The sequence below is a fragment of the Silene latifolia genome, chromosome 3 (assembly GCF_048544455.1).
Source record: "Silene latifolia isolate original U9 population chromosome 3, ASM4854445v1, whole genome shotgun sequence".
In the NCBI taxonomy this organism is placed as follows: Eukaryota; Viridiplantae; Streptophyta; class Magnoliopsida; order Caryophyllales; family Caryophyllaceae; genus Silene; species Silene latifolia.
The window spans coordinates 26,320,227-26,392,315 of record NC_133528.1 but is presented as its reverse complement, the minus strand read 5'-3'; the positions used below and the strand labels follow the sequence as shown (position 1 = coordinate 26,392,315).

General features: G+C 35.5%; 1 protein-coding gene across 1 annotated transcript; it reads left to right on the top strand.

Annotated features, from left to right (window-relative positions):
- Window positions 1–29,312: 29,312 nt before the first annotated feature.
- Window positions 29,313–42,684, top strand: LOC141648867 (uncharacterized). Its single transcript, XM_074457576.1, has 7 exons — window positions 29,313–29,463; window positions 32,210–32,435; window positions 32,526–32,972; window positions 33,063–33,129; window positions 42,168–42,375; window positions 42,491–42,558; window positions 42,625–42,684. The coding sequence occupies exons 1-7, from the start codon at window positions 29,313–29,315 to the stop codon at window positions 42,682–42,684; spliced, it is 1,227 nt and encodes a 408-aa protein (XP_074313677.1).
- Window positions 42,685–72,089: the final 29,405 nt, after the last annotated feature.

Here is a 72,089-nt window from a genome sequence, read left to right as displayed (position 1 = left end):
AAATAAAGAAATAAGTAAAAAAAATAACAATAACAAGATAATAAAAATACAAAAATATAGAAACAGATGACTCAAAGACAGAAATTCGAAACATATCAATCATAATAACAGTAGTGATAATCGAATTAAAACGAAAAGAACAAAATATAGAGATTACGAAAACAATCGAAATACATATACATAAAGCGACATGATTAAATTACATTAAATACTCCAATACAGAAAGCGAAATGATAAAAAATACACAAATTAACATAATATCATTATCAATCATAATAATGGAAGAACAACGATTAAGGAAACAATCGAAAAAATAATGAAAACGATAATAACGAAGGAAATAAAAATTGTGATGAAAAATAATACCTGACATTGCAAAGAATGAAAAAGATGACAAATCAAATAGTGTTGATTGATGAAGAAGTAAGTAATTGAAGAATGAAAAGAACGCAGGAGACGGAGATCGCAATAAAAAAAGGAAATTTAGGTCAACAAAGTTAGAGAGAGAAATTGAACGAATTGGAATGAAGTTTGGCTGTAAAATAAGATTTATATAGAAAAGCGCCAAACTACGAAAATACCCTTGCTAACAATAGTGTAATCTCAGCCATTAAATCTCTTTGATCCAATGGTCCAGATTAGGACTCATGGACTCAAAAAGATGGGGTGAACTCATGTGATCCTAATTCTATAATAAATAATAGTATTATAATTAATTTGTTATAAAAAATTATTTAGCTTCTTTTAGTAATAGAAATTAATCAAAATCTTAAATTTATAAAGATAAAATTAAATTTTTTGAAATTTTTTGAGCATTTAAACTAGTTTCTTTCAAAAACCAAAATTATCAACATTAAAATTATCTTATACTCCCTCTTATTTTATATTTTCTTCTCTATTTCCTTATTCGGTTATTTGAGTTTTCTTACCTGTTTCCTTTTTGGGATGATATATGTGGCCCAAATTTAATGGCACGTGGGGTAGTGTGTTTTGTTTGGTTTAAATTAACTTTCTTATTTTTTTTGGGAAAAAATGAACATAATTACTTTTTTCACATACGAACTTTACTCTTTTAAATTCACTTTTTCATTAATTTTTCATATTATACCCTTTTTCCTAAACTAAGTAGTTAATGCATGTACCTTTTTCCCTAAAATCCAATCTACTTTGCTCTAAAAGTTTGAACAATAGATCATCTACGTTGTTCTAAAAATTTGAACAATGAATCATAGTTTTCCAATTATAGTCAAGTAATTTAGTTAATTCTCAATTACTAATTTGTGAGTAATGAAAAACGCCAAAAAGCTACTCCGCATCTCTGGGTTTGTGAGCTGTGTACTCGGAGTCTACTCACCTAGGAAGTATACATGTATTAAATGAAGGAAAATTTGGCAATTTTATGGTGTCCAAAATGACATAAAGGCTCCCCAACTTATTACGTGGATTTGTTGTCACAAAAAAAAAAAAAAAAAAGAAAATCAAATTTATTACTTGGATCCACCATGCACTGCCACTTGCTATCAACCTTGACCTCACAATAATCTCCACATGGTAAGTCTTATATAATAGTCACCATTATTATATTGTGCAAGGCACAACTGCACAAGAAAAGAACTTGGGTAAAAATGGTTATGGTAAGTCTTATACAATAGTCAATAGTCACCCTTATTATATTCGGTAAGGCACAAGAACAGGTTCGGTTGTGACATAAAAATAATTGATCCAGGGTAAAACATAAGTTGAATGCACGTTTAAAAAATTCAACAAGTGTGATACTCACTCTTACTTTACTTCACTTCTTTCTTGTACTGAAATGCCCTTAAGTTTATCCACTGCCTCTTTTATCAATTACACCAACCACCACCACCACCTCCAACCACTACCATCGTTCACCTCCCTTGCTAGCATTATCCACCCCCACCATGGAGACGCCGGCGCCGACCTCCTATTGCCGTCGCTACCTTCCCTGACTACCAGACCAGTCACAGTTTCTTCTAATGTTTTTAACCCGTATTTTGTGTCTTTTTATTACACTATTGTATTTATGATCGTATTGGTATGCAGGACAAACCTTGTGAGATTTGTGGCGCAATTGGTTATGGATAAGTAATCATAGTTTGCCACAAATGCAATGATACTCGTGAACATAGGTATGGCGTCTTATCTTTTAATTGTCCCTGTCATTGTTTTATGTTTAGCTGGAAAGTGATGGAAGCCTTTGCACAAATTTTATTTAAACATATTTTATAGCTTAAACTTGAAATCTCAGTGTATTGAATGTTCATTTCCTTATAGATATTGTATGAAGAAAGTGTCTAAATATGCTGAAGAGTGGGTTTGTGAAGAATGCATGTGGCGCAATTGGTTATGCAAGCTAAAACTCTTTTTTTTTTAGCTTGCATTCTTCACAAACCCAAACAAAATTAATGAAAAAGTGAATTTAAAAGAGTAAAGTCCGTATGTGAAAAAAGTAATTATGTTCATTTTTTCCCAAAAAAAATAAGAAAGTTAATTTAAACCAAACAAAACACACTACCCCACGTGCCATTAAATTTGGGCCACATATATCATCCCAAAAAAGAAAATCCAAATAACCGAATAAGGAAATAGAGAAGAAAATATAAAATAAGAGGGAGTATAAGATAATTTTAATGTTGATAATTTTGGTTTTTGAAAGAAACTAGTTTAAATGCTAAAAAAAATTCAAAAAATTTAATTTTATCTTTGTAAATTTAAGATTTTGATTAATTTATATTACTAAAAGAAGCTAAATAATTTTTTATAACAAATTAATTATAATACTATTATTTATTTTACTAATTAGCAAAGAAATAGGTAAAACTTTTGATAACCATCCGCCCCATCAAACGCTTCAATGGACTACGAATATGGTGTGGTACCCAACTCGCTGAAACCAAAGAGACCCGTAAACTTTTGATAGAATAGTTATTTATCCAATATTGGAATACAAGATTGGATCGACGATGTAAAGATACAACTTAACTCGATCGAAACCTGATTATAATACTCCCTCCGTCCCGGTCATTTGTTAATTACCTTAATCACTTTTTATACTGAGACTCTTTTTGAAGTGTAATTTGATCATCAACTAGCCTATTATTGTCCTCTAATCACTTAACAACACCCTCAAATGGACCGCTCCTCCGGCCTCTTCTTAGTTAGTAATTTTCTATATTAAGACTTGAGAGACTACTTAAAATGTGAGAATGTATCATTTGTGGCTTAAACATAGTTAGTACTTAACCCAATCTATGACCCCACAATAAGTCAATTAATAGTATTTATTTGTTTTAATCTCCTTCTACAGTAGCTTTTAATTTGCTATGTTACCTTACGCAATCAATTATGTACATACTGTAAAAACCAAGCCACCCTACTCCTGACTCCTGAGTAAATCATCTGATATTAATTCTGCCATGATCGCGCTAAACCCACTCATAATCCCTCCATATCAATACTTCTGATTTGTTTCAGTCATCACAGTTCATGCCTAGCCAGTTTTCACAAATATCGTACCATATCGTTATCTGCAATGACTCCTCTTAAACATAAATTCTCAAACTGTCTTAAGTTACGACGAACTCACAACCGCTTTAAATAATGTGAAACTGAAAGAGGTTTGTGATTTGTGAGACCGTTTTAAGTAAGTTTTTGGAGGGAAATATAAAATTGAAACTTTGGAAGGAATGAAGGATATAACGTTGAAAGTTGTTAACATTCTATGCATGACAAATTGCCCTACCGAAAAGGTTTAAAAAAGAATGTTGCTTCATACAATATTAAATTAAATTCATGTTGTCTTGGTTCACAATGACGTATTTTAAAGGTTTTGAAGTTTATTGCCTCTTCATTTTTAGTCTGACATTGACCACATTTATTGCATAATAATTAAGATTAGAATGCAACAATTGATTTCAAGATCAAAATAGGAGTAAATATTTAAAACCATTTCTATTACTCTGCATATCTAATTATCCATAGCATAAATTTAGGTGTAAATGAAGTGACAGTGGAAGTAGAAGCAAAAAACTCCTTTGAACTATTTACGATTTTTTCACTTAATGAAATGTAACTAATCTTACTTGGACTAAAACATAATAGGCACGCACATTTTACGCATTTAACACACTATGCAAAATTCTAAAGATAGATGACTAAATAGGGAGAGTAATTGAAGGTTCTAAAACAAGGTTCTTACTTTGTATTATGGACAAATAAATAAGGGGTTTTTGCTAGTTGCCTTACTGATTTTGTTAAACATATTTGTAGTAATAGTTTTAAATGAGGACGACGACACTAAACACCTACTATATTTGATTAAGTTATAAAGGTTTTGGAATTTACTACGACCACATTTTACCATGGTTTTAAAGTGATATTGACCGTATTTAGCAAGATTTGGCCGTGACAATTGATACCATGGTCGAAATAGAGATAAATAACACTATGTTTGTAATATGTTATTTTCTTATATGGAAAATTCATAAATTTGCTAAAACAGAGAAAGTAAATTAAAAATAAGAAAAAGAGATTAAAGAAGAGAGAAAGAAGACATTATTGATAACACATTATTTTACTTGTCTTAAGCCCACATTTTATCCCTTATTTGGTTCAATAAATAACTCGAGTTAGCGTTATTTACTTATTTTAGTGTTAATTAGCTCATTAGACTATTAGTCTTAAATAATTATTACTTTATACGAATTGTCGGAGTTTTGGTACTGTTTCCATCTTGTGTCATGTAGGTACCGAGTCAAGCGGAAACCGAATGGGAGTTGTGAGACAAGACGGGCAACAAGAAGTGAAATTGAGATAAACCAAGGAAAAGAGAGTGAAGTGTTGACCATTGACTTCACAAAAGTCAGTGACCCCTGCAATATGTGTTCAATTCGCATCTATGATCTCTATTTACATCCACCATCATCACCATACATGATACATCTACATCATCATCCCATGAACACCCACACATCACCCATCAAATTCACCCATAATTATAAATACATGCTGCCACTGCTTCCTTTCACCTCGATTCGGCACTGAAACCCGAGCCAAGCTACCATCAACCTCAGTGCCAGAAAGGCCAGCAGCCCGTCGTCGTATCACTGAGCCAATATCACCATGGCTTCATCTTTTGTTCGTCGTCGCTCAGTTCAACCACAGATAGCCGCCATGGACTCCAATACAAGCACCGTGCGAGTTCAGAACAACGAAGGCAGTGACTGTGCAACTTCGACCGTTCAGAGCGAGTTCGGCCGTGCGCAATGGAAACAGGGAGAAAGGTACCGTGCTAGTTCAAGCGTGCGTAACATATCAGTACCGTGCGACTTTCAAAGGAAGGAGCGAAGATGTTGATGTTTGACTAGGATGACCTACACGTGAAGAAAAGCCTTTTTGCTTTGTGTAATGTTCTCTTTATTTCGTCTTATTATTATAGATATTTCATAACTTTGAGCTCAAAATTACAACTTTGCCATTATTTACTCTCATATAAATAATGTAAACTCCAATAATGAGAGGAGAACCCTCATTTTCAATTTTCAATAAGGTTTTAAGACAAGTTTTCTCCCAAAATTTACTCTCTAATTAGTGTAAGAGTAGATTATTAAGTGTTCAAGTTCCAATCTTTACATATTGTAAGACTAGATCTACCATTTTTATGCACTTTCCTCTTAAATTTTGGTATCAATTCTTCTCCCTTCTCTTTCTTATGGTTATATATAGATTGTTGTTATATTTTAATTAGTTTAAGCATCTTTAATTAGTCAAAATCTTAATCTTTATTGCTCTCACCATGTTTAGTGTTATTGTTATGTTTTTTTTAGTGTAGTTTACTTTAAAATTTTAGTCTTTATTGAATTCACTATTTTTAATGTTGTGATTAGTTTAGTGGTAATATGTTTAACGTTAATTTAAGTATGATTAGTGAGTAGTATTTTCATTAGGATTCGATTTAACCCCGACATGTGTAAGTTACTTGATTAAAATCCATTTTCATTAGTTGTTGGAGTGTTGGTTAAGGAATATTGGAGGATTTGACTTGTTATAGTCTTATTTGTTGTTGGTGATTGACTTTTGACCCTTGACCATTGGTGAGAACTAATTAGGTTGGGAGTTAGACCACCTCATTTGGACTAGTTGTCGACCTAGGTTGAACCCGAGAGGGAGAACCGAGGGAGGGTGCCTTCAATCTTGAGTTTGAAATCGACCCTCGAGAGAGGGAGTGGGATGACTTGGAACCAACGCGGGTTTAATAACCTTGATCAATACTCGGATATTTTGGTATTGAATTAGAGAGTCCGACTTACGAACCCGAGAGGGAGGTAGGTTGGGGTGACTAGTGTCCTATTATGAGCCCGAGAGGGAGTTAGTAGGCGAATTAGAGGCGTTTCCCCTTAACACGTCGCCTTGACAACAAATTGACGGATTTATTACAGTAAATGAACATGTTGGTGGAGAAAATCGGATCCTAGCTCTTTCTTTATTGTTAAGACCATTATTATTTCTATTACTTGCTTTCTCACTTTAGTTGTCTTAGCTAGTTATTAATTTAGTTTCTTAGTTTAATATCAACCAATTTCATAATTCACGTAGCTAACTCGTAATTTGAGACAAAACTAGTACTCAAACTTGATCTCTTTGTGGTTCGACCTCAACTACCCTTACTAGTTGAGAATTTGTTTGATTGGGTACGACGACCTCTACCCGCTATCAAAATGGCGCCGTTGCCGGGGAGATCAACAGATTGATATTAGTTTAGTATTAGGTTTGCCAGACTACGTATTTGTTACTTGTTACTTGTGATAAGATGGCTAGTTTTTATTTCCCACAATTTGAGCATGAGCCATTTTATTGTTATTTTGATAGGCTTGGTGAATATGTTGGTCAATTTGATAGTTGTTTTGACACATAGGAACTTTGCCTTGTTGTGTATTATGGCATGAATCAAGAGACTTGGACCATAGTGAACTATATGTGTGGTGGGCAATTCATTGACACAAATTATTTGGAAAATTGGGAACTTTTTAGAAGGTTGGCTAATGACACATGCCAATGCGATTTGAATACCCTGTCTCTTAAATCTAACCTTGAGATCATGATGGAGCAATTCATTGAAACAACAAACCAATACATCGATACTCTTACTCATAGTTCAAGTGATTTGGAAAATGTTGATAATTTTAAGAGTGATGTCTTGAGTGATAATGATAATGGTTTTGTAGAGTCTTGTGAATTTGTTCCTAATGATAATGTGATTGTGTCTCTTAATTCTCCCACCTTTGAACATGAATTGAATGAATCTTCTATGTCTTTGTTGGAAAATGATAACGTGTTTAATAGTGATGATTTTGTGGAGTCTTATGTGCTTTCTCATGATGATAATGTATCACCTCTTGATGATAGTAATGTGCTTAATGAGTCTCCTTCTTTGGTCCATGATGTGGTTAAGCAACTTGGTGCATGTGAGTTTGAAACCATGTTATTTCATGATAATTATGATTTGGGCGACCCGAGTGATAAACTTGTTATGGATGATGTTGAGAAACTTGGGATATGTGAGTTTGAGAGCATGTTCTTTGAGGTAGACTATGAGTTGATGGAAATTGAATGTGTTGAAAAAAAAGGAGCTCTTGGATTTGAGAGTGATACTAAGGATGGTGAGAAAGAATCAAGAGATGATTGTTTTGATGAAAATGGTATTTTCAATGATTTTTGGGATAAAGAGAATTTACAAATTTTTGATGATAGTCTTGAGGTTAAATGGGATAATGACGGTGTTGACTCTTTAGGAGAACCCATTTTTGAGAGATTTCTTGATGAAACTTTTGAGATTATCCCTCTTGTCAAAGATGATTCTCTAATACCCATGGATTGTCTTTTCCTTGATGACTTTCTTAACCCAATTTATGAGCTTATGATTGAGAAAGTTTGGGATAATGCTTTCATGAAGGTTGAGAATGTTCAAAACTTGTCACTTGAGAATAACTTGAAATTTAGCGAGAGAGAGAATTACATCATTGATGCTTATAAGGACTTTAAGCCACCTCTTGCTCCTTTCGAACCAAGTGATGAATTTTGGACTAAATTTGTGATTTTTGAATTTCTCACCCCTTCTCTTAAATCTTCTATTTATTCATCTATTTCTTATGAATGTTTTTGGTCATGCTTATCCACTAAGATGTATTATGAACACTTCTTTGAAAATTGGTCAAGTTCATTTGACAAGTTAATGAGATCATTGACCGGATTTTTAAATGACCAACTTATTTTATGTGTTTGAATGTATATAGTTCTTTGCTTGTTTGTGTTTCGTTTTGTTTAATGTGTGTAGGTACCATTTGTGAACTCCAAGAAACCAACAAGAAGATGGTGAGGTAGAAGCACCAAGATCATTCACCTAGTGGAATGACCAAGTATGGCGCTTGAGACGGTAATATTCTTCACACTTCTCTTTTTTTTTTTTTTTTTTTTTTTTTTGTACTCCCTAGTTCTTGAACATTGAGGACAATGTCCGATTTAAGTGTGGGGAGGATTTGTATTATTGGTTGGATGGAGTTGTTGGATTGTATGTGGATATTGGTGGTGTTACTATTATGTATATGTGTTGTGAAGTTGGAGTGGATAGTAATTTGGTGGTATTTTTGTTGTGGACATGTTTTTTGTATTTGTTTATACTCTTTACCTTTGTGACATGTCTTTGCGTTGTGTTTTATTTTTCCTAAAATTTTGAAAATACCTAAAAATTTGAATTTTTTTTTTTTTGGAAAATGCCTAATTCGGAGACTTGGCAAGCATGTATAGGCCGGTGTTGATACTCTTTTTACTTAGCACTTTGCCTATTAAGATAGACTTGAGACACCCTTTGTTGTATAATTTTAGTGTTGTTTTGATCCGTTTCCTAAGGCCTAGTCAAGGGCATGCATTTGAGCACTACGTTCACCCCCGTTATGTGATAATTCCTTGGTGATCGGCTTCCTAGGTGACCTTTAAGACCAGGCAACCGTTTTACTATCCTTGTTTACCATCCATACCATTTTACCAAAGGGAATGAGCTAGTACAATTGTCAAAGTTGAGTTTAATGTGCCAATGAAAGCCAAAAGTTTGCTATTTTGCCGAGTTACCAAAAGTACCCTTACTACATATGGGGTCACTTCTTTTGCCAAAGTGCTTAATGTCATATGTTACCAAATGGGAAAAGTGAGAAGTTATCAAACGAAAAAAAAGTGCTCAAATGCTTAATAATATCCAATGAAAAAAATAACCCAAGCAAACCAATGAAACAAGAACTCCAAACCTATATATTTCCTAACCAAGTGGTGTTAGTTCAGTGGTAGCCGGGTTAAACCTTAAAGCTTGCAGAAATGCAGGAGTTGAGAGGTCCCGGGTTCGACTACCAGCTGGGGCGATGATCACTTGGCCACTGCAGCCCCCGAAGGTGGTGGCTTACATGGTCCATGTGGTGGTGCGGGAATGCATGGACCCGGGGGGACTCAACCCCTCGTCATCAAAAAAAAAAAAAAACCTATATATTTCTTTCTCCGGTGGTCTATTCTTTTGTTGTATGGTCGAGAAGGGACGACCCTTCCTTCCACACAGGTGGAAGGTGGAATCCCAAGCCTATAGTGTCTTCTAACATCACGGGGATTTCACTCTCCATCCCGCCTTATCACCCTTGACAAAGCAACTTAGTAGATGTGGATGAAACGTACTAATTTTACCCAAATAGGAGGTGACTCGTTTCTATAGTCCTAGGCTTAGTTCTTTGTAAAACTAGTAATTACATCAGAATTAATGTGCTTAGATTGTTTCCTTGTTAATTGATTTCTCGCCTTGATGAGGGAGGTGACGTATTTTGATAAGAAATGACAATTCTATTTGATTTCGTGCTTAAAGTGTGGTTGTTTCGAAATTTTATAGCAAGATCTCACTTGCCTTTCAATAGGGTACTCTACCTCATTAGTATCAAATTGTGAGTTGAAAGGGTTACGGGTGTAGCTAAACCCGATTCGGATATTATAATAAAGCATTTTAGCTATTTGCTTATTAGTACATTATGGGTTTTTAGTATAATTTATGAGCTTACTCGAGGACGAGTAAGAGATAAGTGTGGGGAGATTTGATAACACATTATTTTACTTGTCTTAAGCCCACAATTTATCTCTTATTTGGTTCAATAAATAACTCGAGTTAGCGTTATTTACTTATTTTAGTGTTAATTAGCTCATTAGACTATTAGTCTTAAATAATTATTACTTTATACGAATTGTCGGAGTTTTGGTACTGTTTCCATCTTGTGTCATGTAGGTACCGAGTCAAGCGGAAACCGAATGGGAGTTGTGAGACAAGACGGGCAACAAGAAGTGAAATTGAGATAAACCAAGGAAAAGAGAGTGAAGTGTTGACCATTGACTTCACAAAAGTCAGTGACCCCTGCAATATGTGTTCAATTCGCATATATGATCTCTATTTACATCCACCATCATCACCATACATGATACATCTACATCATCATCCCATGAACACCCACACATCACCCATCAAATTCACCCATAATTATAAATACATGTTACCACTACTTCCTTTCACCTCGTCTCGGCACTGAAACCCGAGCCAAGCTACCATCATACTCAGTGCCAGAAACGCCAGCAGCCCGTCGTCGCATCACCGAGCCAATATCACCATGGCTTCATCTTTTGTTCGTCGTCGCTCAGTTCAACCACAGATAGCCGCCATGGACTCCAATACAAGCACCGTGCGAGTTCAGAACAGCGAAGGCAGTGACTGTGCAACTTCGACCGTTCAGAGCGAGTTCGGCCATGCGCAATGGAAACAGGGAGGAAGGTACCGTGCTAGTTCAAGCGTGCGTAACATATGAGTACCGTGCGACTTTCAAAGGAAGGAGTGAAGATGTTGATGTTTGACTAGGCTGACCTACACGTGAAGAAAAGCCTTTTTGCTTTGTGTAATGTTCTCTTTATTTCGTTTTATTATTATAGATATTTCATAACTTTGAGTTCAAAATTACAACTTTGCCATTATTTACTCTCATATAAATAATGTAAACTCCAATAATGAGAGGAGAACCCCCATTTTCAGTTTTCAATAAGGTTTTAAGACAAGTTTTCTCCCAAAATTTACTCTCTAATTAGTGTAAGAGTAGATTATTAAGTGTTCAAGTTCCAATCTTTACATATTGTAAGACTAGATCTACCATTTTTATGCACTTTCCTCTTAAATTTTGGTATCAATTCTTCTCCCTTCTCTTTCTTATGGTTATATTTAGATTGTTGTTATATTTTAATTAGTTTAAGCATCTTTAATTAGTCAAAATCTTAATCTTTATTGCTCTCACCATGTTTAGTGTTATTGTTATGTTTTTTTTAGTGTAGTTTACTTTAAAATTTTAGTCTTTATTGAATTCACTATTTTTAATGTTGTGATTAGTTTAGTGGTAATATGTTTAACGTTAATTTAAGTATGATTAGTGAGTAGTATTTTCATTAGGATTCGATTTAACCCCGACATGTGTAAGTTACTTGATTAAAATCCATTTTCATTGGTTGTTGGAGTGTTGGTTAAGGAAGATTGGAGGATTTGACTTGTTATAGTCTTATTTGTTGTTGGTGATTGACTTTTGACCCTTGACCATTGGTGAGAACTAATTAGGTTGGGAGTTAGACCACCTCATTTGGACTAGTTGTCGACCTAGGTTAAACCCGAGAGGGAGAACCGAGGGAGGGTGCCTTCAATCTTGAGTTTGAAATCGACCCTCGAGAGAGGGAGTGGGATGACTTGGAACCAATGCGGGTTTAATAACCTTGATCAATACTCGGATATTTTGGTATTGAATTAGGGAGTCCGACTTACGAACCCGAGAGGGAGGTAGGTTGGGGTGACTAGTGTCCTATTATGAGCCCGAGAGGGAGTTAGTAGGCGAATTAGAGGCGTTTCCCCTTAACACGTCTCCTTGACAACTAATTGACGGATTTATTACAGTAAATGAACATGTTGGTGGAGAAAATCGGATCCTAGCTCTTTCTTTATTGTTTAGACCATTATTATTTCTATTACTTGCTTTCTCACTTTAGTTGTCTTAGCTAGTTATTAATTTAGTTTCTTAGTTTAATATCAACCAATTTCATAATTCACGTAGCTAACTCGTAATTTGAGACAAAACTAGTACTTAAACTTGATCTCCTTGTGGTTCGACCTCGACTACCCTTACTAGTTGAGAATTTGTTTGATTGGGTACGACGACCTCTACCCGCTATCAAAATGGCGCCGTTACCGGGGAGATCAACAGATTGATATTAGTTTAGTCTTAGGTTTGCTAGACTACGTATTTGTTACTTGTTACTTGTGATAAGATGGCTAGTTTTTATTTCCCACAATTTGAGCATGAGCCATTTTATTGTTATTTTGATAAGCTTGGTGAATATGTTGGTCAATTTGATAGTTGTTTTGACACATAGGAACTTTGTCTTGTTGTGTATTATGGCATGAATCAAGAGACTTGAACCATAGTGAACTATATGTGTGGTGGGCAATTCATTGACACAAATTATTTGAAAAATTGGGAACTTTTTAGAAGGTTGGCTAATGACACATGCCAATGCGATTTGAATACCCTGTCTCTTAAATCTAACCTTGAGATCATGATGGAGCAATTCATTGAAACAACAAACCAATACATCGATACTCTTACTCATAGTTCAAGTGATTTGGAAAATGTTGATAATTTTAAGAGTGGTGTCTTGAGTGATAATGATAATGGTTTTGTAGAGTCTTGTGAATTTGTTCCTAATGATAATGTGATTGTGTCTCTTAATTCTCCCACCTTTGAACATGAATTGAATGAATCTTCTATGTCTTTGTTAGAAAATGATAACGTGTTTAATAGTGATGATTTTGTGGAGTCTTATGTGCTTTCTCATGATGATAATGTATCACCTCTTGATAATATTAATGTGCTTAATGAGTCTCCTTCTTTGGTCCATGATGTGGTTAAGCAACTTGGTGCATGTGAGTTTGAAACCATGTTATTTCATGATAATTATGATTTGGGCGACCCGAGTGATATACTTGTTATGGATGATGTTGAGAAACTTGGGATATGTGAGTTTGAGAGCATGTTCTTTGAGGTAGACTATGAGTTGATGGAAATTGAACGTGTTGAAAAAAAAGGAGCTCTTGGATTTGAGAGTGATACTAAGGATGGTGAGAAAGAATTAAGAGATGATTGTTTTGATGAAAATGGTATTTTCAATGATTTTTGGGATAAAGAGAATTTACAAATCTTTGATGATAGTCTTGAGGTTAAATGGGATAATGACGGTGTTGACTCGTTAGGAGAACCCATTTTTGAGATATTTCTTGATGAAACTTTTGAGATTATCCCTCTTGTCAAAGTTGATTCTCTTATACCCATGGATTGTCTTTTCCTTGATGACTTTCTTAATCCAATTTATGAGCTTATGATTGAGAAAGTTTGGGATAATGCTTTCATGGAGGTTGAGAATGTTCAAAACTTGTCACTTGAGAATAACTTAAAATTTAGCGAAAGAGAGAATTACATCATTGATGCTTATAAGGACTTTAAGCCACCTCTTGCTCCTTTCGAACCAAGTGATGAATTTTGGACTAAATTTGTGATTTTTGAATTTCTCACCCCTTCTCTTAAATCTCTTATTTATTCATCTATTTCTTATGAATGTTTTTTGTCATGCTTATCCACTAAGATGTATTATGACCACTTCTTTGAAAATTGGTCAAGTTCATTTGACAAGTTAATGAGATCGATCATTGACCGGATTTTTAAATGACCAACTTGTTTTATGTGTTTGAATGTATATAGTTCTTTGCTTGTTTGTGTAATGTGTGTAGGTACCATTTGTGAACTCCAAGAAACCAACAAGAAGATGGTGAGGTAGAAGCACCAAGATCATTCACCTAGTGGAATGACCAAGTATGGCGCTTGAGACGGTAATATTCTTCACACTTCTCTTTTTTTTTTTTTTTTTTTTTTTTTTTTTTTTTTTTTTTTTTTGTACTCCCTAGTTCTTGAACATTGAGGACAATGTCCGATTTAAGTGTGGGGAGGATTTGTATTGTTGGTTGGATGGAGTTGTTGGATTGTATGTGGATATTGGTGGTGTTACTATTATGTATATGTGTTGTGAAGTTGGAGTGGATAGTAATTTGGTGGTATTTTTGGTGTGGACATGTTTATTGTATTTGTTTATGCTCTTTACCTTTGTGACATGTCTTTGCGTTGTGTTTTATTTTTCCTAAAATTTTGAAAATACCTAAAAATTTGAATTTTTTTTTTTTTGGAAAATGCCTAATTCGGAGACTTGACAAGCATGTATAGGCCGGTGTAGATACTCTTTTTGCTTAGCACTTTGCCTATTAAGATAGACTTGAGACACCCTTTGTTGTGTAATTTTAGTGTTGTTTCGATCCGTTTCCTAAGGCCTAGTCAAGGGCGTGCATTTGAGCACTATGTTCACCTCCGTGATGTGATAATTCCTTGGTGATCGGCTTCCTAGGTGACCTTTAAGACCATGCAACTGTCCTACTATCCTTGTTTACCATCCATACCATTTTACTAAAGGGAATGAGCTAGTACAATTGTCAAAGTTGAGTTCAAGGTGCCAATGAAAGCCAAAAGTTTGCTATTTTGTCGAGTTACCAAAAGTACCCTTACTACATATGAGGTCACTTCTTTTGCCAAAGTGCTTAATGTCATATGTTACCAAATGGGAAAAATGAGAAGTTATCAAACGAAAAAAAAGTGCTCAAATGCTTAATCATATCCAGTGAAAAAAAATAACCCAAGCAAACCAATGAAACAAGAACTCCAAACCTATATATTTCCTTCAGCGGTGGTCTATTCTTTTGTTGCATGGTCGAGGAGGGACGACCCTTCCTTCCACATAGGTGGAAGGTGGAATCCCAAGCCTATAGTGTCTTCTAACATCACGGGGATTTCACTCTCCATCCCGCCTTATCACCCTTGACAAAGCAACTTAGTAGATGTGGATGAAACGTACTAATTTTAACGAAATAGGAGGCGACTCGTTTCTATAGTCCTAGGCTTAGTTCTTTGTAAAACTAGTAATTACATCGGAATTAATGTGCTTAGATTGTTTCCTTGTTAATTGATTTCTCGCCTTGATGAGGGAGGTGACGTATTTTGATAAGAAATGACCATTCTATTTGATTTCGTGCTTAAAGTGTGGTTGTTTCGAAATTTTGTAGCAAGATCTCACTTGCCTTGCAATAGGGTACACTACCTCATTAGTATCAAACTGTGAGTTGAAAGGGTTACGGGTGTAGCTAAACTCGATTCGGATATTATAATAAAGCATTTTAGCTATTTGCTTATTAGTACATTATGGGTTTTTAGTATAATTTATGAGCTTACTCGAGGACGAGTAAGAGATAAGTGTGGGGAGATTTGATAACACATTATTTTACTTGTCTTAAGCCCACATTTTATCTCTTATTTGGTTCAATAAATAACTCGAGTTAGCGTTATTTACTTATTTTACTGTTAATTAACTCATTAGACTATTAGTATTAAATAATTATTACTTTATACGAATTGTCGGAGTTTTGGTACTGTTTCCATCTTGTGTCATGTAGGTACCGAGTCAAGCGGAAACCGAATGGGAGTTGTGAGACAATACGGGCAACAAGAAGTGAAATTGAGATAAACCAAGGAAAAGTAAGAGAGTGAAGTGTTGACCATTGACTTCACAAAAGTCAGTGACCCCTGCAATATGTGTTCAATTCGCATCTATGATCTCTATTTACATCCACCATCATCACCATACATGATACATGTACATCATCATCCCATGAACACCCACACATCACCCATCAAATTAACCCATAATTATAAATACATGCTGCCACTACTTCCTTTCACCCCGTCTCGGCACTGAAACCCGAGCCAAGCTACCATAAACCTCAGTGCCAGAAAGGTCAGCAACCCGTCGTTGCATCACCGAGCCAATATCACCATGGCTTCATCTTTTGTTCGTCGTCGCTCAGTTCAACCACAGATAGCCGCCATGGACTCCAATACAAGCACCGTGCGAGTTCAGAACAGCGAAGGCAGTGACTGTGCAACTTCGACCGTTCAGAGCGAGTTCGGCCGTGCGCAATGGAAACAGGGAGGAAGGTACCGTGTTAGTTCAAGCGTGCGTAACATATCAGTACCGTGCGACTTTCAAAGGAAGGAGCGAAGATATTGATGTTTGACTAGGCGTCACATGTGAAGAAAAGCCTTTTTGCTTTTTGTAATGTTCTCTTTATTTCGTCTTATTATTATAGATATTTCATAACTTTGAGCTCAAAATTACAACTTTGCCATTATTTACTCTCATATAAATAATGTAAACTCCAATAATGAGAGGAGAACCCCCATTTTCAGTTTTCAATAAGGATTTAAGACAAGTTTTCTCCCAAAATTTACTCTCTAATTAGTGTAAGAGTAGATTATTAAGTGTTCAAGTTCCAATCTTTACATATTGTAAGACTAGATCTACCATTTTTATGCACTTTCCTCTTAAATTTTGGTATCAATTCTTCTCCCTTCTCTTTCTTATGGTTATATTTAGATTGTTGTTATATTTTAATTAGTTTAAGCATCTTTAATTAGTCAAAGCCTTAATCTTTATTGCTCTCACCATGTTTAGTGTTATTGTTATGTTTTTTTAGTGTAGTTTACTTTAAAATTTTAGTCTTTATTGAATTCACTATTTTTAATGTTGTGATTAGTTTAGTGGTAATATGTTACGTTAATTTAAGTATGATTAGTGAGAAGTATTTTCATTAGGATTCGATTTAACCCCGACATGTGTAAGTTACTTGATTAAAATCCATTTTCATTAGTTGTTGAAGTGTTGGTTAAGGAAGATTGGAGGATTTGACTTGTTATAGTCTTATTTGTTGTTGGTGATTGACTTTTGACCCTTGACCATTGGTGAGAACTAATTAGGTTGGGAATTAGACCACCTCATTTGGACTAGTTGTCGACCTAGGTTGAACCCGAGAGGGAGAACCGAGGGAGGGTGCCTTCAATCTTGAGTTTGAAATCGACCCTCGAGAGAGGGAGTGAGATGACTTGGAACCAACGCGGGTTTAATAACCTTGATCAATACTCGGATATTTTGGTATTGAATTAGGGAGTCCGACTTACGAATCCGAGAGGGAGGTAGGTTGGGGTGACTAGTGTCCTATTATGAGCCCGAGAGGGAGTTAGTAGGCGAATTAGAGGCGTTTCCCCTTAACACGTCTCCTTGACAACTAATTGACGGATTTATTACAGTAAATGAACATGTTGGTGGAGAAAATCGGATCCTAGCTCTTTCTTTATTGTTTAGACCATTATTATTTCTATTACTTGCTTTCTCACTTTAGTTGTCTTAGTTAGTTATTAATTTAGTTTCTTAGTTAATATCAACCAATTTCATGATTCACGTAGCTAACTCGTAATTTGAGACAAAACTAGTACTCAAACTTGATCTCCTTGTGGTTCGACCTCGACTACCCTTACTAGTTGAGAATTTGTTTGATTGGGTACGACGACCTCTACCCGCTATCAATTATCAAGCTCGACAGGAGGAGGAAGAGGATTAGTAGGACTGACAAACATTTCAGCAGTAACAAAAGATGGTGAAAAGCTTTGGCCTCCTAATAATAATCCATTTGGTGGCTCACTCATTGGTGATACTTCCTGCAATTATCCACAAAAACCCATAATTCATAAACATAACTCATCAAATTTCAACATTTCCACAAGACAAAACATTTCGACATTTGATTTTACAACAAAAGATCATATTATTCGCTTTAATAAAATAGCCATTTCAACCCTTTGATTCGGCTTTATGTTTCATAACTAAAGTATTATTTACTCAAGAAGAGTAGAAGACATAAGTCATATAACATTTCGACACTTCATATTGAGCTAATAACTTAACATTACAGAAAAACTTGTATTCAACTCTTGGAGTCGAGTTCGAGTAACATAACAAAATCATTAACAGACAAACTTCAAGAAGACATAATATTTGGACGCTTCATATTGAGCTAATGGACATTACAGAAAAGGTTGTATTCGACTCTTTTAACTGAGTTTGAGTAAGATAACATAATCATTAACAAATTAAACAAACTTCTTACAATGTAACAATCACACAAAAAATGTAAACTTTGACTAATACACTTACAGATTGAGACATAATCCGTTCATGAACAAGCTGAGAAGTAGTAGATGAAGAGAAAGAATTCCCCGAAACGAGTCGTTTATGATCATCAGTCTCTTCATTAAGATTGAGAGGTTGATGTTCTTCCTCAAGAATAGGAGGAGTTGCACATGAAGAAACAACATTTTTAGACATTATGGAAGGAAGAGAATGAGAAAGAGCCTTAGAAAGGTCTAAACTTATCTAAAGTGCTAAGATAGTGAGACTACTTCTTTCTTTCCTACAAGAATTGCTCATCTCATGAATCTCTCAACAGGGCATAACGACGCATTGATGCAAATTACATTTAATGGTTTCAAAAAGGTACTATTGTAGTGTTGTGAGAGGAATGAGATAGGATAAAGAATTAAAGACGGTAGATCGCATTAAAGTGGGACTATTTTATTTAATTTAAGGGAAATTGTCAGGCATGCGTGATGGAAAATTAAGATATTAAATTTCATTCAATACAAATACACAACCTCTTTATTTTTTGTCGTAACCGCAGAAAAAATGACTCGTCAAACCGGCACTCGACCGAGTACCAGAGATACTCGACCGAATACTCTATACTCGACCGAGTGTCTCCTAAACTTGGATGAGTACATCGAAGGCAGTAGCCTGCCTAAAACGTACAAGACACTTACTCGGTCGAGTATAGCCCACTCGACCGAGTACTCAAGAACCACAAAAGGGTAGTATTACAATATGCACAGAAAATTATTTACAATTATTTAAAATACTTACACGATCAGTATGTAAGGTAAAAAAAATGATTGAAACGAAAGAAGTATAATAGTAAAATCATTTACTCTGTACAACTCAAATACGACATATTTGAACCCAATTCATAGGCATTTGTGATTGAGCGAACAATAAATCTCTCTTGTGACGGGTCAAATATCAAACACATAGGTAGATAAGACAAAAATTAAAGTACCTAGGGAGTCATTAATAACTGTATTAAGAATAAGAATAATAATAAGAGTGAAATGTAGGGCTAACTGTATGGTCTTTCTTTCTTTCTTCGTAAACTAGTTGAGGAATATCTTGATATATACCGTAAACCGTCATTGTAGAAAGTTGGCTAGATAATTATTGTTGTAGTTGCATGAGATTAGATACATTTTTATGTCAAATATCAAATACATAGGTATCGAATTTTGTAAAGTATGAAAATTTCCTTAAGAAAATTCCCGTTGTAGAGCGATTTACCGATACTGATTGCGATGTTAGCGTATTCTACATTAAGCAAACGTCAAATTTTAATAAGTTTGTAACCGCCACATGATAACAATTACATTTAATCAAGCAACACAATTACTCGCTCCTACACTCACAACAAATTTGATGAAAATGGATAAACTTAAAAGTAGGGTTTGTGAATTTATGTGGAAAGCTAAAGTAGTGATTAATGTCCGTGTATTTATGAAGGAGTAGTATGTATGGTTGTCTGCGAAAATCAAGTCGTTTGTAGCTAATATGAGTAAATTCACTACTTTTTAATTCACATTTATTTATTATTTACTTTTTGACAAGTTTTTCTAGTGAGTGTCATTAAATGACTTAGTTAATCGAATGCTTAACGATGAAGATCAATTAAGGAAGCATGGAGGAGATCCTTAACATGATTCTTTTAGCACAGATTCTTATTTTAGGCGAGCTATTTTTCTTCTGAAATAAAACGGTCATTTAGCACAAATTCATATTTTAGACGAGCTATTTTTCGTCTGAAATAAGACGGATCAAATGTAACCATTTTACGATAAAATGTTACTATTTTCTGATAAAATATTACCATCATTTTCAGAGTAAAAAGGGACAACTTTAGTTATATAGTTTTATCATTAAATGGTTATATTCTATTAAAAAAATGTGACATTTACTCCGTTTTATTTCAGACCGTCTTAAACAAGACTTATTGTTTAACGCAGATTAGGTCTTTAATTAGACCCAAACACTATCACTTTAATTCCAATGAAGAACGTTAACTATCAAACATCAAACATTCCAGTCAAATTAAAGACCCGAGTTAAATATTCTGAAACTTGTAACTCTCACTTTAGTACTTTCTGAAAGTTAAATACAGAGTAATTACTTCACATTGACTTCTTCAATTCCAATCTAGTTCTTATCATCCCTACAGCAGTCCTACAAATTGGTTTTCAAAATAAATTCATACTTTAATTTAGTAATTCTCGACTGTATAAATGTCAAGAATATTTACTCCAGGCTCATGTATATCCTCCACCCAACCATCAACGCCTATTAAATGCGGAGTATGAATTGTATGCACTATACTATTCTTATGGTAATCTTAAAGAAAAATACAGAGTACAATTTTAAGTAGTTAAAGCCTTCTAAATTTGGCTATATTAAGAATTAATTTTCTCTAGGGCTGTATAATTAGACCTGGTAAAACGGGTCAACAGGTCGGGTTTGTCTCATTATCGGGTTAGTTCGGGTCGAGTCGGATCCTTACGGGTTTTCGGGTTGTTTCGGGTATGTTTGTCGGGTCATTTTCGGGTTAAGCGGGTCAGGTTGTTTAGGGCCGGATCATTTTCAAATCAACGATTAAGAGAAATAAAGTCATTTCAAGTCTTTTAGGGTCAATTAAAGTTATGTTTTGTCGGGTCAATTTCGGGTTGGGTGGTTTCAGATTACGTCATTCTAGGTCGGGTCTGTTACGGGTCCATGAAAGCTCGGGTCATTTACGGGTAAGGTCGGGTCAATTCGGGCTTCAGGTGTCATTCGGGTGTTGCAGTTCGGGTTGATTTTGGATCTCGGGTCAGCCTTTTCGGACCGGGTTGATTTTAACAGGTCTAACTCTTAAAATAAAAGGCATTAAATTTTGTAATTTAATCATTAGCATGATTTTTAATTCTTAATTGAATATTTAACAGAAGAAACAACCAAAAAAATTTAATAAGAAAAAATGAGGTCAGCAAAATGTACCATGTATGGAGCATGCTTCCATCATCACATCATATTTGACCACTACATTTATTATTTCTAATGTTCCCAAAATCCCAACTACAAAAATAAATATGGTGGTAAGGAATAATCAAAATAATGCACATGTACAAAATCACTCTTTTTCTGTTTTCTCTACGAAAAAATCCATTTTGACAAGTTTTTCACTACTTTGACCGTGTCTGACATCAGACATTCCGCATTGTTGTAAATTACATTTAATGGTTTCACACTACTACAGATACATGCTATAACAACGGTTAAAAACCGTTGTTATATAAAAAAGCGGACGTTGTTAAAGCGTCCGTTGTAAAAGGTTTTAACAACGGTTGGTTTTCTTAAGGAACCCGTTGTTAAAACTATTAACAACGGTTTTAAATATAAAAACCCGTTGTGGAAAGTGTGACTCAATTTTGGTGGGAAAGTTATAACAACAGTTGTAATATACAAAACAATTGTTATAACTAAAGACAACGGGTTGTTTCCCAATAACCGTTGTTGTTTGTTTTTAAAAAATAAATAAAAATTAAATTAAATATTACTAGATGCATGCATAATTACGGCCCGTTATAATTCCGATGTATGCATTATTACTGCCATCCCTGTGCATATGAATGGACAATATGGAATGAGAAGGGTTATAATAAGATTTGAAGCAGCAGAGAGAGATATGATGATGATTATGGCACAACTTCCTAACATATATATTAATTAAAAAACAACTTAAACCACACATTACTTAGTATAAATACACGCATTATCTCAACTAACATTCCATTATCTCACTATATATCTCCAAATCCTAACTGCTAAAACAAACTCCAAATAAACCCTAATTAATCTTTCAAACAAACTCCAAACTTCATCAACAAAATGAATGATATCATCCTTAAGACTCTTACTATGATCGAGAACAACAACAGTTTCATCCGCCGGTTGCTCCACATTGAGGACAGTTTCAGGAGCTACCTTGTGGATGCTCGATCCGTACTGAAGGACGCCAAAAAATATGGCTTGACAGAGCAGCAGCAGTTGCAGCTATATGACGATATAGCAATTGCTGAACGGAATCTCCAAATAGTTAAGGAGGAGAGGACGGATATCATAGAAGAGAAGAAGACTCTCTATGAAAATATAAGAATTGCATTTTTATTAATGTAATTTTTTTTTAATTTATGTATTTATATATATATATATATATATATATATATATATATATATATATATATATATATATATATATATATATATATATATATATATTAATTAAATAATTAAGTTTATCATGCATTCCTCTCTATCATCTTGCTTCTTCTTTGTTTTATTTTATTTAATTTGTTTTACTAGCTAATTAAGCGAATAATACTTAGAGAAATAACATAATGATCGATAAAAACACATACATGCAAATGAAATAATTAGAAAAAGAAAATAATGACGATGAAAGACGGTGAAACCAACAGTGACGGTGAGATTTACCTGATAATTAGAGAAAGTAAGAGACGATGAAATCAACAAAGGACAAATGAGATGATAAAGCGACGATGAGAAAGAGAGAAAGAGACGATGAGAAAGTGTGTGTTTTGTGTTTGTGTTTGTGTTTGTCTGTGTTTGTGTTTGTGTTTGTGTTTGTGTTTGTGTTTGTGTTTGTGTTTGTGTTTGTGTTTGTGTTAAGGTTTGTGTTTTGTGGCTGTAGCTGATCTGTGTTTGTGTGGTTTATAGTATGGAAAGTATTGACAACGGTTGTTAAAGAAAAACCGTTGTTAAAACGTTTTAACAACGGTTGTAAAACAAAAACCGTTGTTAAAAAGTTTTAACAACGGATTTCAAAAATAACCGTTGTGATTACTTTTCACTAACTTTGCGCCAATTTTGCGCCAAATTATTAACAACGGTTGTGCATGTTTGACCCGTTGTTAAAACTTATAACAACGGTTATATAACCATACCCGTTGTAATTAATTTTAGTAAAATTCGCGCCATACGTTCTACAACGTCTATTGTGATTTTCGTGAATAAGCGTTGTTAAAGGGGCGTTGTAGTTGCCTGTATTTGTAGTAGTGTCAAAAAGGTACTGTTGTAGTGTTGTGAGAGGAATGAGATAGGATAAAAAATTAAAGACGGTAGATCGCATTAAAGTGGGACTATTTTATTTAATTTAAGGGAAATTGTCAGGCATGCGTGATGAGAAATTAAGATATTGAATTTCATTCAATACAAATACACCACCTCTTTATTTTTTGTCATAACGGCAGAAAAAATGACTCGTCAAACCGGGCACTCGGCCGAGTACCAGAGATACTCGACCGAATACTCTATACTCGACCGAGTGTCCCCTAAACTCGGCTGAGTACATCCAAGGCAGAACCCGCTGTAACATCCCGAAAAAAAAGGACTAATATTAAATAATATAGTCATATTATATATTAAGAGTTGGAATTAAAGCCTTTATTAATCTATATAGACTGATAGTTTGGACCCTATATAATTAAACACGAAATAGTTAAATATAGTCACCCAAATTAGAACCTATCTGTCTCGACCGAGGTTTTCTTTAAGAGTATCATATAACACACATTTTGATATGTAATGTTACTTAGATCTAAATAATGATAAGATCTTTTTATAAAATATGTATCGGTGTTGTTATGAAATATTATGGTATAATATTATATGGATGTCCATATCTTAGAATAACTCTAGAATATATTATATTATGGAAACTCCATGCCCATTGTATTGTATATATATATACACCCTTCATAATTGAATAAGAATATGGTTCTGTCTCTCTCTCTCTCTATATTCTCCCTAACTTCTCTCTACAATTCTCATGTCTTTATTTCACAACACGTTAGCAGCACGAGACTCTAACTTATTATTATCTAGATCTCTAACTTATTATTTTTAACTTATTATTATTCAGATCTGATAATCAGGAGGTTCATATCAGATATCTTATTATATTATTTATATTATTTACTTAAATTCAGGTACGTAAACTCATATTTAATATTGAGTTGTGATGAAATAAATTCAGTATGTTAATTTATAAACTACGGCTCATAAATCATATATATGAAGTGCAGATTTAGAACATAACTTTTCTTTAGTTACGCGTAAGTCTTGATTTGGTAATTTGATACCCAATATAATCTAGTACTTTAATCCTAATTCCTAACTAATCGAGTAAAGAGAAAAAAATACATTGAGCATCATGCAACCTCAAAACTTTCATGTAGACAAGTACGTACTACAGGATTTACGTTTCTAACTCTAAATGAAAACATTAGTACGGTTTCATCACACTTTTCGTTTATTGGTCATCTTTGATTTATTGTTTCATCAGTGCTTGAATATCTATAAATTGTGAGAAACTTTGGGAAATTATGATTTATTTTCAATTGAAGAATTGTTGTTCACAAAACCATATATGTTGTTTGTTATCACCGGCATTGGATAATTTATTTGTTTTGTTTAACATGTGAAATCGTTATTGTATCTGCTATAGACAGAAATCGTATAGGTTAATTCCTCGATTTTGTTTGCAATAAACAAAGTATTATTGTAGGTTGTTTCAATACTTTTAAGTGTTAGAATCTTATGAGAGTAGTGGCCTGGTAGCAGCTCTTCTTGGTGCTTCAATTATAATTAATAAATTATATATAATTATATGCTTGATGGTATAAAATTTGGCCGTAGGCTTGAAAGAAATTCCATATAATTTTATTATTGAGGTAAGGTACCTAATTGTACATAGTCTGCATGTTATGACAAGCATCTAAATTGATGTTATTGCAATCCTTACTACGTGAGATTGGCTATAATTTTACATGAACACATACAACAACTCTAATTTGTGTGTCATCGTCAGGTATAGCCTAAACAACTCTACTTTTAAACTGAATATTATTGGTACACAAATTGCTTTTGAATTTTACATTATTTATATACGCGAGCTAATCTAAGAATAATATATAATAGACACGGTATAAAGCAGGATAAGATTGTTGAAAAATAATAATAATAATAATTGTAATAAATTGTGGAGGGTGGATTGGCGGCATAAATAGAGAGGTATGTTATATGTAAACGACGAATAGACGATCATACACAAAACTCAAAATAGCAGAAACCTGCAACAAAGCACTTTCAGAAAGACTAAGGTAATACTCCATATTATGATGTGTTGGTTATTCTATGCGTGCAAATATACAATTCAATGACGTTCTAAAGACAAGATGCATCATCATGGAGATTGAGTAGGGAAAAGTGAAAATCAGAGTAGTGAGGTAAAAAGGTAAAAAACACAGGGAATTGTGAAAATAGGCTTAGTTTGTTAGCTAGTAATAGGAGCTAACTTGAGCAAGGAAGCAAGGTATGTTCTTATGAAGAAAATAAGCCTAATTTCATTGTATAATAAATACCCTAAATTTCTAGTATTCATAGCATAAGTCTAGGGAGTAAATGAACTGATGATTTGTGTATGCATGCAAATAATGCTAAGCATGCAATAACTCAAAGGGACTAAAAAAAGAAAGAGGTGTGTATAGATTAGATATGAAATTTATTATTACTCTGCATATCCAATAATCCATAGCATTAAATTCCCGCCGCACCCTCTTTTTTTGCTAGTTGCCTTACTAATTTTGTTAAGCATATTTGTAGTAATAGTTTTAAATTGTAGCATGGACAACGACACTCGACACCTATATGTGATCGAGTCCAGGGGCGGAATTAGGCTATTTTTACTAGGGCACTAATATTGCATAGCCAAATTGTAGCATTGATGGTAGCTTTGTTGGTCACCTACCAAGAAGGCAGGGGATTGACTCCCATTGATGACAAGTTTTGTTTGATTTTTATTCAAATTGATCTCATATCAAAGTGGACTAAAAATTTGAAGTATTTCATGCTCGATAGAATCACTCACATTAGCCGAAACTGTTACACGACTTCCTGAACTAATAGTTCTTAGAATAGCCACCTCATCATCAAAAGAGAAAAGAGAATTATAATCATATTCAAAATAACATAATATAAAATTTTACGTAAATGAACAATTACAAATAATATTAACAAATATGTCTAATGCACGCATAATAATAATAAGCATAAGCAATACTATATTATATATCCAATGGTTGCCGAGCTGAGCTTTGACATATTTTGCTTTATATAGTCTATGCTCATCATTAAAATAATGTAGTTTATTGTTGTAAGGAGTCCTATTCGGGAATAAAATATCACACCCTTCAAAATTTTATCTGAACTATAATAATAAAATCCTACTAAAATTATGATGTCTTCCTTTTAAACAGTTTGTTAGGTACTATTTAAAAAGAACATAATGTAGATTTAATTTAATTGAAAAAATAATTAAAATTTATTTAGGTGTTTTAATTAAAAACTTGGGGACTATCACATGCTTCGAAAAAACGTCTATTTCATATATATAGATTGATAAGCCATTGTTCGAAAATTCAAATAATTAGGAAGGTCAACCAATTAGCATATGAAATAAAGTAAATCTCTCCAATACGAGACATTTAAAAAACACGTATTTAGATGATTCCAACTACACTAATTAAGCAAGGAAATGACGCAGAAATTGGATAGACCCCGTCAAATCGTCATCAGAATTAAGTAGGAAATAAGATTGAGAACAAGACTGGTCAAAGCTCCCCTAAGCTCCAAACCACCAGACAGTCACCCTTCCAAACCACTTCTAAACCGCCACTCGCTCATCGACATCTACAAATCGTTATCTTGAAATTTCGAAGTCTTGCTTATACTAATAAACACAATATATGTATAGTTAATAATTCGAAAATAATAGTTTTGTAAATCAGCTATCTGTATATCTTTGTTATTATTATTAAGCGTATACATATAAAATCATAAAAGTAGACCCGTGAATTTCACGGGTTAAAACCTAGTTTTATTAAGTTTAAGACGGATCAAATATATCCATGTAGGATAAATAAGAGAAAAAGCAAAATATTTGTTCTATTTATCCATACTAGTCTTAAACCCTTGCAAATTGCACGTGCATGCTATTAAAAGCATTGTTATTATAAAAAGAATGAAATAAATATGATTAAATTTAGTGCCAAATCAAATTTAAGATTTTAAACTTTATTTGTAACTTTCAAAAAACATGATTAATCATGTTACTTTAAATGACAAACATCATTAAAAAATGAATTATATATAACTTTTATACTATTTAATAAGAAAAAAATTATTAAAATAAATTAAAATTTGTAGAACTGTTATTATATTAGTACCAAAAAGTAATGAATATAGTTAAAATAATTAATATCAAATATTTATAAAATTATACTCCATTATTTTGATTTAAAAAATGATTAAAAAAAAGACCTTATAAATTAATTCTAATTTGTATTCCAACTCTAACCCGTGTAACCGACTTGCATTTGTCTAGCCTATCTGATCGGCTACCTGACTCGTTCTTGGCCCAAGTATAAAAGCCCATATATATTCCGCCCAAATATACCTTACCTCATCCTTATTCAATTAGAAAGCATATACTTTTGTAATAAAAAAGCCTATACTCCATAGTTCGTAGTAAATGTGAGTATCGGTCTAGTTTAAACCTGTTAAATTTTGACCCTACCCGTAAACCCAACTTAACTAACCCATTTTATTTAGGGTCAAGACCCGTAAATCGTTACTCAAGTTCCGATTGACCAAAATTTAATATGTCCCGTTAAAAAATATACTATCTTGCCTTGAATATAAAAGACGCGAAAACTAATTTTAATCCGTATTATGACACTAACTTGATCCGTTTTACATTTAGATAAATAAATATGAGCTCGTTAACCCGTGCAATTTGGGCTAGGTACAGAAACACAAATTCTCATTTAAAACGGGCATATCCATCTTAACATTAAGACGATCAAGTTTCACATATGAGACAAAAACAACATACATTGATATTAGCAAAAAGTTTTTTCCATCTATACTAATAAGGTGTCATTTAACCCGTTTTATTTTTAAGATATTCATTTAAATATGAGCTCGTAAAATATAGTCAATCATTTTCAATTCATTCTTTTCGGCCCAACAAACTTATCCATAGTAAACATATATCAACTACTTGTATAAACCTAATTTGTAGAGTTGTGCAGCCTCGCACATTGTCTCCCTCCTTTAATTCTTTCTTTTTTTACTCTCTCACTCAGTCACTCTCTCTCTCCCTCACAACTAGGGATGGCAATGGGTAGGGTCTGGGTCGGGTCCACCCAAACCCGGACCCGAGATTTTCCCTTTGGACCCGTACCCGACCCAGACCCGCAAGGGTCTAAAATTTGAGGACCCATACCCGGACCCTATGGGTAAATGTCGGGTCTGGGTCTACCCGCGGGTCCGAATTTCAGCCACTTTAATAGCAGGATTAACAGCTATGGGGTCTATAATATCAAACTCGGAACCTTAAAATCAATACCGTACTTGATAACCATCTCCATCTCACCGTCGCTGACTGCCGTTAATGGTGGTTGTCGGTCACCGTCTATTAGAGAGGTAGTTGCCAGTCGCGTATCAGTGATGTGGTGGTGGTTTCCTTGTGGCAGTGGTGGAGTGGTGATGTTGTCAGAAGAGTTTGGTTGGGTTTTATCACTTTATGGGATGAGTGAAGAGAAAGAGACTTTAGTTGCTTTGGTTTCTACGGTCTGCCAGTATGAATTCAGAAAAGTTGTGATTTTGATTTTTTGTTTGTAATAAAGGGTCTAAGGGTCGGGTATGGGTCTCATAATTTAAACCCGCACCCGGACCCGAAATATTTTCTTAAGACCCATACCCGGCCCATACCTATTGAGTCTGAAAAAATGAGACCCATACCCGACCCATTAGGGTCCGACCCTCAGGGTCTGGGTCGGGTCCCCGACCCACTTCTATCCCTAACCCTATTGCATGACATGATGCACAAAGAGGTAGAAGTATATGTAGATGACATGATCGTTAAATCCAAGGATAGACAAGGTCACATCGCCAACCCTCGCAAGTTCTTTCTCAGATTGTGCAAGTATAACATGAGACTTAATCCTCAGAAGTGCGCATTTGAGGTAACGTCCGGCAAGTTGTTGGGATATGTAGTCAGTCAAAGAGGGATAGAGATTGATCCATCCAAGATCAAGGCTCTAATCGAGATGCCACAGCCTCAGATAGAAAAGGAAGTTCGAGGTTTCCTAGGCAAGGTACAATATATAAACCGCTTCATTTCAAAGCTCACTATGATATGCAAACCCATACTCAAGAAGCTCAAGAAGATGGGCTAGACTATGTGGACGATGATTGTCAAAAGGAATTTGACAAAATCAAGGAGATCTTGGCTAAGTCACTTGTTTTGATGCCACCGTAGAAAGACAGGCCTTTATCTCTGTACCTCACAGTCACAGAAACAGACATGGGGGCTATGCTTGCGCAGACCGTCGGGAAAGAAGAAAGAGCTATCTACTACCTTAGCAAGAAGTTCTTAGAATATGAGACTAAATATACACCTTTTGAAAAGACATGCCTCGCTCTTGTGTGGGCAACCAAGAAGCTACGTCATTATATGCTTAGCTATTCCGTCAGGGTGTACTCGACGAAGATGGACCCTACCAAGTACATTTTCGAAAAACTCTCCGAAATGGCCGTTTAGCAAGATGGACTTTAATGCTCTCAGAGTTCGATCTCAAATATGTACCTTTGAAGGTCATTAAAGGACGAGCGGTAGCCGAAATTCTTTGTAGATAACCTATTCCATGATACCTAAGTAATAGATACATGATCGTTTCCAAATGAAGACATTCTACACGCCAATGTGGAATCATGGGATCTCTATTTTGATGGGGCTTCCAATCTCAGAGGGTACGGTTTAGGAGCTCATGAAGGCGAGCATACACCGATTTCTGTCAAACTTGACTTCGAGGTGACTAATAACGAGGCAAAATATGAGGCCTGCCTCATTGGTTTACAAACAGCGGTCAGTTTAGGCATAGACTCTGAGTTCATGGCTACTTGTCCTTAATCATTAATCAAATAACCGGATCTTGGAAAATCCGGAGTGAAAGTCTTGCACCATATCAAGCCAAGACAGATCAAGTCGCTCAATTATTCGACCAAGTTATCTATTTGCATCTACCTTGAGAAGAAAATCTGTTTGTAGACGCTCTTGGAAAACTTGCATCCTTGATCAACATGCACGACAGCATGATGGAAATGCCATTGTGCATCGAGCGATGGTCCGAACCATCCTATGTCTACTTTCTTACCGATGAAACAAAAATCAAGAGGAGCCTAGATACCAAGCCATTTTGAATTACAAGCTCAATGGCGAATACCCGCCAGATAGGGACAAGAGGGGACTGCGAGCAATACGTTTATTGGAATCTTAATATGTCCTGAATCAAGGGGAGTTATACAAGAGAACGCCACAAGGCGTCATTTATCTTTGCCCTGATCATTCAAAAGCAAAGAAAGTTATGGAAGAAGTCCATGATGGAGAATGCGGTCCTCATATGAGTGGACCAATGATGGCAAAGAAAATCATGCGTCTAGGCTACTACTGGACGACGATGGAAACGGATTGCGTCATTGATAAGTCCATTTTATATATAGTTTTAACTCCCTATTTTAGCTCGGTTTATTTGATTATTGCACTTCTATTAGTGTATTTGTGAGCTAATTCCGTGTTCTAGGTGTTTTTGCTTGCATTCGTTGCATTTTGTAGGAAATAAAGCCGTTGGTAGCTTTTCCCATCAAATTATCATTTACCCAAATTCACGAGGCTAATGGGAGCAAGTCTTAACCATGCAAGGGCGTTTCGGGAAGTGTAGAGGCATTTTGGGAAGAAATTGGAAATCCCGAGCTTAATGAAATCCAACTTATGTTGGTGCGCAAATAATTAAATATAATCCAAGTAAAAGCCCATCATAAGAGCATACATTGGACGCCAAATGATCCCTAGGATGCCTTAGACGGACTCTTGAAGAAGCTTGCATTAGATTCCGCATTGTCATAAAGCAAGAAGTTAAGACGAAATTAAGTGGAAAATCAGAAAACACACGACCCCGATAGGGGTTGGGTGGCCCCGATCGGGGTCACCTTCATTTATGTTATTTACGTTTCATCCCCTTATTCCTATATAAGGGGTGTTGAATCCGTCATTTGGGGGACCTCTTACACACCTCCTACACCACTTTCATACACTATTTCAAGTTCTTAGTATAGTTTAGATTAGCTTTCCTTTTAGCATTTCCTTTATGTAATAAAAAATTTCATTCAAGTTATATACAATTTACAATTCAAGCTTTCCATTTGTTCTATCTTGTTCTTCATTTCCAACCTCATTTCCAATTGTTAAGGTAATATTATTTCTAGTATTGTTTTGTTATTCATTTGTCATTTACATTACTAGTTAGTGTGTTCATCTTTATTATATCATTTGTCATTAGATTAGTTTTCATTATGCATGAGTAATTCACTAGTCTAGGGAACAAGGGAGCCATGCATGAGTAATATTTGCAATTGTTGAAATAGGATGTTTTAATATCAACTCATTGTTTCTTTAACATGCTTGCATCGTAGTGTTAGTCTTTGATTGTTGGCCACTATCTTAGATTAAATTTGTTAATTCACTTTTATAAGTCGAGAGGCACGAAAATGAATTAGACTAAGCATGTTTTAGTAGACCGACCTAGCCATATCGAGAGCTTGTTAGGACCCGTTCTATGGTTGACAATAAGGCCGAGAGGTGGTTGTCATAATACCTAAACAATTAATGATTTTATCAACTCCTATGTTTAACTTGAACATTTATATAATTTGCATGTGTGACCCGACTTCCCTAGGCTCTTTCTTTATTTTTGATTTCTTTCATTACCAAACCAAACAATTAATCGATAACCGACTTTGATAGAATTCACTCCATGACAACTGAGGTCAGGGAGGGCGTTATACGCTGAGGTCAGGGAGAAGCATAAAGGAGATCCAAAATTGGAGAAGTGGCGTGCGGCCGTGGAGGAGGGCGTGCCGTCACGGTTTGTCGTAGGAATAGATGGTGGCTTGAAATTTGATGGAAGGTGGTGTATACCTGATGATGAGGACTTGAAGAGAAAGATTCTGACTGAAGCACATTCTACACCATATTCTGTGCATCCTGGAGGAGATAAGTTATATAAGGATTTGAAGAAAACGTTTTGGTGGCCTGGGATGAAGAAGGAGGTTGCTGAGTTTGTTTCTAGATCTTTGGTTTGCAAAAGGGTGAAAGGTGAGCATAAGATACCACATGGTAAGGTACAGTCTCTGGATGTGCCTGAATGGAAGTGGGAGATCATTTCTATGGATTTTATTGTTGGTTTGCCTCGTACTCAGAAAGGGAATAATATGATTTGGTTGATAGTAGATCGTTTGACTAAGACAACACACTTTATTCCTATGAAAGACACGTGGAGCAAGGCTGAATTGGCTAAAGCATATGTTAAGAATATCGTGAAGTTACACGGAATTCCAAAGGATATTGTTTCTGATCGTGATTCAAGGTTTATTTCTAAGTTCTGGCAAGAGTTACAAGAGTGTATGGGCACGGCCTTGAAGATGAGCAGTGCATTTCATCCAGCTATAGATGGACAGACTGAGAGAACTATTCAGACTTTAGAGGATATGTTAAGAGCTTGTGTCTTGGAGTTTGGAGGTTCATGGGAAGAGAGGTTAGATTTGATAGAATTTTTTTATAATAACAGTTATCATGCTAGTATTGGCATGACACCTTTTGAAGCTTTGTATGGAAGGAAGTGTAGGAGTCCAGTTTGTTGGGATGACGTCACTGATGCCGTGACACTGGGGCCAGAGTTGATTCAGCAGATGGTGTTGGGAAATGTGTCCTCAACAATAGTGCGATCACATGATTTAAATATCATTATTAAATCTCATTTTGAAGAATACAATTGGGAAGTAATTTTGTTACTGTCAACTGGTCAACATATATCGGTAATGATTGGTGACTAGAGTTTGACATTACTTGTCGTGTGACGGTGGTGATCGATTGACCCCTAGGTCATACCTAAAGGGCAATACACTTAATTGATTATTTAATTAATCGTATAACGTTACGAGTTGATTAAATTACTTGAAAATTGACGGACGATTTCGGAAGTAAAATTTACGTATCATATTGAAATGTGATTAAATGAGATACGGTCTGAGTAATCGAATTGTCTCATTACTCGGATGAAATTATTGTTTAAGGTAACAATCGGAATTGAATGAATTTTTGTGAATACGATTTACAAATTGGTAAAATATTTCGGCACAAGTAATTATGGAATTACTAAATCAATTTTTGTATGTGACGTATTTTTATTAATACGTTGATTTTTAATATGTTAAAAATACATTGCAAATTATGTTACATGTGACATGTTACATATTGAGAAATTGACAAAAATAATATGGACACCATATTATGATATGTACCGAAATAATGGGGTATTAGATTAACATTGTGTTGATTAATTTATTAAGTAAACATAATGATTATCTAATAGTCTAGCCATGCAAGCCTATGAACATTGTTAAGAGCAACAACTTCATGCATTGGCTCACCCCAAAAGCCCCCCTACCACCCGGTTTTTGAGAAGAGGAAACCATGATGGTTTTCTCATATTTTTACCTAATAATATACAAAATGTTTTGTATAATATTCATTCACTTGTTCATCCAAAATTTAGAGTTTTAGAGAGACAAAATCCTCTCTTCTTCTTCCTCCCATAAAACCGAAAATATTAAGAGTACATAATATTTTTGGGTCTATTTTCTACTAAGATTAATATTATACTAGTACTTATAATATTAATTAGATTAAGTGTTAAGCCTTGGGTATAAAGCTTGGGGAGAGATCTTATACTTAGATCTTGTTCATCCATAAGGGAAAGCTCAAGATCAAAAGAGAAAGGTGATCTCTTTTGTGCCCTTAAATCCGAAATCCACCATGTAAGGACATTATTTCTCTTCTTTTATATTATTGTTTGCATGCATAAAATCCGTTTTAATTTTATGACAAATTAATCATAACATATTTGAATATGTTAGTATGTATATGAATCTACATTTCCTTCAATCGGTATCAAGAGCCACGGTTGTTTGCATGCAAATTGGTTAAAAGTTTTTCCGAGTTATATGAATAACAAATAAAACTTGTAAAATTTGTGTTATTATGATATATCACGAAATTATTACATGCATGTTAATATTTCTGGTCCTAAAGTGTTTTAGGATATTTTGGTTAATTTTTCGGATTTTTATTGTTCATATTTTATAATAATGACATTTAAATGTGATTTTATGAGTAAAAATGTCATTTTTGGTCTAAAATTAGCTATACTTCGAATTTTAAGTTGATTTTTGGATATGTTTTCACATATATTATTTTGAGATAACCTGTAAATTTTCATAATTTTTGGAGTTGTTATGCTCGAAAAATGAATTTTTCATTATTAAATTCGGATTTAAGTGAAAAAAAAGGTTAATATGAGTTAAATTTCGAATCTGGTCATAGAAAATTAATATGTTGTCACATGCAATTTTACAAGATGTGTGTAAAATAATTGGCTATAAAGAAGTCTTTTTGGATGATTTATGAATTTTTGAAGAAAAATAGCATAAATAGTGACATTATTAGTGGAAAATTAATAAAACATAATCTATGACTTAGGAAAAACGTCTAATGTTGCATTTCATCATATTTTTCAGATCTAAAATTGAAAAGTTAATGAAAATAATTTTTCCATGTTTTTATGATTATTTTATTATAAATCGATAAACCGCAACATTGTTTTTCCGGAAAAAGTTCGAAATTTTTAACCTAAGATTTTGAACATTATGAGTGTCATGGAATTTTTTCCAGAATGTTCATGAATTTAAATTTCAAATTTCAAATTTATTTGAAATTTTGTGATTTATTTGAAGTTTAATGGCTTATTTTTGTAATTTTTGGTCCAATTATGAACAATTTTGTAAATAAAAGTTAATTATGGTCAAATTACTAGTGGAGACTATATTTTGAGTCCTAAGAGGTTAGGGTAATTAACTTATGCATAAATATGAGTTTATGTATTTTTGTGATTATAAAATGTTGAAATCACGCAAATCCGTAAAAACCGAGTAATATATGATATTGGCTATTTAAAGGCGATTTAGCATAAAATTTGAGCATGTTCATACATATTATAATGCTGCATTTTCTTTATGATTGTCATAATTTTAATTTATGTAATTTTACTTAGTATGGCCTTAGATTTTAATTGGTATTTCCCGAAATGTATGGGAATATCGATTCGGTTGTAATTTTTATTGTGATCTCGTATCACCGTTTTGTAATTTAATAGATTTATTTTATTTTAGTTACAAATGTATAATAGGAAATTATGTAATTTATCATGTAATTTTATTCATTCCGGAGTTCCAAAAGACGGATTTCTTCAAGAATGACGATACATAAAGACGGTGTTACATCGAGATGCGTGCCACAACCGAAGTTCAAGGGACCAATGGAGTTGGTTTCCGAATATGTAATAGATTAATAGTTTTTCTATTTTAGGAAGGCCATACTAGGATTTATTTATCTTTATGCTTGCATTTTATTTTATGTCACATGCATCGCTAAATCGCCATAACTAAACATGCATCCTTATTTTATCGAGTTTATCGACCGTGTCAATTAGAATTATCGTAGTTCACCGCTTTAGTTCACTTAAAACGTGATAGATAATAAATTGACATGACCTCTCGCTAAAACAATAAATTGAGACATAGCCTTACCAAATAGTAGTTACCATGAAAACCTATTTCGCGAGGGAGTGCGCTCGGCCCCACCGGGGTACAAACCTTGTTACGTAGGGGAAGTGGGTGATGAATGTTAATCCACCGAATTCATGTTGATGAGGGATGTATCGGCCCCACCGTGCCCAAGTTAATGTGGGTTTGGATCATGGACACATTTATTCGAAATTTGGATTGAACTCAACAAAAGTATTTGATAAGGGATGTATCGGCCCCACCGTGCCCTTGTCGATGTGTTTTGGGCTATAGATAATTTTTAATGTAATATTATCGACCAAGAGTTCTAAAAGTAGAATCGATTAAACGTTAATCCACCGAGTTATATTGATAAAGGATGTATCATTACCGTGCCTAAGTCGATATGAATTTGGGTCTTGGAATCATTTATTATAGTTGGGTAGAGGTCACTATATAAATGTTCATATCTTGTTAAATTTGCAAGTATGATTTAAAAAGGACAAATGTTAATATTTCCTTTCCTCCATATTTGTAGTGCATTACAATGAATCCAACAAATGCTACCGCACCAATAACTATTGAGTCATATCACCATGTTCTTGACGACGTATGCTCCAACAATAATTTCGATACAACTAGAGAACTTCATTTCGGGATAGGTTCGGATGGAAACCTTAACTTCATCACTTCTTCTAAACCACCCACTACTACTAGACCTCGTGTGAGTCCGTCTCAGGAAGACTACCTCATACGATCTATAGGGTCTTTGTCTCTGGAAGATAAAGATGCCAAAGCTAGTGGGAGCTCTAGCAATCAAGTTCTTGCGTCAAAGGGAAAGAGGTTCAAGAAGAAAGCAAAGAAAGTCAAAAACTTCAAGCAAGTTAATGATGAGTGCCATTATTGCTATGGCATGGGACATTGGCTTAGGAATTGCCCTGTGTATTTGCGAAATATAAGGGAAGGACTCATTACTCCAAAAGGTACAATTCCTAAAGAAATTTATGTTATTGATATAAATTATACTTCCACTACGACATGGGTACTAGATACCGGTTGTGGTTCTCACCTTTGTAATCATTTACGGGGTTTAAGAGATGTGGAGAGGCTTAGCAAAGGAGATGTGGATCTACGCCTTGGAAATGGAGCTCGGGTAGCGGCCGAATCCAAGGGAACTTATGTTTTAGCTTTGCCAAATGGATTTGAGTTGTATTTGCATAATTGTTTTTATGTACCTACACTCTCTAAAAACATTATTTCAATCGCCATGCTAGACGTGGACGGTTTTTGTTTTGTCATTAAGAACAATCGTTGCTCTATTTCTAGGAATGATTTGGTTATTGGCCAAGCTACTTCCATCAATGGCATTTACATTTTAGAGACCTCAAATCCAATTAATGATATTTATAACATACAATCAAAGAAACTCAAAACAAGTGACCCAAGTGAAGCGTTCATTTGGCATTGTCGATTAGGTCACATAAACGAGAATCGCATCAAAAGATTAATTTCGACTAATGTGATTACACCATTTGATTATCAATCATATGGTACATGCGAATATTGCCTACTTGGCAAAATGACTCGTAATCCTTTTAGTGGTAAAGGGACACGAGCTAGTGAACTATTAGGACTCATACACACCGATGTATGCGGACCAATGAGTATCACCGCTCGTGGTAATTATGACTACTTTATAACCTTCACCGATGACTTGAGTAGATATGGGTATATCTATTTAATAAAACACAAGAGTGAAGCGTTTGAGAAATTCAAGGAATTTCAAAACGAAGTAGAGAACCAATTGAACAAAAGGATTAAGGCACTACGATCTGATCGTGGTGGTGAATACCTTAGCCTTGAATTTGATTCACACTTGAAAGGTTGTGGTATTATATCACAACTTACTCCACCCGGAACGCCACAACTTAATGGTGTTGCCGAAAGGAGAAATCGAACCTTACTTGATATGGTTCGATCCATGATGAGTCAAACCGAGTTACCGAACTCGTTTTGGGGATTTGCGATACAAACCGCAATTCGATCTTTGAATAATAGTCCCACAAAGTCCACTGAAAAGACTCCATGTGAGATGTGGACGGGTAAGATCCCAAATATATCCTATATGAAGATTTGGGGATGTGATGCTTACGTCAAAACTAAGAACGACAACAAGCTTGCCCCAAGATCCGAAAAATGCATCTTTGTAGGTTACCCCTCGACCTCTCGAGGTTATTACTTCTACAAACCTCAAGATCATAAAGTGTTTGTGTCTTGCGAGGCTGTCTTCTTAGAAAGAGAATTTATTTCTAAGAGACAGAGTGGGAGAAATTTTGAACTTGATGAAGTTCAAGAGCCACAAACCGAGATAGAGACGCAAGAAGATGTTCCTTCGTCGTCCAACGCGGTTGTACCTCCTCCACTAAGAAGGACGGGCCGAGTAATTCGCCATCCCGATCGATATGTGGGACTTATCGAGGAAGATGGAACACTCGATGTGTTGCTTATGGAAAGTGACGAGCCCGCCACCTACAAGGCCGCAATCTCTAGTCCTAATTCCACCTTATGGCTTGAAGCCATGAAGTCCGAAATGGATTCTATGCTTGAAAACCAAGTTTGGGACTTGGTAGATTTGCCTAAAGGGGCAAGACCCCTTCAATGCAAATGGATATTCAAAGTCAAGAATGGCATAGAAGGACATGACGATGTCTACAAAGCTAGGCTAGTGGCAAAAGGATTTACCCAAGTCCAAGGTCTTCATTATGATGAGACCTTCGCCCCGTAGCCATGCTGCTAAGATCCATACGGATTTTGTTAGCGATCGCCGCATTTCATGATTATGAAATATGGCAAATGGATGTCAAAACCGCTTTTCTAAATGGGCATTTAGAAGAGGAGGTGTACATGATACAACCCGAAGGTTTTGTTGATTCTAAAAATCCTAACAAAGTGTGCAAGCTTAAGAGATCCATTTATGGTCTTAAGCAAGCATCAAGAAGTTGGAATCATCGATTCAATGATGTAATAAAGGAAAATGGTTTCACTCGAAATGTTGAGGAACCATGTTTATACATGAAATTTAGTGGGAGCAATGTTGTGTTCCTAATCTTGTATGTCGATGACATACTACTCATTGGAAATGATATTCCAATGTTGTCTTCTGTTAAGAAGTGGTTAGGTAACCACTTCCAAATGAAGGATTTAGGAGAGGCACAACGCATATTAGGTATCCGGATCTATAGAGATAGATCCAAGAGGATATTGGCACTAAGTCAAGAGTCTTATGTTGATAAGATTCTTCGACGATTCAGCATGGACAAATCCAAAAGGGGTTTGGTACCTATGGTAACCGGAACGATATTGAGCAAGACTCAATGTCTCTCCGAACCCCATGATGTTGAACGCATGAAGTTGATCCCTTACGCTTCCGCTGTTGGATCAATCATGTATGCCATGATATGCACACGTCCTGATGTCTCGTATGCCTTGAGCATGACGAGTAGATATCAAGGAAATCCAGGTGAGAGTCACTGGATTCTTTGTCAAAGAACATCCTTAAGTACTTGAGAAGAACTAAGGATTCTATCCTTGTGTTTGGAGGAGACACTGAGTTGCGTGTTATTGGATACACGGACTCAAGTTTTCAAACAGATAGAGATGACATGAAATCACAAGTGGTTTTGTTTTCATGCTCAATGGTGGTGCCGTAAGTGGAGAAGCTTCAAGGAAGCTATAACCGGATTCGACAATGGAGGTGAGTACATAGCAAAGATCGAAGTGCCAAGGAAGCTATGTGGATCAAGCAATTCACGGAAGGTCTAAAAGTAGTACCTACCGCCAATGATCCCATCACTCTCTATTGTGATAATAGTGGGACGATCTTCCAAGCTAAGGAGCCAAAGTCTAGTAATAGATCTAGACATGTACTTAGAAAATATCATGTAATAAGAGATTTCATTGAAAGAAAGGAAATTGCGATTTGTAAGGTTGGGACGGATGACAACATAGCCGATCCGCTCACCAAGCCTTTATCGCAGGCTAAGCATGATGGACATGTTACGTCCATGGGACTTAAACGTGTACCAAGTTTTTGTTAGATTTTGAAATGAAATAAAAGTGTTGTTTTGTTCATGTTCATAATCACATTTGTCTTTTATCTTTAATTTATACTTTGTTACATCCAAACGGGTTGTAGAGACAATTGAACACCGTTAAAGTGAACACGGATTAACATAGTATTTGCCCATAGTCACTTGTATGAGGTGACGTCTCGAAGTGACTAGAGTGTGAGGCGATTGATGGCAAGTTCAAGTGCCATGGAGTCATGTGTGATGACTAGTCGATCACATAGGCAGATCAAGGAACATTCAGTCGGGCCTTATGACCGCTTATAGAGTTACGCAAATTTATATAGCCTGGTCGTGGCGAGAGCTGCTATAGTATTCAAATGAGTCGATTCTTTTGACTAAAGACTATTCGCCTAAGATGGCACAGTTTCAGATTAACTTTGATTTGTGTTACTACGACCTTCGTAAATGGGGTCAAATGGGCAAATTTTGGGTTATGATGGCTGTGGCTAGTCAAAGGGAATGAGTGCGATAGGAATTGTCCACCCCTAGTCAGGGTTATAACAATATCTCAGGGCCACTCGAGGAGTAATGAACTGGAAATGCGTGGCCACGCTCGGAAAGTATCTATGATAGATAAGTCCGGTCAATCAGTTATTCTCTAGATCGAGGAAACCACTCTCGATATGATCACTTGCAAGTACGACCTGAAAGACACCTTGCATTGAGTGGGAGATAGTAATAGGACAAGAGAATTGGTGACGCACACTTGTCGAGGACAAGTGGGAGATTGTTGGGAAATGTGTCCTCAACAATAGTGCGATCACATGATTTAAATATCATTATTAAATCTCATTTTGAAGAATACAATTGGGAAGTAATTTTGTTACTGTCAACTGGTCAACATATATCGGTAATGATTGGCTGACTAGAGTTTGACATTACTGTCGTGTGACGGTGGTGATCAGTTGACCCCCTAGGTCATACCTAAAGGGCAATACACTTAATTGATTATTTAATTAATCGTATAACGTTACGAGTTGATTAAATTACTTGAAAATTGACGGACGATTTTGGAAGTAAAATTTACGTATCATATTGAAATGTGATTAAATGAGATACGGTCTGAGTAATCGAATTGTCTCATTACTCGGATGAAATTATTGTTTAAGGTAACAATCGGAATTGAATGAATTTTTGTGAATACGATTTACAAATTGGTAAAATATTTCGGCACAAGTAATTATGGAATTACTAAATCAATTTTTGTATGTGACGTATTTTTATTAATACGTTGATTTTTAATATGTTAAAAATACATTGCAAATTATGTTACATGTGACATGTTACATATTGAGAAATTGACAAAAATAATATGGACACCATATTATGATATGTACCGAAATAATGGGGTATTAGATTAACATTGTGTTGATTAATTTATTAAGTAAACATAATGATTATCTAATAGTCTAGCCATGCAAGCCTATGAACATTGTTAAGAGCAACAACTTCATGCATTGGCTCACCCCAAAAGCCCCCCTACCACCCGGTTTTTGAGAAGAGGAAACCATGATGGTTTTCTCATATTTTTACCTAATAATATACAAAATGTTTTGTATAATATTCATTCACTTGTTCATCCAAAATTTAGAGTTTTAGAGAGACAAAATCCTCTCTTCTTCTTCCTCCCATAAAACCGAAAATATTAAGAGTACATAATATTTTTGGGTCTATTTTCTACTAAGATTAATATTATACTAGTACTTATAATATTAATTAGATTAAGTGTTAAGCCTTGGGTATAAAGTTTGGGGAGAGATCTTATACTTAGATCTTGTTCATCCATAAGGGAAAGCTCAAGATCAAAAGAGAAAGGTGATCTCTTTTGTGCCCTTAAATCCGAAATCCACCATGTAAGGACATTATTTCTCTTCTTTTATATTATTGTTTGCATGCATAAAATCCGTTTTAATTTTATGACAAATTAATCATAACATATTTGAATATGTTAGTATGTATATGAATCTACATTTCCTTCAGATGGTTGGGCAAGTACATGTAATTAGACAGAAGATGAGAGCTGCACAAGATCGGCAGAAGAGTTATGCAGACTTAAAAAGGAGTGAGATTCAGTTTGCAATAGGAGACAAAGTGTTGTTGAAAGTATCACCAATGAAGGGTGTTATGTGGTTTGGTAAGAGAGGAAAGCTTAGTCAGAAGTACATGACCTTATGGGATTTTAGACAGGGTTGGTGAGGTGGCATATCGTCTTGTACTACCACCAGCTTTGGTAAAAGTACATAATGTTTTTCATGTTTCACAGTTAAGAAAATATGTGAGTGATCCTACCCATGTGTTAGCAGCTGAGACAGTGGAGATGGATGAGAATTTATCTTATGAGGAAGTTGCTAAGGAGATTTTGGACAGAAAAGTGAGAAAGACTAGAAATAGTGAGATTTCCTTAGTAAAAGTTTTATGGTCTAATCATAAAGTATAGGAAGCTACTTGGGAGGTTGAAGCTGAGATGAAGGAAAAGTATCCTCATTTGTTTGCGTAAGGTATGTTGGTTATATGGACATAACCTTTTTCTTTCGGGGGTAGAATATCACAGCGCGTTGGTTTTGCGTTGATTTGATCATTTATGATAATAATATAGATAAGCTTGTTTATCGTTTATTGTTGTGGTTGTTTGGTTCGAGTAGTGTGGTGTGGTGAACTTCGGGACGAAGTTCTTTTTAAGGAGGAAAGACTGTAATACTCCTTATTTTAATTAATAATTAATAATTAATATCTATAAGTGAATAAATAATTAATAATAAATAATAAGTTGTTTTCGTAAAAGAAAAGAAGCAAAATAAAACAAAATAAAACGAATAAGACAGACCGGGTTGGAAGTGAGCTAACACGGTTTGGACCGTGTTTGGACCGTTTGTGGGGGTGACGGGTTAGAGGCGTTTGGGGGAAGGTAGTATTTGGTTTGGGTGTTACCTATGCTCTAAGATATTTTCATTATTTTAATAATAAAAGGACTTTCCTATAACCTCCCTACTTCTCCTACCAATTTATATAAATATCAGCCCTATACCTCACAATCATAATTATTCTTCTTCTAAAACTCAAATACAATTGTGAGGAGAGCTTTTGTGAGACTACCTTAAGACGGAGTTTTCACTTGCGATAATTAATTGTGGCAAGTTATCTAATCACCTAATATCAATTATTACGTTTCAACATTGACCCGTATTTTGGCGTTGACCGTGAGGGCCGTTGACCGGGTCGTGGCTATTTGGCCGGCGGGTTGACCACAGTCGGTTGGCCGTATGAATGGGGGAGTGTTTGTCTCGTTTTTGCGGGATTGTTTTGGCTAGTTTACATCTTAAATTCATTAATAAGATTAGTTAATAAATATACATAAATTAATTGATTGTTTAGGTGGTGAATTTGTGGAGGAAGCTTTTTGATTGTTTGATTGCTTGTGAAGATTTGCTAAAATAGGTTAACTACTCAACTATACTATATTGGTAATTGGTGAATTGTTGAAAGATGGATTATTGTTGTAATTGTTGTCCTGAGCACAGGGGCGGATTTACAGGGGGTGATGGGGGTGAACTGTAACACCCCGATTTATGAAGGAGCCTTTAGCAAGACATTCCCTAATAAACCGAACTGTTACCATCTCGGTTTCCCGAGGTAGTGAATAACAAATTAAACTCCAAGGCGAATTATATAATTTCTTTAACTTAATTTTTACAAAACCTCTTTTACATCAAATTACAAAGAACTAACATAAATAAAAGTGAAAGTCTTCTAAATGATGATCTAGCTACTAAGTCTTCTGATCCAGTGTCTCACGCCCATCAAGCTCCCGTCCTATCTCTTAAACCTGTCAAGTCTGCTCGCCAATATTTGGGTCATCACAGGTGTTCACGAATACACAGGGTCAACCACGAGGTTGAGTAGGGAATACAATGAAACAACAAAATATGATATGCATGCTCCTCCGTCACCTCCACCTCCATCACAACTCATATCTCATAACCGAACGCCCACCATACCGATCCCCGGACTATCAATCGACCGTCGTCGATATACCATTCATTGCAATGAGGTTATCCAGCGTGTCTGCAGAACCCGCCTGGGCCTTATCACAACATCACAACGTATCACATCCTCGTCACCACCACACTATCCTCCAACTCCAATGCACATGAAATGCTTAACAAGAAAAACAATGCAATGCAATATGTATACCATTGAACTGATCAATTATAAAATCATGCCAGCTACAAAATGTTGTGATAGCATACTCAATACGATCAACTCGATCAATCACAATCCAGTATATGAGTCATAGCATAAAGCAACAACCACGAAATAAGTCAACGTTCACAACTTGGTCATACGAAACACAACAAATCAACACCATTCAACAACAACGATAATAAGTCAAGTGTATTTCCCTACCTTTTCGCAATCCAAGCACGCACAAGCAATCAGTTATGATCCTTCACATATCCATCACCTACATAACATAATTATGTATAATTACCACCTACTCAGTCAATTAATCATTCACATAACCTAGACTCATCGTAATTTAATAGGAATATCAACTTAAGGAACAAACACGACTTTCCCTGATTTTCCTGCACATGGCAGACTCGGTATAAAATGAATAACTAATTCCAGAAAATTCAAATTGATGCAAGGCCAATTGAATTGGAACCCCATGAGTCTTAGCTACAAATTATATCTAACGTGTTTTTCTCAAATTCCAAACTTATCAAGGGTTTTCAGACTAATTTCCAAAAACTGACAGAAACCGTCGCATAAAAAGTATTGATTCATAAAACGAGTTTGACAAATGATTTTTAAGTAAAACCAACGCCTAACTCATCTAAACTCTTTAAATTAAATATATGAAAAAGACCCAGCACCAATTCAATATCTAAATTATGTTTTAGAAGTAATCTTTCAGCCTCTACTGATTCGCGGACGTTTTAGATAGACGTTCACAAATAATTTCTTCAGGAAAAACTACACGGTGAAATGCTACCAATTTTCACAGGCATAAACTAGGCTTGGAATAAACATGAGTCTCTTCTTTAACTTTTTGCATCCCACGACTTTAAGACAGGTAAAACACTCAAATAACACAGACCAACGAATCTGTAAATTGCTGTAACTATTCTATTCATTTATCTCATACTTCCTCCTTTCCATTCATTCATATACATTTACTTTATGCACTGGAATTAAGGTGGGTTATGTAATTACCTAATTACCCTTCAACTACTTGTTTTACATGCAGCCTAAAGTGCTTTTGGCGTGAGATTTTGGTTCCAATTGTTTTGGCTCCAATTTTTATAACACCAAATTTTGGCTCCAATTTTTTGGCTCCAAAATTGGGTCCAAATTTTTTGGCTCCAATTTTTTGGCTCCAGTTTTTTTGGCACCAGTTTTTTGGCTCCAAATTATGGCTCCAATTTACTAGTTTCAATTTTGTCACCTTGAAAAATTCAAACAATAGAAAAGTCATTTGATATTCAATGTTCCCTCCATAATCTACTATAAATACACTTAATATCCATAGTTAATGCATCAAACTTACTCATGTCATTTTTTACAATTAATAGTGGCTTACCACCACTTCAACCACTAAGTCAAAATAACTACACCATTTCCTCTGCCATTTCAAATCCACAAAATACACCACCATGGGTTGATGAGGAGCAAGTACTAACAACTAGAAGTGGCGGACAACTACGAGTGGAGGACATCAGCTTACTGCAAGTCCAAGGCAGCACCAGGCAGCAAGAACAAGGCAATAGCAGCACACAACAGCCCGGCAGCACGCAGCAGCAAGGCAGTACAAGAGGGCAGCAGCAGCATGGGCGTATGGTCCAACGCACACAAAGAAGGAGAAGACAAAACGAAGAGACGATATTAGTAGCACGTCAACAACAACAAACCATTTCAAAAATAAGGGAGTGAGTTAGTCAAATTGCAACAACTGAACAACAAGAAACACCAACAAATGAGCCACTTATAATACCAAGAATCAAACAAAAAAGGTTAAAAAATGAGGAGAAATCAGCAATAAGTCAAGCAATGGCATTGAGCTATCGAAATGGAAAACTCAAGCATGGGTATATCAATGAACTAAGCGTTCAGTTTGGGGTGACAAGGCTCACAATTAGCACAATTTGGAAGGATGTACGTGAACAACTAAAGGCGGGAAAGGTGATAAACGTGGCCAGAAAATACAAGGGAAGCAAGGCAACAAGGTTCATTGATGTCGAGAAGGTAAAAACTATTGAACTTAAAGATAGAATGTGTCTTAAAGATTTAGCATTTGGTTTAGGCCTACCCATCACCACGGTTTGGAGATTAGTTAAGAAAGGTGAAATGAAAAGTCATACTAGCGACATTAAACCATCTTTAACTGCACAAAACAAAATAACTAGGTTGCATTGGGTCTTAAGTAAGATAAGTGCAAGTTCATTAGGTGGAAATTTAATTTTTGATGCCATGTATGATGTTGTTCACATAGATGAAAAGCATTTTTATTTGACTAGAGTCACTACAGGGTACTACTTGTTGCCAAATAAAGAAAAACCACATAGAACATGTCAATCAAAGAGGTTTATCATCACTGTTCCTTCAGAGCTTGTTTCCTTCGGTTTCTTACGTTTACAGAACTGCCTATTCCAAGCCGAGTCCAAATCAAGAGATCCTTTGTAGACAACCAAGGATCCGTCATCATAGCTAATATAATCACCATCCTCATTCAACCAACACCCTTTGTAACCTCTAAACCCAGGCCTTGACAATGTAAATGTTGCCTCGGATGAAATTTTATCATCACTGTTTGTATCTGGACCCGAAATATCCTTAAAAAATTCTTCGGGATCGATATCGTTGATATCCATACCCTCCCACCGATTACGGCCTACTACAACCTTCTCCTTAACTTCAACTTTCTCCTTACCTTCAACTTCATCATCCTTCTTCTCGGATTCAACCTTGCATGTCACAGATTTCAGAGATTTAGAGGAAGACATGGGTTTTTGTGGGCACGATAAGAAATCTATGGAAATAAGAGTTTAATTGATGTCAAATGTTTGGAAATATGGCCGTTTTATGAGTGAAAAAGAAGGGGGATAAGAAAATCTGTGGAAAGAAGAGGAAAATGAGGGGAGATCTGAGAGAGACGATTGAAAGGAGAGGGAGAAGAGAGTGAGGACCGCTTTGAGTGATAAAGTTTAGGTAGGTTAGGTTATAAATTAGAGAGGGGCAATATTGTCTATTTCATGTAAAATGTTAGACTAAATTAGAAATGTATAGAAATGAATGAAAAGCCCATTAAAGGAATATGTATAGGAATGAATGGAAAGGAGGAAGTACAATTTATAATCAAAACCCCCAAACCAATTTCTAGGGTTACAAAAATTATTCCACTACTACTATAATTATGCTAATAATTGAATAAAGAGGTAATTGGATAGTCTACTTACGAAATAGGATGAGAATAGGCTGAGAAATCGCCTCGCAATGCCTCACGCGGCTCCCTTCACACACGGCTCCCTCTTCTCCCTTTTCTCTCTTTTCTCATGGTTAAAGTGAATATGGTGATAGGGAGATTAGGGTTTGGTTAGATGAGTTATACATATAGGATAGGTGCTATTAAGACGATACGGGCCTAGCCTAGTTAGATTAATTAAAACCCGAGTCACATAATTACCTGAGTCACAAATACACTACACGACCCAGCTGGTAACTCGGCCTAATATAATATCATATTAAAATACCGGGTATTACAGTCTACCCTCCTTAAAAGAAACTTCGTCCCGAAGTTTACCCTCTCTACCAACCAACGCAAACGAATTATGAAACGCATATACAAAAGTATGTAAGGCACCCACCAAATTGAATATTAAACGCAGTATTACATTCCACCCTCCTTAAAATAAACTTCGTCCCCGAAGTTTAACCATAACAGAAACACATCATGTAACACTCCAACATAACCCACACAACGCATAACCAATATAGCCAAACTGAGAAATCACACATGAAAGTATAAAGATGTTACAATCCTACCCTCCTTAAACATGGTTACGTCCCCGTAACCTTCATTATTATAACAAAAGTTCTCAAACTACTGCTCACAACTGAAAGAGGATAAAAGATTCACAACTCACGCTCAAGTTAACTAATCCCTACTAAAGACAATCAATATACAAGCTCTCTCAAGGAAGCTACGATTCTGCTTTCTGACAGACATCGCCACGGATCGGAGCAAAAGCCACGTTGAATAACTTAAGACATTTCAAAGATTAATCTAAACACTCTTCATATCAATCAATACATGCAATAACATTCACAGGATCTGCTTGTCAATCTAATTTATACATTACTACTCAGGTTACAAAGATGAAAGTGCTTAGGTGCTCACATATGGTTCATGTCAAATAGCATATTTTCCAAGAAATATTGGTAACATTTATTCATGTGAATAATCAAATTATGAATGGAATAATGCTTTACAAGGTTACAAGTAAAAATCATTAGTAATTATTCATTTCACTAATCATTGTAATCTCATACCTTAGAAACATAGGGAATCAATCAACATAAGAAAAGAATTAGGGTCAAAACTTAATAAATCGATTTATGAAAATTTGTAACCTAATAGGTCCATCGACTTTCCTTTACATATCTCATACGGATTTAGGTCAAGACACGAATCACCGATAAAATGAAGACAACCAGTTTAAAGATTTATCATCCTAGAAATATTTTTAATCTTCATAACAAAGGGTTTGGGATTTATTCACGAATGACGAATGCACATTGATTGGCAAATTTTACAAACTTATTGGTCGAGTCAATCAAGCGAGTAAACAGCGATATTGGAAAGTTAACATACAAGACTATCATACATAAAATTTCGTTCTTGGTGTTAAATATATTTAAACTGCACCCAACACAATGACATAAAAGATTAAATGTATTTAACTACACCAATTTTACAAATATTCATTACATATCATGCTTATATCAACATACCATGTTAACACACAACTCACTTAAATCACCACATTACATTTCCCGTTTTGACATTCGTAACTAACCACAACCCACCAATTCACTACATGAACGAACAACATGACTAAATTAACCCACTATTTGTGACTCCGTTCTAGCTTCATTCCTCCAGACTAGCAAATATCATGAAACCATACAACCAGACACTGGCTGGAACTCTCATTCCGAATTTATACTCACACGACAAAATTTAACTTCATTTTCAAACTTTCACTTTCATACTGGACGGTGAATAACTTTCTTAACATAAATCTTAAAACAGAGCCGTCCATAGAATCCATTTAACTCAAAATCAGATAAACTTAACTCAATTCCTTCAAACAATACAAGCTTAGGTGTCGACTCATATTTCGTAATTTACAAGTTCATCTTATTCATTTCAGTCCTATCTTTACTAATGAACGACTATTACCTCAACATCAGGATTTTAGTTACACTTCTTTACTCAGTTATATTCACGGCTAACACGACTACAGCATTTAATCGGAGACCCCTTTTAGATAGTACACATTCCCTGGTGACGTCTCGTCAAAGCATACGATTCGTACCATAATGTAAAGCAAGTAACTACAAATTAACTGTGTTCAATCAAAATTTTACCTCTTTATTACAGATCTATTTATCACAGGTTGCATGGTCACACAAAAGTATAAGTACCAACTCAATTACATGTTAAATTTTAAAACGATTTATCACGTCATAAGAACTAGACAAGAGTCTAACCATATAGTCAATATAAGAAGATTATTAGTTTAGATCGGAGGCACATTATAAAATTCCCAGTTAAACTCCTTACGGAACCATCGACTGTGCGTCATGAGTAATTAACTTAATAATGTAGAAGTCAAACAACTGAAATTACAATTGAGTATTAATAGTTATATGATTCACAATAACAACAAAATTACTTCCATATCACACATATGTTTAACATTTTAGCAACCATACCATTCAATTGTATCCATCAACTCAGTATAATTCATTTTCAGCAAAAATAAAAGATATCGCATAAACAACTTAAACATGTACATATACCATCATATAACTTGTAAAACATTATCTATGACAAAAGATTAGTAAGGTGAACAAGTTCTCTGGTTTGCACGGTTTGAACAAATAGGCAACTCGCGGCTCAATTAAACGTAACTATAACGACTATCATTTAAACATACGCATGACATGTGAATCATCAAAGGGTTATCTCATTATAATTCGACGGTTCGAGAATATATTTCAAATATCGTAACTATATCGTAACTATATCAACTATATTTCAAATATCGTGACAATTGCAACAATCACCTTAGCATTTCATGACAATACAACTATGAACATATCCAATAAGGAACAACAACACTATTTTATTATCATATCATAAGTTTAGGTTCAACTGAAATAAATTAATGCAATGAAAGTAATAAGTATAACTATAGGCACAGAGACTCACATAAAAGACATGAGAACTCAGATGACATCCTACATGTGTGAACATTTAGACATACTCATTACTACCATCCATGTGTAAACATTTAAACATAATTATTATAAATATTCACGCGAGTATATTAGAAAAATCAAGTTAACATTTAACGCCGCCAACTTTACCAAGATATGACAATATAGTTTTATATTTATATATATCCGACCACTATACAAATATGATGAACACACCAGCGATATTACAACATGCCAAACATATATAAAATATGCAACAACTGGACTCGTATAAAATATTTCACCCTCGATTAAGGATCAGATTAAGCTATTCAATTTCACACATACTATCATGCCAACAATGTTATAAACTAAACTTTAATTTTTTTATCACTTGTTAAGATACATAACCAATGAATATGTGTGCTACTATCATCATATAAGGACACTATAATTTCACATTAATAAGGCTCATGAAATAATCGAACAACTGTATGAAAACTCTACATAGAATTCACATTTTAAAAGTTATGATTCACGTTGTAACTTCCAAAAATCACGAATAAATAAACGTTCAACGAAAACTTGAGTTATATTAATTTTTATAACATACAGAGAGTTAATAATTCGTGAGAAAAAGAATGAGGTCCAAAGCTCAAGAATTCAATTTTTAAAGGATTTTGCAACTCAGTTGGTCCAAACAAGTATGTGACAGCAATTGGTCCGAAACTTGGATCAGTTTGCAAAACTTACCATTTAATATACAGATATCAAGAATTTTCGTGGCTTATCAATTTTAAAACATATGCGAATCTTCTAATCGATGGAGTTGGAATTATGCAAAAATTATTAATAAAATTTAAATGAGGATTTTTACAAAATCGTTGGTCAAAACATCACTGCACAGGAACTTCCTGACCACAGCCTACTAAAACATTTATTACTCCTAATCCGTATATCCTATAAGCATGAAACCAACGCCAAATGAACACTAACTCCCGAGGCTATCTCCCATAAAATTTTCATCCATAGGCAATAAACAAAAAAGAAATGGCAGTAAGGTCAATTAAAGAGTAAAATCAAACAAAACGAGTTTCAGCACTAGGTCATTCTTTACTATGTTACAAGCTCTTATGAACATACTATGTATACTAACCCATCCCAACTTAAATCTCACACTTTGTACTTACGTAAACATCTATCCCATAGAATCCCTTCGCATCTCGATCTACTCCTTACATCTAAATCACGATTGCGATGACTAGAAACATGCAATTCAATAGTGTTTCTGATTACTATCACAATACTATACTAGCATGGCTCCGGGATCACATAACCGCATATCATTAGACATAATAGTACTATCGACACATCATTCAACATCCATCCAGATAAATATCATCAATTCGCAATTATTTTCACGCGCACGATTACCACAATCCAACACTTCATTGATTATCAACCTGAACACGAAAATTTTATTTCTCATCTCCACAACATCATATGATCACGTCATCATTCATACAAAATACTTACCGCAACGTTATCCTGCAGCATGGTTAGAATATATGGGTCTCAAGGTGTACATCCACTCGATTATATCCAAGGTTTTCCTTCTAACTACCCCATTCACTCAATTTCTCTCGGGTTACCTGGTTCAAAACTGAGAGGGCAAAAGAGCACGCATTAAGGGCGCCTTCTTAACCGCACTGTGAGCTCCTAACAGTTTATTCCCAGGGGTTCATTTTATTTAGACACATCCTACGTTCATTGGGTTCATTGGTTTAGGCCTGAGGATCGTTCGCTCTGATACCACTTTGTAACACCCCGATTTATGAAGGAGCCTTTAGCAAGACATTCCCTAATAAACCGAACTGTTACCATCTCGGTTTCCCGAGATAGTGAATAACAAATTAAACTCCAAAGCGAATTATATAATTTCTTTAACTTAATTTTTACAAAACCTCTTTTACATCAAATTACAAAGAACTAACATAAATAAAAGTGAAAGTCTTCTAAATGATGATCTAGCTACTAAGTCTTCTGATCCAGTGTCTCACGCCCATCAAGCTCCCGTCCTATCTCTTAAACCTGTCAAGTCTGCTCGCCAATATTTGGGTCATCACAGGTGTTCACGAATACACAGGGTCAACCACGAGGTTGAGTAGGGAATACAATGAAACAACAAAATATGATATGCATGCTCCTCCGTCACCTCCACCTCCATCACAACTCATATCTCATAACCCGGAACGCCCAGCCATACCGATCCCCGTGATAGACTATCAATCGACCGTCGTCGATATACCAAACGCAATGAGGTTATCCAGGCGGAGTCTGCGCAGAACCCGCCTGGGCCTTATCACAACATCACAACGTATCACATCCTCGTCACCACCACACTATCCTCCAACTCCAATGCACATGAAATGCTTAACAGTAAACAATGCAATGCAATACGTATACCATTGAACTGATCAATTATAAAATCATGCCAGCTACAAAATGTTGTGATAGCATACTCAATACGATCAACTCGATCAATCACAATCCAAAGATATGAGTCATAGCATAAAGCAACAACCACGAAATAAGTCAACGTTCACAACTTGGTCATACGAAACACAACAAATCAACACCATTCAACAACAACGATAATAAGTCAAGTGTATTTCCCTACCTTTTCGCAATCCAAGCACGCACAAGCAATCAGTTATGATCCTTCACATATCCATCACCTACATAACATAATTATGTATAATTACCACCTACTCAGTCAATTAATCATTCACATAACCTAGACTCATCGTAATTTAATAGGAATATCAACTTAAGGAACAAACACGACTTTCCCTGATTTTCCTGCACATGGCAGACTCGGTATAAAATGAATAACTAATTCCAGAAAATTCGAATTGATGCAAGGCCAATTGAATTGGAACCCCATGAGTCTTAGCTACAAATTATATCTAACGTGTTTTTCTCAAATTCCAAACTCATCAAGGGTTTTCAGACTAATTTCCAAAACCTGACAGAAACCGTCGCATAAAAAGTATTGATTCATAAAACGAGTTTGACAAATGATTTTTAAGTAAAACCAACGCCTAACTCATCTAAACTCTTTAAATTAAATATATGAAAAAGACCCAGCACCAATTAAATATCTAAATTATGTTTTAGAAGTAATCTTTCAGCCTCTACTGATTCGCGGACTTTTTAGATAAACGTTCACAAATAATTTCTTCAGGAAAAACTACACGGTGAAATGCTACCAATTTTCACAGGCATAAACTAGGCTTGGAATAAACATGAGTCTCTTCTTTAACTTTTTGCATCCCACGATTTTAAGACAGGTAAAACACTCAAATAACACAGACCAACGAATCTGTAAATTGCTGTAACTATTCTATTCATTTATCTCATACAATTTATAATCAAAACCCCCAAACCAATTTCTAGGGTTACAAAAATTATTCCACTACTACTATAATTATGCTAATAATTGAATAAAGAGGTAATAGGATAGTCTACTTACGAAATAGGATGAGAATAGGCTGAGAAATCGCCTCGCAATGCCTCACGCGGCTCCCTTCACACACGGCTCCCTCTTCTCCCTTTTCTCTCTTTTCTCATGGTTAAAGTGAATATGGTGATAGGGAGATTAGGGTTTGGTTAGATGAGTTATACATATAGGATAGGTGCTATTAAGACGATACGGGACTAGCCTAGTTAGATTAATTAAAACCCGAGTCACATAATTACCTGAGTCACAAATACACTACACGACCCAGCTGGTAACTCGGCCTAATATAATATCATATTAAAATACCGGGTATTACAGTCTACCCTCCTTAAAAGAAACTTCGTCCCGAAGTTTACCCTCTCTACCAACCAACGCAAACGAATTATGAAACGCATATACAAAAGTATGTAAGGCACCCACCAAATTGAATATTAAACGCAGTATTACATTGACTGTAATACCCGGTATTTTAATATGATATTATATTAGGCCGAGTTACCAGCTGGGTCGTGTAGTGTATTTGTGACTCAGGTAATTATGTGACTCGGGTTTTAATTAATCTAACTAGGCTAGGCCCGTATCGTCTTAATAGCACCTATCCTATATGTATAACTCATCTAACCAAACCCTAATCTCCCTATCACCATATTCACTTTAACCATGAGAAAAGAGAGAAAAGGGAGAAGAGGGAGCCGTGTGTGAAGGGAGCCGCGTGAGGCATTGCGAGGCGATTTCTCAGCCTATTCTCATCCTATTTCGTAAGTAGACTATCCAATTACCTTTTTATTCAATTATTAGCATAATTATAGTAGTAGTGGAATAATTTTTGTAACCCTAGAAATTGGTTTGGGGGTTTTGATTATAAATTGTATGAGATAAATGAATAGAATAGTTACAGCAATTTACAGATTCGTTGGTCTGTGTTATTTGAGTGTTTTACCTGTCTTAAAGTCGTGGGATGCAAAAAGTTAAAGAAGAGACTCATCTTTATTCCAAGCCTAGTTTATGCCTGTGAAAATTGGTAGCATTTCACCGTGTAGTTTTTCCTGAAGAAATTATTTGTGAACGTCTATCTAAAAAGTCCGCGAATCAGTAGAGGCTGAAAGATTACTTCTAAAACATAATTTAGATATTGAATTGGTGCTGGTTCTTTTTCATATATTTAATTTAAAGAGTTTAGATGAGTTAGGCGTTGGTTTTACTTAAAAATCATTTGTCAAACTCGTTTTATGAATCAATACTTTTTATGCGACGGTTTCTGTCAGTTTTTGGAAATTAGTCTGAAAACCCTTGATAAGTTTGGAATTTGAGAAAAACACGTTATATATAATTTGTAGCTAAGACTCATGGGGTTCCAATTCAATTGGCCTTGCATCAATTCGAATTTTCTGGAATTAGTTATTCATTTTATACCGAGTCTGCCATGTGCAGGAAAATAAGGGAAAGTCGTGTTTGTTCCTTAAGTTGATATTCCTATTAAATTACGATGAGTCTAGGTTATGTGAATGATTAATTGACTGAGTAGGTGGTAATTATACATAATTATGTTATGTAGGTGATGGATATGTGAAGGATCATAACGATTGCTTCGCGTGCTTGGATTGCGAAAAGGTAGGGAAATACACTTGACTTATTATCGTTGTTGTTGAATGGTGTTGATTTGTTGTGTTTCGTATGACCAAGTTGTGAACGTTGACTTATTTCGTGGTTGTTGCTTTATGCTATGACTCATATACTGGATTGTGATTGATCGAGTTGATCGTATTGAGTATGCTATCACAACATTTTGTAGTCGGCATGATTTTATAATTGATCGTTCAATTGTATACGTATTGCATTGCATTGTTTGTTTACCGTAAGCATTTCATGTGCATTGGAGTTGGAGGATAGTGTGGTGGTGACGAGGATGTGATACGTTGTGATGTTGTGATAAGGCCCAGGCGGGTTCTGCAGACCTCGCCCTGGATAACCTCAAACAAGCGAGCCGTATATCGACGACGGTCGATTGATAGTCTGCCGGGGATCGGTATGGCTGGGCGTTCCGGGTTATGAGATATGAGTTGTGATGGAGGTGGAGGTGACGGAGGAGCATGCATATCATATTTTGTTGTTTCATTGTATTCGTGAACACCTGTGATGACCCAAATATTGGCGAGCAGACTTGACAGGTTTAAGAGATAGGACGGGAGCTTGATGGGCGTGAGACACTGGATCAGAAGACTTAGTAGCTAGATCATCATTTAGAATACTTACACTTTTATTTATGTTAGTTCTTTGTAATTTGATGTAAAAGAGGTTTTGTAAAAATTAAGTTAAAGAAATTATATAATTCGCCTTGGAGTTTAATTTGTTATTCACTACCTCGGGAAACCGAGATGGTAACAGTTCGGTTTATTAGGGAATGTCTTGCTAAAGGCTCCTTCATAAATCGGGGTGTTACATGAACCCTCACCCCCATTATTTTTCAGGAAAAAAAAGTATAATGGTTAAAAAAAAAGATGGTGAAGGATCTGGAAAATGGATGATGAAGGAATGGTGTGGCAGTAATAAAAGCGAGTATTTGTGGTGCAGAAGGAGATGAACGAGATATCAATATAAATAGTTGTAAGTAAATTAGAAAATATAGTAATAGTGTAATGGTGTCTTCTTGTAAAAGAGAGAAGACTAATGAAGAAGAAGATGAAATATTGAAATTAAGTGGTAAAAAAAAGTTGTTTTTAAGGATAGGAGTATTTTTATAGGGAAGAGGTGAAATTATATTTTATTTATCTTCCTTTTAGAACCTAGAAGTGGGAAATGAGCTGGACTTTTGTGTAATAGGCTAACAGTCTAATACTAGGAAATACAGTATGACTAAATGGAGTAACACAAAGGGGGAGAAAAAGGATTATGATATTAAATTCATTTTCTGCCTTTCTTTTACCAAGTGTAGCGTATTTTTTCCCCATCTCAATAATAAAAATTCTCGTTTAAAACGGACGTATACATCTTAAGTTTGAACACTTATCTAGTAGTAAGAATAAGACAAAAGCATAATGTATAACATATAGATAACAATAAAAGATGTATCTTACATACTCAAGTTGGATAATATTTAACCCGTTTTAATGTTAAGACGGAGTTGTCTCTTTAAAAAGTGTAAATTGTCAACTATAAAATCACATAGGAGTAATAATTAGTTTTCTATGGAATAATAACTAGAGTCTTAAGCTTTTATGATTATGAAAACAAAATTAGATAAAAAAAGTTATTTTTTTCAAATAGTTTTTTCATATACTAAATTTGTCCACCATCATAGGAGCGATTCGAACCCAGTTTGAGGCAGGTAGTCTTCTACGAACTCGAACCCGTTCTTCACTTCCAACCATGTAATGCACATGGCTAAAAGACTAACTTATTTACATGACCAAAAAAAAGTATTTTCCTTTTTGTACTATAGATAGATTATCTATACTCGAAGTTTAAAGTTTGTAAATGTAATAGGTGGTTTTGTTTCTTATTGTGCCTATCCCTTACTCAAATCCTTCGTTCGCCCCTGGGAATGATGAAGGAATGAAGGAATGCTATAAATTTTATTGAACGCCCGTCACCCCCATTCAATAAATCCTAGATTCGCCACTGCCTGAGCATATCGTCGTAATTATTGTCTTGAGCATATTAATATTATTGTTATTTTATGATCATACTATTATCTCGTTGGTTGATTCTCTATTGTTGGCTAGTTTTGTGAAAGAGGATTGGTAGTTCTATGAGATTAATTGGTCGGTCAGGCACGGGATTGAGCCGTGGTCCTGTACGGTTATGGTCGGTCAGGCACGGGGATGTGCAAGTGCCGTGGTCCTGTACGATTTATGGTAGGCCAGGCATGGTGGTGTTGGGAGTGGTCGTGGACCTGAGCAGTACACCATGTGGTGTCGTGTGTGGCGTGTTTGGTTGATGCGTGTGATGGGTTCCACGGTTGAGCCATGTGCGTGTGTTTGACGGTCTTGGTTTGAGCCTTTTATCGTATTGTATTGTTATTGTTGTTTGGTTATCCTACTCAACCTCGCGGTTGACTGTGTATTCGTGAACACCTGTGATGAACCAAATATTGGGGAGCAAATTGATTTCAGGTAGCTTGTGAGAAGTGCTGCATGCTTTAAAGGGGAGCTTGGGACGAGATCACTTGAGTTTAGAGATCGCCTTAATTAATATTCAGACACTATTTAATTTATTTCCGCTACAGTTGTTTTAACAAACTTTGTAATAATTATTTATCTCGTTGGATATTTGTAATAAAGTCTCTTGAGGCACTTTAAAAATATATCGTCTTAAAGTACTTTGGTAATTATTTGTCTTTATACTTACTACCTCAGGCAACTAAGATGGTAACACCTTTATTTACTTGAGAATGTCTTGCTAAAGGTTCTTGAATAAATGGAGGTGTTACAAAGTAGTATCAGAGCGAACGCTCCTAAGGCCTAAACAAATGAATTTAATGAACTTAGGATGAGTCTAATAAAATAAACCCGGGGTAGGAACTGTTTAGGAGCCCATTTTCCAGGTTAGGGAGACGTCCTTGATCTGGCCCTTTTCAGTTTTAAGCCGGTCACATCGAGGAAGGTTAAAGAGAGAAAAAGGTAATTAGCGTGGATGCTTTACCTTAAGTGTCTAATTGTGTCCTGAAGCTGCGAAAGGTACTAAATTTATTTGCAGGATGAGAACAAAAGGTAAGAAAATTTTGAGACGGGTAAAGACAAGAGGCGTGTGGCCTATGTGACGCTTGTGCGGTGGTTGAAAATTGATTTTGAGCTTGTTTAATTCATAGCATGATTACAACTGGAATTTTTCTTGACATATCATAATATCATGAGACGGGAAATATGAATCACGGATTGTTTCATCGTTATGTGAATTGAGTGTATATATGTGAACTATATGTTTAGTAAAGTTTCATGTATCAAAATAATTAATTTGTGAAAAAGAAAAGAGGAAGGTCGTGGGGCCCGTGAATGCCGTGAGTCACCGTGGTTGGTCGGGCAAGACCAGCTCGATCAATCACACATTCTTTTGTATGCAAGAATTTTATCTTCTACCTTATACCCGAAAACTTCTTTAGAACGGAAATTTATGTTTCTTATTTTATCTTATTCGAATCCAAATGGCACCCAAAAGATCTACGCCCACAGCTATGACTCAGGAAGAGATCGATTGGCTCATTGCAACCAATGATGCTTTGACTTCTACTTTACAATCAAAGACTGCGACGAAGAATCCTGCTAAGATGAGTGCTGCTATTGCTCGTCATAATCCAATGAAGTATCATAGACTTGGTGAACCATCATTACTGGGAGATTGGTGTAGGGAGTTTGAAAATCTCTTCGAAATATTAGACTGTCCTGAGGAAATGCAAGTAGATCAAGCTGCTCACTACTTGAAAGGAAAGGCTGGGTTGTGGTGGAACCGGAATAGGGCAATAATTAGGGAGGCATGGAAAGAGAGTGAGGAACCATTTGTCTCATGGAGAGGTTTTAAGGATACCTTGAGGGGCACGTTCGTACCTGAGCATGTTAGGAGTAAGATGAGGTTGGAGTTTGATTCATTTAAGATGACAGAGGAGATGACCATAGAAGATTATCATAACAGATTCATGGAGTTAGCTGAGTATGTGTCGGACTTTAATTATGGAGAGGAAGTGTTAGCTTTGAGATTTGAGAAAGGTTTAACTACGCGTATCAAAAAGAGACTGGCAGCTGGAGAGCCAAGTACCGTAGAGGAGGTGTACCAAAGAGGGATCATGCTGAAAGAATTGCTGACATGGTGAAGGAGGAAAAGAAGGACAAGAGAGAAAAGAGAAAGGTAGAGACTACTAGTAAAGGGGCAGGAGGAAACAAGAAGCAGAATGTCAATCAATATCGTTCATTTTATGCCGGTGGAGCCGTGAGTGGAGGTGGTTTCGGCCGTGGTGGAGTGACAAGCGGAGTAAGTGGTGCGAAGAGGTCACGGTGCTATGTATGTGGTAGGTTTGGTCATAAAATTTTCGAGTGTCGAACCACTGCGAGAAGGAATAACATGAATAATATGAATGAAGGTTTCGGTGGAGTAAATTTTAATGGATTTAAGACACCTGTGCCTAGCTATGGGAGTAATCATTTTAATGGATCATGGAATAACCAAAGGAGCTATAACAATAGCAACAAATTTCAGAATCGCTTTAACAATAGTCAAGGCAATGGAAATGGAGGGAACCAGAATGGCACCGGGAAGCAAGGAGTGGCGTTGGCATCAACTGTGCAAGGAGGCGTGAAAAAAAGTGGCAAGTTGTTCATGATAGGGAAAGAGGCAGCTGAGGGAGATGCTTATGTGGTTTCGGGTACTTTTCTAACCAACTTTAAACCTTCTTATGTTTTATTTGATTCGGGAGTGACCCATTCATTTATATCAAGTGACCATGTTAAGGTGTTGGGATTAGTTGACCCAGTAGTAATAAAAGATGAAGTAACAATACCTTCAGGAGAGTCGACTGAAAGATCATAGATCCATATTAGACTCTCTAATAAAAATTAAATTATCTCATAAGTTATCATTTTGATGATCTATGTAACATGCATGCAAATATAAAAGCATAAAAATGAAAGTTTAAGGAAAAACAATTTCCTTACATTGATTTTATGGTAATAAGGGCACAAACTAGATCACCTTTCTAGTTTGATCTTGAGCATATAACAAATGGATGATCCTCCTAACAAATCTTCAAAGAGAATATCTCCTTCAAGATGCACCCAAGAACTTAATCCAAAAACTAACAAGTATTTTACTAGAAACTTGTTAAAATTATACCCTTGATATTATTTGTAATATTACTAACACTTCTTAGTAATAAAAATTGATTACTAATTTCTTAGTAAAGATGTATATTATTTTAGAGAGAGGAAGACAAAATAAAGAAATCACATGCAAAGTGTACAAGTGAACTCTAGAAAAATGAACAACAATTTGGTCTATAAAGGGGGGGAAACCGGTGGAGTGTAGGTGAGGTGGAGTGTTCAATTTGTCTTATATTTTTTAATCTTACATCACATGCAAAATCTTTTATAAGATAACTTATGATAGTATATAAAGTAAGGTGAAATGATTATGTTCCTAATCATCCACTACTCTATTTTACACGGTCCACTTGCCCATTTACGGGTCCATATTGGTTCTTATATTTGTCGCACAAATACGTGTAATTTTATTTTAAACATCGTTTCATGTTTAAATACTTCCATAATTAATTCGTCCAAATCACTCCGTAAATATACGTATACCACTACACATATTATTTACGTACTAATATTAATCACATTAATCAATTAGTACAATTTTAATGAATTAACAATTAATTAACTAAAACCCGTCTCCCAAAATTTATTATTCAATTATCACATAACTAAATAATAACTGCCGTGCCTCGAGTTCGCAACTCGAAATCTCTCTAAAAATAATCGACCAACCTCTTAGTCTATAAATCAAGGGACTAAATAAATTGTATCTCATACAATTAATTAGTTGTCAATTGGGGTTCGTTCCTTTAGGTGTGACCGAAAGGGGTCAGTTGATCACCGCCGTCTCACGACAATAACGTCAAACTCTAGTCAGCCAACCGTTATCGATTTACGTTAATCAACTGATGAGGATCAAATAATTAAATATCTGATAATATTCCATTAATGAGATTTATTATGTAAACGCACTATTGTGGAGGACACTAACTCCAACAATCTCCCACTTGTCCGACACAAGGTGTGCGCTACCAATTCTCTTGTCCGTTATAATCTCCCACTCAATGCAAGGTGTCTTTCAGGTCGCACTTGCACACGAACATATCGCGAGTGGTTTTCTCGATCGGGAGTGTGACTACCTGACCGGAAAAATCTCTCACAGATTACTTCCGAGCGTGGCCACGCATTTGTAGTCATTAACTCCTCGAGTGGCCTTGAGATATAGTTACCCAACGTGGATGGACAATTCCTGTATGCCCTATCTATCCTATTGCACAGTACAGATCACCATGACCTAGTAATGCCCTTTTGGCCTCCTTTCACGGCACGACCTAGGATAAAAACCAAAGTCACTCGAAAACTGCACTTGCTCAGATAATAGTCTCCAGTTAAAAGAATCGACTCATTAGAAAATCTTAGAGATCCCCGCCACGACCAGACGTCTATAATAGAACTTAGGGACTCTCTAAATGGTCACTGTCCGGCAAAGTGTCACACACTCTGCCTATGTAATCGACCAGTCATCACATATGATCTTATGGTGTTGAACAACCATGAATCGAATTACAATCTAGTCACTCCGAGACGTCACCTCATTAAGTGACTAGGGACAAAATACAATGTTCATCTTATTCACTTTAATAGTGTTCAACATTGTCTCCCCAACTTATTCAGATAAACAAGGTGTTTAAAATTTAGTCACACTAAACAAAAGATTCATAAAAGAATGAATGCGAAAACAATGAACGTGATTATCATATATATAATAAGAGACACATTATCCAATTATTACATATCCATAATCTAAAGAAAATCTGGTACTCATCTCAATCCTAGAGCGACGACATGACCATCATGCTTAGCCTTTGATAAAGGCTTGGTTAAAGGATCAGCAATATTATCATCTGTCCCAACCTTACAAATGTCAATTTCATTCCTTTCCACATAATCTCTAATTACATGGTATTTCCTTTCAATGTGTCTAGATTTGTTACTAGACTTAGGCTCTTTGGCTTGAAAAATAGCTCCACTGTTATCACAATATAGAGTGATAGGATCTTAGGCGGAATGGACAACTCCTAGCCCCTCCATGAATTGCCTAATCCAAACAGCTTCCTTCGCAGCCTCAGACGCTGCAAGGTACTCAACCTCTATTGTAGAATCCGCAGTAACTCTTTGCTTGAAGCTCTTCCAGCAAACAGCTCCTCCATTTAGCATAAACACATAGCCGGATTGGGATTTCATGTCATCCCGATCGGTTTGGAAACTTGCGTCCGTGTAACCTCTTACACGCAACTCAGTGTCTCCTCCAAACACTAAGAAAGAATCCTTAGTCCTTCTCAAGTACTTAAGGATGTTCTTTACGGCTATCCAGTGAATCTCACCAGGCTTGGCTTTATAACGACTTGTCATGCTCAAGGCATACGAAACGTCGGGACGAGTGCAAATCATAGCATACATGATAGACCCAACAGCGGAAGCATAAGGGACGGTCTTCATGTGTTCAATTTCCTTAGGGGTGGAGGGAGACTGTGACTTGCTCAAAGTAATCCCTTGGCCCATAGGTAGAAATCCTCTTTTGGAGTATTTCATATTGAACCGGTCAAGAACTTTGTCAATATAAGCCTCTTGACTCAATGCTAGTATCCTCTTGGACCTATCCCTATAGATCCGGATACCCAAGATTCGTTGTGCCTCTCCCAAGTCCTTCATTTGGAAGTGTTTCCCTAGCCACTCCTTAACGGAAGTGAGCGATGGAATATCATTCCCAATGAGCAATATGTCATCCACATATAGGACAAGGAATGCAACCTTACTCCCACTAAACTTCATGTATAAACACGGTTCTTCCACACTTCTAGTGAAACCATATTGTTTAATAACATGATCAAAGCGATGATTCCAACTCCTAGATGCTTGCTTAAGACCATAAATGGACTTTTTGAGCTTACACACCTTCTTAGGGTTAGATGTATCCACAAAACCTTTAGGTTGTATCATGTACACCTCTTCTTCTAGAATCCCATTCAAGAAGGCGGTTTTGACATCCATTTGCCAAATCTCATAATCATGAAATGCGGCAACCGCTAAGATTATCCTAATGGACCTAAGCATAGCGACTAGAGCAAAGGTTTCGTCATAGTGTAAACCATGAACTTGGGTGAAACCTTTTGCCACCAATCTAGCTTTGTAAACATCCATATGTTTATCCACGTCGAGCTTAATTTTATATATCCATTTACACTGAAGGGGTCACACTCCCTCAGGTAAATCCACCAAGTCTTATACTTGGTTCTCGTACATGGAATCCATTTCGGATCGCATGGCTTCTAGCCAAAGCGAAGAGTCGGGACTAGACATGGCCGATTTGTAGGTAGTGGGTTCATCACTTTCCAAAAGTAACAAAACACCATTCTCTTCGATGTTACCAAGGTAGCGATCAGGTGGATTAGAAATCCTACCTGACTTTCTAGGAACAATTACCGTTTCAGAGGAAGAGGGAATGCTATCCTCCACGTTCTCCTCTACCTCATTCTCGGTTTGTGGCTCTCGAACTTCTTCAAGTTCAAATTTTCTCCCACTCTATCTCCTAGAAACAAACTCCTTTTCTAGGAAGACAGCACCATGAGCCACAAACACTTTATTCTCGTGTTTATTGTAGAAGTAATAGCCACGTGTTTCCCTTGGATATCCTACAAAAAGACATTTGTCAGACCTGGGTTCAAGCTTATTGTCAGACTTGATCTTAACGTACGCTTCGCAACCCCAAATACGCATGAATGAGAAATGAGGGACTTTCCCTGTCCATATCTCATATGGAGTCTTATCGGCCGCTTTAGTCGGGCTTTGATTTAGTGAAAATATTGCAGACAAGAGGAGTCCATTGTGATACTATACCACAATATTTTAGGTGTGAATCAAATTCATAATTTAGATATTCACCACCACGATCGGATCGTAGGGTCTTAATCTTTTTATCCAATTGGTTCTCTACTTCATTTTGAAACTCTTTGAACTTGTCAAAAGCTTCACTCTTGTTCTTCATTAAGTAGACATACCCATATCTACTTAAGTCATCAGTAAAAGTAATGAAGTAGTGAAAACCTCCTCTAGCGGTGATGGTTAATGGTCCACACACATCCGTATGTATGAGAGCCAAAATCTCACTAGCTCGTGTCCCTTTTTCCGAAAAAGGTGCATGAGTCATCTTGCCTAGAAGGCAAGACTCGCATGTATCATAAGATTCGAAACCAAATGGTTCGAGCACTATTGATGAATCAAGTCTCTTAATGCGTCTTTCGTTTATGTGGCCTAAACGACAATGCCAAAGGTAGGATTCGTTTGGATCACCCGTTTTAAGCTTTTTAGTTTCCACATGATAAACGTCATTAACATCATTTAAAACATAAATGCCTCCAATTGAAATGGCCTTTCCATAAACCACATCATTAAAAGAAAAAGTACAACACTTGTCCTTAATCATAAAACAAAAGTCTTCTGCATCTAACGCGGAAATGGAGATGATGTTCTTAGTTAAAGTTGGTACAAAATAACACTTATTTAAATACAACTCTAAACCACTAGCTAAAGTGAGCACATAGGTCCCCACGGAAACGGCGGCTACTCTATCTCCATTGCCCATGCGGAGATCCACATCACCTTTTGCTAGTGCTTGCACGTCCCTTAAACCCTGCAAATGATTACAAAGGTGAGAGCCACATCCGGTATCAAGTAACCAAGTGGAAGTACAAGCATAATTAACGTCTATCACATAGAGAGAGGAAATCATACCAATAGGCGTCACACGCCCTTCCTTGAGATCCTCCAAGTATTTGGGACAACTCCTCCTATAATGCCCCTTCCTATTACAATGGAAACATTCGGCCTCGGAGAGTTTGACACTTTTTGCCTTGGGATTGCCATTCTCAACGCCCTTCCCCTTTCCCTTGTCATGTTTCTTTGACGATTTCTTGAATTGGGACTTTTCCTTCCCTTTTCCTTTCTTGACTCCAAAGGACATGTTCTTTAACTTCATGGTTAAAACACCTCCTTTTTCACTCCCACTAGCTTCCATATCCCTCTCCGCTTGGGTGAGGAGTGCATGAATTTCATGAGAACTCTTATCCATGTCATTCATGTTGTAGTTTACCCTAAAGTGGGCCAACTTGGTGGGGAGTGAGTGGAGGATACGATCCACCACAAGAGTCTTAGGAATCTTACACCCTAGACGCTCTAGGATGTCAACATATTCGACCATTTTGAGTACATGGGGACCAACCTTTTGGCCCCTCTCAAGCTTAGCTTCAAAGAAGCGTGCCGCCGCATCGTATTGACGGACTTTAGGTGTTTGTGAAAACATAGTGATCATACGAGTGAATATCTCGTACGCATTTAAAGAAATGCATGATAGCTTGAGCTTTGGGGACATCGACCATATCAACACATTCTTGATATCATTCGACATCCTTACATGTTCATCATAGGCGGTCCACACCGCCGATGAAGCCCTTGGACCGGGCTCGATAGGAGGAGCATCGGTCAAGTAAGTGAGCACATTGTCGGACAACGCGGCACTTTTGATGTTGGATTCCCATTCAAGAAAGTTACTACCGTCATCTTTTAAGATACATTTGTCCATTACGGACCTTAGCCATGAATCTTTGCCTAGTGAAGTAGTCGATGGAGTTGATGAAGTTGCCATTGCGAATTAAAATGCTACAACAAAAAGGAAAAATTAACATCCATTGTTTTAAAAATTACTTGTAAAAACATGTTTAACAAGTTTTAGCATTTATATAATGATCTCCCATTAAATTATATAAATGATTCCAAGACCCAAATATTAAACAAAAATGAGCATCGCTTGGGCGAAACATCCCATAATTGTGTAAATTCGGTAAGTCACGTTGACTAATTCTACCTCTAGAACTCTTGGTCGACTAATTTCCTTAAATCCATCTACTAGTCCCGGAACACAAGACCGTCTTATATCTCGTTGAGTCCAACCAATTTTAGCGTGTGATAACCGTTTACCACCCTACTTACCCAAGGTAAAAAGAGAACACCCCGCTTGGGCGAGCGCTCTGATGAACAAGAGATTCATAGGTGTTACTAATTGGTAAGGCTAATCTCAATTTTAGTTATGTGAGAGATCTTGTAAATTTAGTCATAAATTCCTTATAAGTGAATTAATTCGGTGAATGTAAATGACGTGAATTGACAACCGCGAAAATAAAAATGCATGTGAGTGGCGATTTTGGCATGCGCGAAGATAAAACAAGCAAACAAGTAAGCATATGAATAAATCCTAGTATGGCCACCTAGTTAATAAAAACTAGTCTATTACATTTCGGAAACCAACTACTTGGTCCCTTGCCTCTTCATTCCATAAGTAGCTCCTTCTTGTGGGATTTGGAACACCTTCCAAAAATAGACTCCGTCTCGATGTAATCCGTCTTTTGGAAACGCCGGTAAGAATAACTATTACAATTGAATTAAATAGCTATTCCTATTATAAATTAATTAATAAAATAAATAAAACTATTAATTAATTACAAACCGACGATACGAGATCGTATTTAATTACAAACAAATCGATATTCCCATTCATTTCGGGTAATAACGATTGAAATTAACTAGGCCATACTAGGTACAACAAGATAAATACTTTAAATAAATGACAATCATTCATTCAACTTAAATAAATATGCTTAAAATGTTGTAAAATCATGCCAAAATCGCCCTATCTATCAATCGTTGGTATCCATCTCGGTTTTTGTGAATTTAATCGATTTTTAACATGTAAAAATCAATAATCAACTCTTAAATCTCATTTAAGTCCAAACTAATTGTCGAAACTATTTTGAACCTCAAAATTAGTCCTCACTAATTTTATGATAAATAATTAGTTTGATTTGGTGATATTTTGCTAATTTAATCGATAAAATCATAATATTTAAGTAAAAATCCAAAATAATTGAAACATTACCCAAAAAATTGAAACAAAAATTTTTAGTATTCTGGAACACTCCCAAGAACACCAAAATATCATAAAAAGTGCCCCAAAAATCCGGATAAAATTTATGAAGGAAAAGATTGATATTTATCGGTTTTTAAACACTAAAACCAATAAACATCAAAACAAGGTGAAAACACATTTTAAAATTCACTTTTAAAATTTAAATAATATTTTTAAATGTACATAAATTTATCAAGGGCAGAATCAAATGTTTCAAAATTATGATTATTTAATTTCACTTTTATCGACTTTTATCTCATAAAATCAATAAACATGCAAAAATTTCGAACCAACCTTCAACCTTTTGCATACAATCAGTAGAAAACATTCATGAAATACCATAAATATTCCATGGACCAAATCAACTTTTAACTATTTTTAGTCAATTTTTAACTAAAATACGGCATTTTGACTCGGATTTCTACCAAAAATCATTAAAAATAGCACTATTACTTCATAAATCACCAAACTTAACCACAAATCTTTTGAGATCAGTAGGTATGCATGTCCCAAAAATTTCGTGCTAAAACCTCTTCTAACACAATTTTTGAGTTTTTATAAATTATCTCCTAATTCATTAAAATGCTTAAAATCAACATGCAAATTACAAGCCTAAGCTCTGATACCACTTGAAAGATCATAGATCAATATTAGAATCTCTAATAAAAATTAAATTATCTCATAATTTATCATTTTGATGATCTATGTAACATGCATGCAAATATAAAAGCATAAAAATGAAAGTTTAAGGAAAAACAATTTCCTTACATTGATTTTATGGTAATAAGGGCACAAACTAGAGCACCTTTCTAGTTTAATCTTGATCTTATAACAAATGGATGATCTTCCTAAGAAATCTTCAAAGAGAAGATCTCCTTCAAGATGCACCCAAGAAATTAACCCAAAAACTAACAAGTATTTCATTAGAAACTTGTTAAAATTATACCCTTGATATTATTTGTAATATTACTAACACTTCTTAGTAATAAAAATTGATTACTAACTTCTTAGTAAAGATTTATATTATTTTAGAGAGAGGAAGGCCAAATAAAGAAATCACATGCAAAGTGTACAAGTGAACTCTAGAAAAATGAACAACAATTTGGTCTATAAAGGGGGGAAAACCGGTGGAGTGTAGGTGAGGTGGAGTGTTCAGTTTGTCTGATATTTTTAATCTTACATCACATGCAAAATCTTTTATAAGATAACTTATGGTAGTATATAAAGTAAGGTGAAATGATTATGTTCCTAATCATCCACTACTCTATTTTACACGGTCCACTTGCCCATTTACGGGTCCATATTGGTTCTTATATTTGTCGCACAAATACGTGTAATTTTATTTTAAACATCGTTTCATGTTTAAATACTTCCATAATTAATTCGTCCAAATCACTCCATAAATATACGTGTACCACTACACATATTATTTACGTACTAATATTAATCACATTAATCAATTAGTACAATTTTAGTGAATTAACAATTAATTAACTAAAACCCGTCTCCCAAAATTTATTATTTAATTATCACATAATTAAATAATAAATGCCGTGCCTCGAGTTCGCAACTCGAAATATCTCTAAAAATAATCGACCAACCTCTTAGTCTATAAATCAAGGGACTAAATAAATTGTATCTCATACAATTAATTAGTTGTCAATTGGGGTTCGTTCCTTTAGGTGTGACCGAAAGGAGTTAGTTGATCACCGCTGTCTCACGACAATAACGTCAAACTCTAGTCAGCCAACCGTTATCGATTTACGTTAATCAACTGACGAGGATCAAATAATTAAATATCTGATTATATTCCATTAATGAGATTTATTATGTAAACGCACTATTGTGGAGGACACTAACTCCAACATCGACATCTTGTACCCATGCATACCAAGATCTAGATATTCTTATCGGCGAAGTTTTGTTTTTCCATGGAGTTAATAGAATTTCCATTGGGTGGTTTCGAGATTATTTTGGGGATGGATTGGTTGAGTAGAAATAGAGCTTTTATATATTGTCAACAAAAGAAAGTATCTCTAAAAGGACTGAAAGGAGTAAGAGTGTCTTATACTCTTATAGAGGATTTTTAGTAAGACCAAAGGTGAGACTTATATCAACAGTTACCCTGAAGTCGTGTTTGAGGAAGGTAGGAGAGTTGATCTTTGATTGGCTTATTGTGTACCTATGCAAAGATAATTACCCTAGACACAAATTAATGTAGCAATAGGGGTCGAACACAAGAAGACGGTAATTACGTTGTGAAATGCTATGGGAAGATTTCTATCAAGATCGATTTCGTTTTGGGTTTGTTTGTTTGGTTTGATGACTAATAAAAATTATGATGTAAACTATATAATAAAGGGAGTCTAGGGGAGTCGGGTCACACATGCAAAGGTAAAAATACGATCATGTTAAACTCGGTAATATTAACATTGTCAATTGTTTAGGCTTAGAGACACCCACCTTACGGCATTAGTGTCAACCATAGACCGGGTCCTAGAGAAACCCTCGTCCATGACTAGGTCGTCCTACTACACATGCTTAGTCTAATTCAATTTCGTGCCTCTCGACTTTAGAACGAATGAACAAACTTAATCGATGAATAAGGCCTTTAAACATAGATTAAACGTGACGATGCAAATATGTGATAGAAACAATTAGACAAAATTATATCAACCTAATTTAACATTTTATATAATTGATTTTGCATGGCTTCCCTAGCCCCTAGACTAAGGAAATTTAGCTACTCATAATGTAATGTAAACTAATAACTTTGTTGAATAAAAGGCTAAACATAATTGTAGATATGATATAGACTAAATGGTATAACATGAAATGTGAGATTAAACTAAGTGGTAGAAATGAAATGCTAGCGATGTAGTTATGAAAACGTAAATGGAAATGTAAACTAAATAAACAAGAGTAAGAATTACCGAAATAAGAACTAGAACTTGAATTGCAAAGCGAACCAAATGCTTGAATTAACTTGAAACAAATGTTTAACAACAACAAGCTTGACGATATTGAAAACAACTATGAAAACTATGAGAGAAATTATGCTTAAGGCTATTGTAAAGTGTATGAAAGACGTAAGAATATGAGATAATACTTGGATGCACACAAATCCCCTTTATATAGGACTTGGAAGTGAAATGTAAAGAACCGAAAGACAGCCAACCCCGATCGGGGTTGGGGGCCCCAATCGGGGACGTGTGTTTCCAGCCCGTTTGCCTTAACTCTCCTCTTAATTGCCTGGAGAATCCTATGTTGGTGATTAATTGAGCGATTAATCACCCGGTTAAGACCTTAATTCTTGGCATCCTAGGTAGTTTGGAATCCTATCTTTTCCACCTTGACTTGGACTTGACTTTGGGCTTGACTTTGATTGTTGACAACATTTGCATTACACACATTAGTCCATCAATTTCTCCATGCAAAACCCATGCCAATACTCCATGATAGTCCAATACTTGGTTTTGTTTAGCCATTGCACTCTAGTAGCTCATCTTGTAGTATTTTAGCTCCAAAAAGCTTAATTATCCTACAAAACACGTGGAAAGTAGCAAATGCAACTAGAATAACAAATATTAGCTCAAAACACTATGATAAGTGCTAAATGACATGTAAAATGGAGCTAATATAGGGGGTGAAAATATATAAAATATGCACTTATCAATCTTGTGTCACGTAAAGGACATGCGTGAGACTGTTAAGGGCGCGGATGAGATTCCAGTGGTGAGTGAGTTTCAGGATGTGTTCCCAGAGGAAATTCCAGGTTTACCTCCAAAGAGAGAAGTGGATTTTAATATTGAGTTGAAACCAGGGACATGACATTGTGGACGCGGGCGAAAAGCGAGCAAGCTTTTCTGTGCATTTGTGGAGTCGCCACCAATTTATTGTGGAAAATTGGAAACCGTTCGAATACCTCGTGTCATGTCAAGACACAAAGTAGTGACATAGACACCAAGAACTCATTACTCTTAGCATTATATGTCTAGAATGACTCTCGTGGATGTCAATGAACACGGATGTTCACAGAGATCTGGAGTAAAGGGTGAGGGTACGTATTAGGAAGCTCTTTTGATCGAACACCTAATCCCGCCCGCCTCGATAGCGGCCTCTACTAATGATTA

Bases quoted from the DNA above. Each gene is read 5' to 3' on its own strand.
- LOC141648867 (XM_074457576.1), top strand. From the start codon at position 29,313: ATGAGACTTAATCCTCAGAAGTGCGCATTTGAGGTAACGTCCGGCAAG. The intron at 29,464-32,209 runs GTTTCCTAGGCA...AACTGAGGTCAG, and splicing joins GATAGAAAAGGAAGTTCGAG to GGAGGGCGTTATACGCTGAG. The intron at 32,436-32,525 runs GTTATATAAGGA...GGTTTGCAAAAG, and splicing joins GTGCATCCTGGAGGAGATAA to GGTGAAAGGTGAGCATAAGA.